The 51,927-nt window shown below is 40.9% G+C and overlaps 2 protein-coding genes across 8 annotated transcripts; one reads left to right on the top strand and one right to left on the bottom strand.

Moving 5' to 3' along the window:
* Nucleotides 1-10,056: 10,056 nt before the first annotated feature.
* On the bottom strand, nt 10,057-36,756 carry csnk1a1 (casein kinase 1, alpha 1). Of its 7 annotated transcripts, none has more exons than XM_054598250.1 (12): nt 36,296-36,754; nt 35,891-36,130; nt 35,236-35,342; nt 28,999-29,125; nt 28,584-28,682; nt 22,841-22,924; nt 19,831-19,970; nt 18,171-18,249; nt 17,663-17,737; nt 17,471-17,577; nt 15,395-15,543; nt 10,057-10,846 (listed from the first exon to the last, which is right to left on the bottom strand). In XM_054598250.1, exons 2-12 carry the CDS (start codon nt 36,011-36,013, stop codon nt 10,839-10,841), a joined length of 1,098 nt encoding a protein of 365 aa, XP_054454225.1. In that variant the 5' UTR covers nt 36,014-36,130; nt 36,296-36,754; the 3' UTR covers nt 10,057-10,838. The 7 variants fall into 7 exon arrangements, with proteins under 7 accessions (XP_054454225.1, XP_054454229.1, XP_054454222.1 ...); XM_054598254.1 differs by having other exon boundaries at nt 15,431-15,543; XM_054598247.1 differs by lacking the exon at nt 10,057-10,846 and adding an exon at nt 11,652-12,910 and having other exon boundaries at nt 36,296-36,756.
* An 8,164-nt stretch (nt 36,757-44,920) lies between these two features.
* Nucleotides 44,921-51,012, top strand: LOC129090297 (serine protease inhibitor Kazal-type 1-like). Its single transcript, XM_054597897.1, has 4 exons — nt 44,921-45,047; nt 46,852-46,925; nt 49,639-49,745; nt 50,804-51,012. Exons 1-4 carry the CDS (start codon nt 44,945-44,947, stop codon nt 50,853-50,855), a joined length of 336 nt encoding a protein of 111 aa, XP_054453872.1. The 5' UTR covers nt 44,921-44,944; the 3' UTR covers nt 50,856-51,012.
* The last annotated feature ends 915 nt before the right edge of the window (nt 51,013-51,927 follow it).

Below are 51,927 nucleotides of genomic sequence, written 5' to 3'. Positions count from 1 at the left end.
TGTTGTATAAATATATGCCACCTCATTTTAGAGCAACATAAGCTAGAAGAAGATTACTTGTGGCCAACAATACAAACAGACACTTAGATTTGAATGTACTGAACAAAGATTTAATAGAAGTCAAGGAATATTATGAAAGACAATTTTAAAAACTAGAGGATCTAGTTGTTTACCCGTTTATATGCTCCACATCTGTTGGAGCATATAAACGGGTAAACTCAAGAATCATTTCTACACTCATCAAAGTTTAAAGTATCATAAAGATTCAGGCTCTCTAAAAGTCTGAGTTAAATGGGAATCAGAGTTTAATGCATAAATATCAGAAGAGGTTTGGGATTCTGTGAAACACAACACACACAGACAAACACCAGGAAAAAGGGAATTTGGTTGGAAACCTCCGTTGCTTTCTTTAAATCACATCTCTTATGAAGAGCAAACAGCTTTGTGCACAGCAGCAGTGTGAATACTGATCATTCCCACATCTTCCAGTTCTGTCAGAAGATGAATGTTAGGAGACATTTAGGTGAGGAGATCCCTATGGACGCTGACATTTTCTATCTTGGTTTGATATCAGAAGAAGTAATAAGAAGCAACCAGTATCGCTAAAGTTGGACCTGCCAATAAGCCAATAACTAAAAACAGGTATAAATCAGAAGCTCCAACATTTAAACAGAAAAGGAAACATCAGTCATGTAGAAACAGTTCACAAGGACATATGTCATTTCACATCTATAGTAAGTAATAACATTGCTCGATCTTTCTTTGTTCTTCTTTTTGGTTGTTGCCCTCAGGGGCCACAGCAGGTCATCTGTTTCCATCCAGCTGGAAACCTGGGCCTCGACTGATCCTGAGGCAACCTCCCAATTCATGAGCAGATGCATGTGTCAGTAGTGAAGGAAACCACAGACTACGCGGTACACTGCGTACAGTACACTTCACTGTACACAGTACACTGTACACAGTACACAGTACACAGTACACAGTACACTCTGCGGCACACTGCGTAAAACTGGACCGTATAAACGACAAAGTGCAGACGCTCCTCGGTTTGGCTGCAGATGAAAGGCAGTGGAAGACCAAACAGACTAAATGACCTGGTACCAGATTATGTATACTAGAGTCAAAGGATGTCATAGAGGGACTTACTGACTGACACTGAGTTCACATCGAGTGTTGAGGCTCTTATTCTCTGGGGCTCCTCCCACTGTGTCAAAATGTGTGTGTGTCATTGGGGGAGGGGTCTACAGGTACAAGCATGTTCCTCAGTACAGACGCGTCACACACACCTGACGCCAATAGTCTGTTGAACTTCAGTTTGAAAATGTGTCATAAAGGAGTGGCCAAGCAACACACACACACACACACAAATAAGTCCTTTCCCAATGTGCGTATTTAAACTAATGGAAACACACTGCTGGGTGTGGTTCTCCTGATCTTTCACTGAGTCATTAAATGCTATGGACACACACACACACACACACACACACACACACACACACACACACACACACACACACACACACACACACACACACACACACACACACACACACACACACACACACAAAAAAGGGATGTGGGAGGTTTAGGGCTGTAGGTGAGTCTGGATACCCTTTACATTTTTCACACACATAACTGACTGTCTATAGATTATTGGTTGCTGCCGCCTCTGTTCTCTTTTTGTGAAGTTCTTTTTAGATAAGCAGGTTGAGTTAGTTTTGTTTTCAGAGGTAGGAATATGTCAGGCCAAGTTTTTCTTTGTTCAGCACAACCACTTTGTCCGTCCTAACCTGATTCTGAGAACCTTTATGAGTTGAAAATAAATCACTTTGATATTCACCTTCACTTCTTCTTTGGTTGTCGTGTCGTCGTCTATGTTAATCCCCGAGTTTGAAAAAGAGGACTTAACATAGAGCAAGATGAATAGTATGCTGATGTCTTGTGGCTTCAGTCGTAGTTTATTTACTTCCTGAAGAAATATAATAGTTTTGAATCAACCATGTTGTTGAATGAAATGTGTAAAGGTGTGTATCTGCACTACAGATATTCACTACATTTAATCCCCTCCTTTGTATTCCAGAGTGAGGTGTCCACTCCATACTGCCCCCTCAAAATATTACAACAGAACAATTCAGTAGTGTCACGGTCTACTTCCTGCTAACAATCCCACAATTCAACGATGGATGTGAAAATGACAGTCACATGAACCTTTGGCTTATTGAAATCACATATTTACAGACATAATGAACGGTCTTCAACCCCAGATGCAGAAAGACAGAGGAGACATCTATGTGATATATAAACAGTGGCACAAATAAAGAGACGCAAGGAGAGACAAAGTCAAACTAGAGGTTAAAGTTCATCATATAATAAATATGTATTTACAGGAAGTCAAGTCTGGGTCCTTTTGTCACTAAGACATATCAGTGATCACTGGTCTCAAAGAGGAATTCTAAATGAAACAAATCTAAATTAACTAATCCAGACGGGTACATTTCATTCAGTGTCTGAATGTCAATGCACTGCTCTCTGAAGAGTCCACTAGTGTGATTTGAACACACAGCAGTCTCTCACTGAGTAATGAGAGCTGGACACTGTTCTAACCTGCTGCCAACTAAAGAAACACATACAGTGGGTACGGAAAGTATTCAGACCCCTTTAAATTTTTCACTCTGTTTCATTGCAGCCATTTGCTAAAATCGAAAAAGTTCATTTTTTTTCGCATTAATGTACACTCAGCAACCCATCTTGACAGAAAAAAACAGAAATGTAGAAATTTTTGCAAATTTATTAAAAAAGAAAAACTGAAATATCACATGGTCATAAGTATTCAGACCCTTTGCTCAGTATTGAGTAGAAGCACCCTTTTGAGCTAGTACAGCCATGAGTCTTCTTGGGAATGATGCAACAAGTTTCTCACACCTGGATTTGGGGATCCTCTGCCATTCTTCCTTGCAGATCCTCTCCAGTTCTGTCAGGTTGGATGGTGAACGTTGGTGGACAGCCATTTTCAGGTCTCTCCAGAGATGCTCAATTGGGTTTAGGTCAGGGCTCTGGCTGGGCCAGTCAAGAATGGTCACAGACTTGTTCCGAAGCCACTCCTTTGTTATTTTAGCTGTGTGCTTCGGGTCATTGTCTTGTTGGAAGGTGAACCTTCGGCCCAGTCTGAGGTCCTGAGCACTCTGGAGGAGGTTTTCTTCCAGGATATCTCTGCTCTTGGCCGCATTCATCTTTCCTTCAATTGCAACCAGTCGTCCTGTCCCTGCAGCTGAAAAACACCCCCATAGCATGATGCTGCCACCACCATGTTTCACTGTTGGGATTGTATTGGGCAGGTGATGAGCAGTGCCTGGTTTTCTCCACACATACCGCTTAGAAGTAACACCAAAAAGTTCAATCTTGGTCTCATCAGACCAGAGAATCTTATTTCTCATAGTTTGGGAGTCCTCCATGTGTTTTTTGGCAAACTCTATGCGGGCTTTCATATGTCTTGCACTGAGGAGAGGCTTCCGTCGGGCCACTCTGCCATAAAGCCCCGACTGGTGGAGGGCTGCAGTGATAGTTGACTTTGTGGAACTTTCTCCCATCTCCCTACTGCATCTCTGGAGCTCAGCCACAGTGATCTTTGGGTTCTTCTTTACCTCTCTCACCAAGGCTCTTCTCCCACGATTGCTCAGTTTGGCTGGACGGCCAGGTCTAGGAAGAGTTCTGGTCATCCCATACTTCTTCCATTTAAGGATTATGGAGGCCACTGTGCTCTTAGGAACCTTGAGTGCTGCAGAAATTCTTTTGTAACCTTGGCCAGATCTGTGCCTTGCCACAATTCTGTCTCTGAGCTCCTTGGGCAGTTCCTTCGACCTCATGATTCTCATTTGTTCTGACATGCACTGTGAGCTGTAAGGTCTTATATAGACAGGTGTGTGCCTTTCCTAATCAAGTCCAATCAGTTTAATTAAACACAGCTGGACTCCAATGAAGGAGTAGAACCATCTCAAGGAGGATCAGAAGAAATGGACAGCATGTGAGTTAAATATGAGTGTCACAGCAAAGGGTCTGAATACTTATGACCATGTGATATTTCAGTTTTTCTTTTTTAATAAATTTGCAAAAATTTCTACATTTCTGTTTTTTTCTGTCAAGATGGGTTGCTGAGTGTACATTAATGCGAAAAAAAATGAACTTTTTCGATTTTAGCAAATGGCTGCAATGAAACAAAGAGTGAAAAATTTAAAGGGGTCTGAATACTTTCCGTACCCACTGTAAACAGTCATGGCTTGCTATGTGTTCTCGATGTGTTTAAGGTACACTGACTGCAGAGACAGAGCAGGAGCTTGCATACTCTATTTTTCTGAGTATGCCATCAGCAGAAGTGACAAACACAAACACAGACAGTGTGTCAGGGTCGGTTGAAGGCTGCTGCTGTGAGGAACGCCCCTCCACACTGGTCAAAGTCCAGACCAGCTGCCTGCTGTGTCAGCTGAAGAGACACACATGGGGCTCAGTCAGTCTGAGGACAGCTCAGTGTTTGAATGTTTCCTCTGAAACCTTAGCTGCAGCCTTTTATAAGATGTTGCTGTTTTAAAGGTGCTAAATTCCAAATTCAGAGCATACGTATGATTAAGGAATTGCCTCCACACAGATCTTAACACGGCTTAGCTGGTGGCTGGCAGCTAACGGTGCTAACAGCACAAACACAAGTGCAGACCACAGCAAAAGTGCTGTTAAGGACTGTTAAAGGGTTACCTCCTTATTTGGTGTTCCAGATTTACCTTTTTTACAGACCTAAATGTTTGAAAGTGGATTTTTATTCTCATGAGATATTTTGATCTCACATAGTTACTCACTTGATGGATTATTATTATTATATTCCTTTATTGATCCCCATGGGGGAAATTCAAGTGTTGCAAAAAAGCAATATTGAAACAAATTTGGTTGTTGTTATTTGACACTACAATAGCTCGAAGTGAGTGTAAAATGAACACTAGTGAGATTTATTTTCCTAAAAAGTGTCTTCGTGACCCCGGGCAGTGTGAACGGGTCTGAGGTTTGACTCTATCAACGCTGTTTGTCACTGCGAAGGAGTAAATCATCAACATCATCACCTGTCAGTGTTAACTGTAACAGCTTAATGCTGTGTTAATGAGTTAATGAGTGGATTCATTATCATAGAAGAGTCAACACGACTGACAATAACATTTACATAACCTGTAGTGTTAGCTTACAATAACACTATACAGTGTATGCCACTGTTCTTCTTTTTAACTTTATTCAGAGTTTAACTACCACTGAAACGTTAACACGAGGGAGAGTTGACCCGGTCAGAAGCCTCCGCTGTTTCTCACTTAGCAGAGGATCAACATCATGAATACATTTTCCTACTTCATAAAACATTTGTGAACTTTGTTGTTTGCTGAGCTGATTGTTTACGTCAGCTCGCAGTGTTCTTCTCCTCTGCACTGGCATAATGCTTTGTGTTAGCATCGCCATCTATCAATATGCATTATCATGTTTTAATCTGCAGTCAGCACAAATGTTGGTCTGGTCTCCCTGTGCTCTTGGTGCACACGTGAGTCTGCATTCATTGTTGTTTAACTAAAACAGCAGTTAAAGTCCACTGCTGGTGCAGAGCCACGTTGTGATGAGCAGGGTAACTGGTTTGTATCTTGGTGTACCAGGGTCACTTGGTTTGGCCCAATAACACCACTGCAGTCACACCTATTTAGTCAAGGTTTGCCTCAGCACTAAGGGCTGAGATAAGGATCAGAGGTCGGTGGCATTTATCTTCCTATGAATAGGTTTCAGATTTCACATGAACACGTCGCTTGCTCTCAGTGACAGCTAGGGTGGTGTAGTTCAATCTGTAAAATCACTCAATCCCAGTTTGTACAAAATGAGGAGCAAAGCTACCAAAGAGTTAACTAACGTCTCACTTCCATGATTCAAAGTCTTTGCTTACTGTAAGATGAAAAGAGGCAGCAGTGAGGAGTCGGTCCGACTCCGACTAGCTTTCAGTCAACACTGGACTGAAAAAGCTCTGCACTGATACTAGTCACAAGTACTGATCTCCATTTTCCAAACACACCCAACCGACCGCTTTATCTGTTACCCTTCTGAGGTGTGGCCTCACAGGTTCTTCTGGTTTCTACAGGTTCTTAACATTTCCATCAAAGTTAAAGTGTCAGATATGACCTGAGGCTCGAGCACAAACTATTTTCAAACGACTCTCTCCTCTATTTGACAGACGCAAACCTTTCAACCGTTCTTAGACCCTGCACTGTGATTGGCTGAATACATCCAGAGCTCCAGAGCATTGTGAAAAGAGTAAATACACCACTGAATATTTTTACCACATCTTTCTTTTTGATTTGAATCTACTCCAGCGATCAGTATAGTTAAGCATGGACTGACACAGTATGTACTGCATCAAAGGCCCTTACCTTTATGATCCTGCAGCTGCACATATTAAGGTGGTGGCTAACTTTGTGCACCATGTGAACATGAGCCTGTTTTTGTCGGTCAATATTTACCCCTTTATCAACTTCATATATTACCTATGCCTCATGAGTTATATTAAAGGAAACAAGCACATTTCTTTGTTATTCCTTGAACCTAATGGACGTACTCATATGAATATTCAGATGTTTTATGAATACATGCTGATGATCACAGTTATCCTGTTCTGCCCATCATTCCTACTAGTTGTGCTAACATTAAAATGACCAACGTCATGTTAGGAACAGTCACTACGGAAACACTATTTTTTATCATCATTCAGACAAATGCACTGTTAAACTATCATTTCTAAAACTGATTGTGTTGACGTGAAATTCAAAGTTAATTGAACCATAACAAACACAGGGTATCAAACGTGAACCAGGAGGTTGTCCTGATGTTATGTTTCAAGTATCTGATGGGGTAATAGCTAGGTACCCTTGCTTTCATTTTTTAGGTGAATAAAAAAGTTTAGAAAAATATGGTTCTACTGTTGATCGGCTATCCATCTAACGAGGCTGATCCTCGGGAGATAATGGGGTTTATTTCAGGTTGTGGTGTAGCCAGCAAGCCCTGTTCTCACACAGTGAAGGGGCATTACGTCTGCATTTGATGTTTCACAAAAACGTTTCAAATGAGTTCTTGAAAGCCCTCATAGGGAGGAGGTTGTGGTGTGGATATTTTTTTTTTACTAAAGCTGAACAGTGTTGTAAAACTGCGATTGTTCTGTATGGAAGAAAATACTTTTCCCTCTAAATGTTATTGAGTGAATAGAGAGGTTTCCAATACCAAGATCCTGTCTCACTGCCTACTGATTCTACATGTGAATGCAAAATGTGTTCACAGAGATGTAGACTGCTAAATGACTGTAATGTAATGTAATGTAATGTAATGTCTGATGGCACATTCAGACACCTGTAAATCTGTAAATCTGTGGAGCAACACTGCTGCATGCCCATTAATAAACTATGAATTTAGTGAGTAAAATGCACTGAGTGGTGGATTATTAACTTCTCAAGTGTGTTGTAAGGAATTAAATGAACATTGGTCAACCTGCAAGTTAGACCAGCAGAGGCTTGGCCGTGAATCAACAACTAGTAGCCTACGGAGTGAAAGTGAAAGTTTATAAGTGAAATCATGCAACCATGTTGCTGAACTAAGAAGCAACAAATTGTTACTGAAAAATGGTAAATTAGCAAATTAGTTAAACATTAACGGTGATGATTAGGTAAGGTTTAGACCTGACCCCTGTCATCAGCACACATACAGAGGCCCTGATGCAGACCAGTGTATCACTGCAGGTGGTGTGAATTGTAGGCCAGAGTATATGGGAAAATGTTATTTTTTTTCTCATTTTAAAGCTTTATTGCTATAGGCTATATCTAGTACATTCACAAAATAAAAGTCATGCCTGCAGGTGCATGCAACAGTGACTACTTTCACACGCTTTGGATTTTAGCGGGTAACTAAGAACACTGACGGTAAGCTTACAGCCCTCCATCCAGCAAAACAGTCTGGCAGTGAATGTTTGGTGGCGTTAGACTGCACTGGCTATGAAGGATGCTGATGTTTGGTAGTGTAACTGTACTAGTGTTTTTGTGGCTGCCAAAGTAATTGTCATGGTAATCTGTTGGACAATTATTGACAATACAGTGCTTTTCGAGGCACATCATCTGTGGTTGATGTCATGTCTATACAGTGGTTGTGGTTGCACTCATTTCTGAAGATGAACAGAGCTTATGTATGACATCACTGTTGTATCGTTACTAGTTGGTTAGCTACATGGATGCCACAGACAGAGAGGTAAGAGCCGGGACACCTTCAGACTGAGGGGATTGTTCCTGTTGACGTAGCTAAGACGTGGTTCATGATATTGTGTCTTATGCTCTGCAGAGACCAGTGACTATTAAAAGGTGATTCATGCATTCTCACTATGTCCATTGACAACTGTAGATGGACCATAAACCTACCTGTTATATCTATTCATAGGATCCAAAAACAAAATATATATATACATACATATACAATACCATCAATGTTTACCATTATTGATCCGGCTGCTAAAATCCCCATACCACAACCAATACTTGATTAAAAATGTAAACAACTTGTTGTGCTGTCACATAATACTTTGGACTAACATGATTGTTAATTATTCATTAATCAGGTAATGGATTATGAATGTGTGGGGTGACATTTGAAAATGCAGACATGCAGTGTTTTCAGAATGCGGCGGTGCTCGTGCCCTGTGTGGACTATGAGCAGCAGTGAGTTGTGTTGCTTACCTTGATGACAGGTTTCAGATCAGCCAGACTGTTCTTAACACTCCACATAACTGTGGCTGCTGTCTCTTTTACTATACATCCCAGAACTCACCACACATACATTTTTACCACTTAACGTTGGCCATCGAAATGCTTTTATTCTTAAAAAACGAGTTGTAATTTGGTAAACTAAAGTGGGTTGGGCTTATGTTTAGTCTTATCCATCCACTATTTTGTATTTTGTTTGGCCATTTGAAGAATAACATCAGCAGACTGCATTATTTATTTTGATTGTATGATTCAAATTTGTTTACTTAATACTATGAATATGACCCATAAGAAAACATGTCTTTTTTGTATGATTTTTTTAAATTTAATATAATAAATCAATATTAATGACTGGCATCTCTGATGACCAACTAAGGAACCTGCTTAAAGGAGCTAAATGCAAAATTCAGAGCATATTTATTGCCTCCAGACGGCTCACAAAATTGCAACAGCTGAGGTAGCAGCAAGCAGCTGAAGGTGCTAACAGTGCAAACTAAGGCAACAGTGCTGACTCCGTGGGTAAAAGCACCATATGAGCTCAGTGCAGAGCGGCATGAACACGCGCTATAAGGTGCTGGCAGCCGGTCCGGCTATGTCGACTAAAGAAGAGCATCTGAAAACACACACTGCTCAGGTAGATAGGACTTCACTATATCTTTTTATAGTAACTTGTTTTTTAACGCTCGAGATGTCGGATAGAGAAGATTTTAATTTGCAATCCCTGCAGCCTTTTACATTGTTGTTTGCCCAACATGAAGTTTACCTTTGGTAGCTTGTGGTGCTCAGTTCTCTAAATGTTGACAGTTGTTAATTAGTCTCATGATCCAGCACATTTTGACTCTTCACATAAGAACACAGCATTAACAGGAGAAGTGCAGAGGAATGTCTGAATTTAGTCCACGTGCTGTGCAGCAGCAATGTAGGGTTTCATTGTTTTGATGCTTATCGTCCATCAGGTAGAATAACTGACCCACTTTAGGTACTACATATTTAACTTAAATGTTTGAGATATTCTTAACTGATTTCTGGGTTTATGTACTGACTGGATACGTATATGTTTGTACTCTCAGCCGGTTGAATTGCAATGGTGGCAGATCAATGAGTACGAAACACAGATCAGCAACAGAAGAGGAGGAAGATCACTGGAGGAGTTTACACAGCAGAGCACACAAGCACCCGTTGTGATGGGAAACTTGTGCTGGACAGACCGGCTGCATCATGCAGGCGGTTGATAATCACTTGTGCTTGGAAGTCAGAGTTATGTAATGTTTTTATTGGTATTTTTGGAGAAGAGCATTTTACAACAGATTTAATAATAATTCAGAGCTCTAAAGAGAGAGGGAGAGAGCCAGAGTATCATTCTATCATTGACTGTTGCCATCCGCTGCTTATATTGTCAACAGGCAAACTCCTAATCACCATAGGAAAACAAAAAGAAAACAAGAAAGAAAACCCAACATTTTTGATTTTTAGTAAATAACATCCAGGGTTGCATCATTCAATTATTTCAGAAAAAAAAAAAAAAAGGGAGAACAGTTTTCAGTTTTACATGTTTTAACATTTGCTTGGTAAAAGGAGGGAGTGAAATAATTGAAGAGTGAAGAGGGGAAAAGATGCTTTGAGATGTTTCCACTGGGAGAGAAAAATAGAGGGTCAGCTGACTATCTTCTTAACTTCAGTTCCCAAAGAAACCTTACAAAAAGTCAACACTGAAAGGAGGACAGAGACGGGGATGGATGGGGGGAGGGGGGGGTGTGGTTCGGGGTGGGGGCAGGGGGCTACAGCCTCCACATCCAAAAAAAACCTGCCTTTTCATTCTTCTTTTCTTTCGGAGTGCAGAGTTTTATTATATATACACATGAATATATAGAGAACACAGCTGACAAAGGCGTGTGCAGATCTATACATTCCCATTACATAGATAGTTATTATGGAAGGAGACACAGACTTTCTGTTTGTCGCTTGTCCAGGAAGAGAAACTTGTTGGTCCTGGTCACCAACGCTTCCGCAGCTTCTGCTCTGGGCAGAGAGCACTCAGAAACCTACAGACAGACAGAAACACAGGCAGACACATTACCACAGTGTTCAGACAGACCGAGTGTGGCTACACAGCTTCACCAGCAGGATAGTGTCAGAAAGCAGGTGGTCAGCAGAGGAGGGAGGAGCGATACGGTAAAGAATAGGAATAGTCTCCTTAACAAGGTGCCATACCAAAGTGGAGTTATTTAAGGGGGTTCAGCATCCCAGTTTGACATTGAGAGATCCAGATCCACCTAACTGATACCCTTGTGGTTGCAAACAGAGATGTAGATGTTGATAGAGGAATATATATCCTGCAGAAGGCAGCGTTCACGCGGCATCGACACCTGTCACAGCCGTTCAGGGCTGTACGCATGTGTGTACACGTCAGAAAAGTGTGTTACATGCTAAGAGGTGACAGCGCGTCCGCCCTCGCATCAGGACATCATACACATTGAGCTGAGGCTCATAAAACTATGTAGAACAACAGAATGAATGGGTCTACAAAAGACAGTTGTTACATGTTAACTTTACTAGATTAACCATAAGTGATGAGTAGTAGTTGCAGAATTGGGTTGCCTTATACACTGAAAACCTCCGCTTGCATGTTTCAAACGCCTCCTGCCCCCCCGATCATTACTACACACGAGCAGACTCTGGCTCCAAATGACGTCACCAGTGCAAGATGGCAGCTTCTGCATCCAGGATGTTTTGGCTTCACTTTGTACAGCGGGAGGAGGTAGAGACGCATCGTCCATCCATCTATACCTCTATACCTACATCTATACTGTCTATGGTATGGATGGGGGGGGGGCAGTGTTCAGCCCACATTCAACGAGGAGGGTTGTGAAGCCAGAGTGGATAACCCATCAGTGAAAAACAATCTCCACTGCACTGTCTGCATGTATTAGGACTATGATTCATACACATGTATATCAGCTTTTGATTGAACCTTGATTTAGGAACGCCTCACTGAGATAGGCAGCACAGACATCACGGATGCTGCTGTGGGCAGAAGTTTATGTCAATTTAAAAAAAGAAAAGGGTCACCTGCTTTTTTAAATTACAATTTGTTAAAAACAAAGGAAATAGCTAGATCAGTATTGTAACAGAGTATGAGTAGAGCTAAAACAGTGTCTACTTTTCAGCAGAAACATTAAGACCTATGAAGACCATCAAACAACAGATTCTACTCTAGCAAACAATGATGGCACTCTTCACCCTGCCGGGGTTGGAAACTCCAGTGTGGAAAGCAGCAACTGAATGTTCTACCAGAAGCCTCAATAATTAAATAATAAATGGATTAAATGAAATCTGGAAGCTTTTTGAGCGTTTTTATTCTGTCAAATACAATACAGGTCTGACATTTCTTGGAAAGGGGCTACCATGCAAGGTGCCCCCTGCCCATCAGGACTAACATTCAAACACCGCAGGCACAGCTTTGGGGAGCAATTTGGGGTTACAAGGACACATCGAATTCAACCAGCGGAGACGGGGATCGATCATCCGATTCTCAGATTGAGGACAATGAGCTCTACCGCTGAGCCACAGTCCCCATTATGCAGCTTCATTTTAACAGGGGGGGACTGAAAAGCTTTAATTGTATATTCACACTACGGATGGTTGTTAAGTTCTCTAAACCAGTGTGTGCTTTATAGCCAGCAAATAGATAAATGTTAATGAGTGAGTTGGGTGGGGGGAGAAATGAGACATGTTGGAACAGCTTGTAGAGAGCCTTCAGCCTCAGGAGAAGTTTCCTTGTCAGGAGAGGAGTGTCCTGCCACCACGCTCCATGACATTATGCCAACATCAAACTAGCAGTCTAGTACAGATGGTTATACGGTACGATGAGGCAGGAAGCTGGCAGGACCAACACCACGGAAGTGTTATTTGTCTACTTTTTAGTGCGTTAAGAGTAGTTACTTTCTGTTTCTATAGAGGTTAGAAGTAGGCGTCTTTCTCTTAATCTCTTAAAGATTAGTTTTATGAACTGTGAAAGTGAAGAGTTGCAGTGTTTACTGCAGTTTAGGTGGACTTGAGATCTTCAAGGCACTTATTCTGTGCCACTGCCATCACTGCCTGCTGAACTGGAAATACATGGGAGAGAAAATGAGAAAAATAAAGGACTTATAAAAATCAAAGAGAAAGCTATTAGAAAGCACAAGCATTATATCAGTTTTTTTCAGCATGAAATGTTTTAAGCTGTACATTACATTTTTGGAAAGCTGGCATGCTGCCTTTGATAGATCTTTTACAGCTTGAATGGCCGTGAAACTGCCAGCATTCAGCTCCTGGTCCAGCTCTGTTTTTCACACCTAGCTGGGTTATTAACATTACATCTCCAGTAGTGGAGGGCAGCCCTTCTGCTGCGACATTAATACCAGAGAACGTCAGTGTTGAATCATCTTCTTCACCTGACCAGAGTTGATCTGTGAGCTGCAGGGTCAGTTGGTCAGCTGGGCCTCTGCTCCATTTCACTAACGCTGGCTAGTCTCAGGGTGATGGGGTACCAAGTAACCACAAAAAAGCCTTAAAGCTAGAGGTGAATATATATTGTGGAACTAAATGACCAAATGAATTCATTGGTACAAACTATGCCATGCTAGCTTTTCGGATAAAGGGCTGAATAGCGGGCCGAAGTTAGGCAAAGTTTTGGAGAGGTTCAACTGGCCTGGCCATCCCTTGACCTCTCACCTCAAGACGCATGAATGAAAATGGGTTCTTTGGGTACCCACTAGTCTGCCCTTTCACAAAAATGCCCATTTATCGTTATTTCATTCAGTTTGGAGCAAAAACTATGCCCACATACTTGCTGGAGGTGTGGAAATGTTCTCTATTCTATGATGTATGGCGATGCGGACATTAACAACTCTGCAACAATTCAATGACAGAACCTAATCAGGAGTTTGGTTTGAGTTCAGCTCAGTGTGAGTCTTTACTGTGTTTGCTGTCCTTTACTCTCTGACGTGCTCGTTACTCCCCTCTGATCTGTTTCACAGAGGGCGGAGCTTACACACAAACCTACTGTGGGTGGAGCAGAGAGAAGGCATTCGGAAGTCGGCTAGTTTGTTGCTCTTGCTACCAATATTAACCGCTCTGTTGTCAATGCTGAAACAAATATGCATGCTGGCTGATTTATAACTGTGTTTTTCTGTCGGGATCTGCAGTGACTTCAATCAAGATGGATTAGAAGAGCTATGAATAAGGGAACTCACTCAAGCTATGCATGGTCGTAGATGAAGGCATGCTTGTAATGCACTGCAGAAGGATATACGTTTTGTCTTTGGAAGGTTTATGTAATGAGGTTGGCTCACATGGATACTGAATTGAAAAGATATTGAAAAAAACCTGCTTTTTAATACTATGGACTGTTTGATTAGCTCTTGAAAAGTAACCATGTGCAGTAGAATAGAAAACTGAGCACGTGATACACTGAAATACATCCAGATTGTTGGTGCATTAATTGTAATCAAATCCTGAGGCCAGTATGCAAATTACAACTATAGATGACAATAACTATAAATAAGCTTAATTAAATGCTGCAAAAGACAAATCAATTGCTCTTCATACGCTGACATTTCTGCATTTCAGACTGCCTTACATTGTGTTGGTTAAGTGCAATACTCCCATTCTGCACTTTTGGACCTTGTCAAAAAGTCATAACTGCCTAAAAGGATATGCTGTTTGAGGACAGGCGTGCAAAATTGTTTCATTCAAAACCATGTGCTCGGCTGGTTATTGTTACACAGCCTCTTAAAAAAAGCGTTCTTTATAAACCAGATTGTGAAGTCTTTTACATAACCTCTCGTCACCATTCTAGCACAGATTTCCTTATTTTTGTTTTTAATATGAATGCACTGTTGCAGACCTGACTTCCTGTTTTCCACTCAGGAGAGTGGTTTTTAAAACTTCCAAACACAGTACCATCACAGGTATAACCTGTATTTCTGTCCCGAGGGACCAAGATCCCTCAGGTGGTTGTGTCCAGTGAGCCACACCTAGTCTCCATCTGCCTGACACCATGTGTGGATCATTAATGTTACAGTCAAATAGCACGGGAAAACAAGAGTAAAGTGAGGAGGGGAAAGCACTGAAGATTGGAGTGGGAATGTTAATAAGGACTGCAGAAGAGTCAGAGTTGCGTAATCAGAGTGAGTTGATCAGCATTAAGAGAGTGTCCAACGGAGAGAGCCTGTTGTCCAGCTCCAACAAAGGAACAGAATAGCATGGCATCAAAGTTAGTAGTCAAATTCCCCAAGGACGTCTTTGCTTCTGCAAGACAGACCAATTGTATCAAATTCTTTTCTTTGGGATTTTCTGTTCTTTTAAAAAGGTGCCTCCTGAAACTTGTAATGCTGTTTGGCTTCATCATTCCAACAGGAATGATAAGCTATATTTGCTTTTGGTTTCCAATTTAGTGTTTTATTCTTTCAAAAAAAAAAGAAAAAAGGGGGGCACTGGTGTGTGTGTTAGGGAATAAAACAATAGCTAATAGTCCTAAATACAATCCTGAATGAATATATGAGCAATTGGTGTCTGTAAAAAACGTCGCTTGGCTGTTTGCTACTAACCTTTCATGTTAGGCTTGGGTTTGTCAGTTTGCTTGCCTGTGGGGGTTTGTGCCTGCTGGCCCTGGCCCCCGGAGGTGGCCCCCTGCTGGGCTGCTTTCTGTTTCAGCATGGTCCAGTCAAATGTGTAGTCATACTGGTGGTTCAGAGTCCTGAAATGCAAAGAAAGACGTCATTAGCCCAGTGTTACCAACAATCAGCTGTAAAAGCAGGTTATGGAAGGACAGCATCCTGGGGAAAAAAGAATGAAGCAATGAAACAATGGCAGGGGGAACGAAGCTGTGGTCGTGCATCCTGCTACGGCCCTGCTGACACCGACTGCTACCACCATTATTATTATTACTAGTCACATTACTATTACTATTACCTGTACCATTAAGCATTTTAGCTTTACTTCCACCCTGAAGCCCTTTTTGCTTTCTCGCTCTGCAGGTTTCCATGAATCGTTGTGGTACCTGGACCGTAGTCGTGCCTCCTGCTGTGAGCCGGCTGACACCCACTGCTACTTCCATTATTATTATTAGTCACATTACTATCCCTATTTCATAATTATAATTCTACTGTAATAATTGCTGCTGTTATTATAAGTAGTCTTATTATATGAATCATTTATGTCATATACATTGAATGTGTTGTAACTCTGTTATGCTGTTCATTCTGTACACATGACATCTATTGCATTCTGTCCATCCTGGGAGAAGGATCCCTCCTCTGTCTCTCTCCCAGAGGTTTCTTCCTTTTTTCCTCCCTGTTAAAGGGGTTTTATTTAGGGGAGTTTTTCCTGTGCTGATGTGAGGGAAGGACAGAGGAGGTGAGGGTCTAAGGACAGAGGATGTGAGGGACTAAGGACAGAGGATGTGAGGGTCTAAGGACAGAGGATGTGAGGGACTAAGGACAGAGGATGTGAGGGTCTAAGGACAGAGGATGTCGCATGTGTACAGATTGTAAAGCCCTCTGAGGCAAATGTGTAATTTGTGATTCTGGGCTATACAAAATAAACTGAATTGAATTGAAGCAAGAGATTGGAGGTCCGAGTCAGACAGGAAAAAGAAGAAGGAAGGAAGACAGAAAGAATAGTTGGAAGCATCCTAATCCTGTATGGTGATGGCAGAGACATTCATCTGAACTTAATGTAGCATGCCGTTTGTGTATTTATACCACAATTGAGTGACAAAAACATACTTATTCATCAATAGGGATGGGTAACATTATGATCTCATCAGTCCTTTATGGTAACTCTTAGCGGTTCACTTTCATAACTAAATAACTGCTCTCTAATATATTATTTAAAAAAAGAATACATTCTGAAAATAATTGTATTTGTATTTTAAATATAACTGCTGTTTCTAAAGCATCAACATTAAGGGTTGAAACAGCAAAGTCCCTATTTAAACCCAATAATATCTAACTGAAAAAACATAAATAAGCCATATGCCTGAGTGAGGCGCTGGTAGAGGGAGGAGCGGCAGCTTTATCTCAGCCAGCAGACAAGTTCACAAGAATTTTGCCTAAATTAAGATACGTGTCAAACTGAACAGTTGGACTTCATATGTGCTTGTGACCATTTGTAACAATTTGCAATCAGCAGAGCTATTGGCTGTGCTTGTGTAAAACATAGAGACTACAGACTGAGCAGATTAATATCCCTTTGCTATATATTTATGGTGGTTACAAAGTTGTATTGATGAACTATTGGCTGCTGTTTGCTGACTTGGCACCATGTGCTCAGCCCCCACACAGAGAGCAGAGAAGGGGCTGCAGCGTCACATTCATTTACACGAAAACGTTGAAAAGTAAGGCTAAAACAACTGGTTACGCCCGAGTTTAGAAATATTCCATCATTTTTTATTTAACCAGTTTAATATTAAGTTTCAGTACCTATCCCTATTCATTTATTAGCTGCCATTGATGGCAACAGCCATCATTTTATCCAGCACAAGTGATGGACTGGAGCAGACTACTTTGAGAACGTGTCCTTACTCTCAGGTTTATCATGTCATAAGTAGCATAAAAGACAGAGCTGAATGAACGTTGGCCTCAAGGCAGGCTACAACAAAAATGTGTTAGATGTGCATTTACCTGAAAAGGATGCGGAACAGTTGCCGCAGGTACATGTAGTCTGGAGCCTCCTCAAAGCGTAAGCCACGGCAGTAGTTCAGATACATAGCGAACTCTGCTGGGAAACCCTGGAAACATGAATTCATACAATTCAGTTGTGAGAATGTGGCATACGCTAACTTTAACCACTGTCCCTGTTGAACCTTCTCTTACCTTACAGAGGACCTCAACAGGGGTGGACATCTTTTTCTCTGAGATCTTCTCATACTTCTGCTTCTTTGTGGCAGCCTGACAAACAAACAAATACGTTACTAGCAACATACTACCACTCAACTGGCTTTTTATACCCTCTGTGACACTGACAACATTAACTGTTTTTACATAAATGCAGTATCTGAGTTGTTATATCTGCAGCATAATAAACATGTTGGCACCAAGGCTCACTGTTGTTGTAGTAGCTTCTGTGTTCTGTGGCAAAGAGGCGCATGCAACGTATGTGCAAACTACAGATTTTCAGTAACCTTAACTCTTAAAAGAAACATTAGCAGTAAAAACCACATCCTGTACCAGAAACACCTACAAAGAGTGTACAATGTTTATTTAAGTGTCGATACAATTAAGAACAATAAAACATACTTACAAAAAAAAGACAATAAAAAACATTTTGAGAATAGAGTTGGATAAAAACCATTCACTGCCAAAGTCAGTTATATGTTCATACCTTTAATCCCTGCCACGGCAAACTGGTTCTGTTGAAGTACATCAGCACGTAGCCTAGCGACTCCATGTCATCACGGCGACTGCAGACAACAATGTTAGTTGTAGAGTAGAGAAGCAAGGCATCGCTGCCTCTGTCATCATATGTTCTATTCATAAATATTTTGTCTAGAGATGCACCGATATATCGGCAGCCAATAGATACCCTCATGTTTTCAACTGATTGGCCATGACCGGTTCATCAGAGTCAGATCAATTTTTTGTCGTTCACATTAACATACTTGTAAATGTGCCGCCACCACATGATTGTTTAACTTCTACACACAGAGGCACAGACAGTTACATCAGAGCCACAAACGCAACATGTACAATTTGTCATATCTGTGTCAAATAAGTCCAAAAGAAGTTGTGGAGGAACAACCTAAGAGAATTTGGAACAGCTCACTGAATCAGACATGTATTGTAATTGATTCTCATGCATGCTGCTCAGAGTAATCCTGGTGACCTGTCTGCAGACAGCACATAGCTAAACAGGCGGTGCATTGAGTTGCATATTGTGTTCCAGTACTACTTACTAAAATAAATAAATATATATTTATTTTAGTAAGTAATGTATTGTGTGGTTTCCTAAAACTATACTGTTCATAAGTCAGACATTTTGTTTGACCACCTACAACTATGCCACTTAATTACACTCATTTTAACAGTGATGCAGTCAGGTTTTTTTCCATCACAATTACAGATGTCATCTGTATTTCCTAATGACTCGTATTGGAGCCTTCTGTGAATTATAGTCCTCGGACGCGTGTTTGGTCTTGGCATTTGAAAAAAATGGGAACTGTTTTCTCATACATTTATGTATATGTATCGTTGAGATACATTATGATGCATTCAGTGCTTTGTTCAGTAAACATGAGTATTAGGCGAAGGTGAACTATCGCTTTATCGTGATGTGTTCAAATGTGATCTTGTAAACTGTATGTTTTTGGCAGGCAAAATAATAAATACAGTTTAAAGGAGATCTTTTCACAGCAATATAAAATAGATACTTATATAGAATGACATGTTCAACTTCTTAACACTAGCTTTGAGCAGCTTATAATGCATAATTAAAACTGCTAATTCCAAGTTTATTTTGCGTTTTCATTAAAATAAACACAAAATATGACAATTTCAAAGTAAAAGTGAAACATTAAGATGGTTAACACTGACTTCAGAGAAGTTAAAAAAATAAATTAAAAAAAACTTATTGGCCAATATGGATCATTGAAAAACAGGGAAAGTATAAAAGTTATATTTGCTTCCTTTTTTGTGCTGATCCATCCGATCCATGACTTGACTGGTAAATAATAGTCAAATAAATGTGGTGAAATGACAGACACATAAAGACACACGTGTGTATATATAGTGTTTGACAGTCAGGAAATAGTTATATTTAGTGGGAAACTGGTGGCACCAGTGTAAAACCAGATTAAAACGTCAACAGATACCTGTGAAGATCGACTCAAGTCTTGCCTTGGTAGCTCTGCTCAACTGAGCAAACCAGTTCCCATGTTTTCAAATGCCAAGACCAAACACTTAATTATCATCCAGAAATATTTATCTTAAACATGGAAACATTGAAAATTGTCTTTGAGAATAAAATATTAGATGTGCGCACAGACCTCTGTTCAATGCCCAGGTGTGCGTTGATGGAGGCATAGCGCGCTGTGCCAGTCAGGTTCTTGTCTTCTCTGTAGGGGATGTGCTGTCGCGTTCGGTTGTCTCGGTACTTCTTCGCCAAACCAAAGTCAATAAGGAACAACTGACAGAGAGGGAGAGAACACATGGTGGTTATTCGTCAGTGACATCCCAGAGCAATGATAACCCAAAGGTTAATCAGAAATGAAGATGCACAAAAATCCCATATTTTACACAGAAGAGATTCAGCAGTGGAATACAGTTAGCTCAAAATCCTCTCATCAATCTGCCCGGTTTCTTTTAATGTATTGTGTGGTTTCCTAAAACTATACTGTTCATTAGTCAGACATTTTGTTTGACCACCTACAACTATGCCACTTAATTACACTAATTTTAACAGTGATGCAGTCAGGTTTTTTTCCCCATCACAAATACAGATGGCATCTGTATTTCCTAATGGCTTGTATGCTAAAGCACAGTAAACATCCAGGGTATACTCCCTGACCATGCACAAGTTGAAAACTTCATGAAGAAGCAGACTAAAAAGACACACCGAACCCACCCCAACCTCACATCCATGCATGTGGGCTAACTGCTAATCCAAACATCAAGACAACTTAGAGACCAGTAGCAAGAGTATCTGTTTCAGAATTATAGGAGTTCAACAGGTAGGGAATGACTAGGACTCTGTCTGCCTATGTCATCTTATCCATCTACATACATCCTCCATAGTTAGGAAAAGCCCTGATGTGCCCTTAACCACAGCTGGTCAATGTTTGTCAGAACAGTCACTGTGAAAAGAAATGAGTCACTGGTCTAAAAGTCCAGAGAATACACCTCTGCAGTGACGGTCTAACAGTTCAATCTCATTTTTAGATTAGAGCTGTACAGCTGGTACATTTAGGGATTGCTGTCATCATCCTTCTTCTAGCCACATGAACGTCAGATCTCAGAAAAGTTGTATTATATTAATTGTCATACAGGTGTCCTTATAACATCTATAGTATGTGCCCTGTTGTTTGCGAATGTAAGCAGAGCAGATGATCATGTGAGACATGGAAGTCTTTTCATACAAACTTGAAACCAGGGCATCTATTGCCACTAAAGCAGAATGCAGTAAAATCAAACTTTAAGACAACAACTTCTTTTCAACCCTAACAGGCACCTTCAATGGGAAAACAACCAGAAGTGAAACAGAAGTTAAAGAAATCCTCTTTCCTTCAAATCTACACATTGTTATGGAGAAAACTTACTGGAAAAAATGTTTCAAACACATCGACACTACCACAGCATGGACCTAAGACAAAATGATACTGCCACTTATAAAGACATTCCTTGTCCATGCTATGACCAAATGTGACCATACCAGAAAATCTAGAATAGCAGCTTACACATAGTGTCTCGAAATTCTGGTAAATTCAGACAAACTACACGCCTGAAGAAAATACATTTCTGAGATTGTAGGTACACCTCCCTCCCAGCACAGCTGAAGTGCAACACCATACTGGCTAGTCTCTTCCTGAATTACTAATTAGGCCAGCTGCTTCAGGAAACTTTATCTATCGGCATTTAAATGTACCGTTTTAGTTACTTTCAAGCCTTGAAAGGTAAATAGCTGTCTAAATAGTTTAATTTAGGCCTGCTCAGATGGATCTACAGTGCTGCCAATGAGTACCTGCATATGCTCAATTTCACCAACTCATAGTGTAAAACACAAATTAAATTTTGACAATTTCTCTTTTTAAGTCAGAAAATGTTTCAGAGATTTAAAAATGTATTGAAATAGAGTTTGCTCCTTATAAACCCATATTAAGACCGCAGAACCAGCCAATGTGAGAGGCTTAGTCCTGGTAAAGCATGTGATATTTACATTGGCCTGAAAAAGGACCCCTGGTAAGAAAATGTTGGCTCAACCATCTCAAATTTAAGAATATGGTGCTTACTGCCAACCAACTGCCTGCTGAAAGACATTTGAGGCTAATGCAACAAAAAAAGAGTCTCATGCCATTTTGACACCCATGGAAAATTAAATTGCAAATTTAAGCTGAGCAGGTGTAAAACGTTTATTTTGAAAGTTAATAAAGTCCTTAAAAGTTTGGCATAATCATTAAGCTCTCTTAGAAAACACGTTAATGTGAGCATTTTCACATGAACAGCTGAACAGGGCCCGCAATGGATAAAACATGAAAAGCAAGCAGTTGTTTTAATTAACAATTGAAAGTGACAGTTTGCTCTGTCTGATGAAGCAGCTCCATGTTAGCTTAGGTTCTCTTTGTATCTTAGTGAGTACTATCATACTTTCACCTTCTTAAATAGAAAAAGGGCCAACGTCTCGCTTGGCATTTTAAAAAGACTTGTTTTAGTGTTGTTCTTCATTTGCATTACACATCATTGTTGAATTTTCTGTTAAATATGCAGCTCAGTTGGGAAGAGTCAAAAAATGCATTGGGTATAAAATTATTGTATATTAATAGACATCTATACTTTTTAAAGGGATGGATACTGATTTAGTTTTTATCAGTACAATTTAATTAAACATCCGTTCTGGGAGCCAAATTGCTAAGTCTAAGTTAGATATCCTGCTTTTTATTAATACAAAGATCTAGTTAAATCACATTTAATACGGTCTTGGCTCTGAGATCGGGTTTGATTTTGATTTGATATGAACTATGATCAGGACAAACATCACATTAAAAGAGACAGAAGCAGGCTTTTAATGTAGGCAATGCCACGATTAGAGGGACTGGGACCCCATATTACAACAAAGTGAGAGAATAGCTACTCCCTAGACAATGCTGCTGGGAAGTATGCTTTCCTTTCCCATTGTAATGTTTGTAAGTGCACACTGAGTGGGGGAGTACATACATTGGGTATTATGAGTGCAAGATGGGTGCTGGTGATCTGATTCACTTTAAAACCAGTGTAGTAGTTAGGTATGATTGCAAAGCGACAACTGCTGTTGTGAGGCAGCTGGTGTTGTGGTAAAGGTCACACCTGGTTTAATCCTGAGAAAGATGGGTCCTGAGAAGAGCTAACAGCCAAGCTTCTTTTCCTCTTCCCCACTGACGAGTCTAAACACTAGGGCAGACAGTAGAGGGGCAGGGGTCAAAATCACACAGCCTCTATCCACCTTTAGTCACAGTTAGCATGAGTACAACAGGCACTTCTGGTTGCACCCATATGGTTTTCTCCCTTTGATTCAACTAACAGTGTCCTGTTCAGCTAGGATAGGCCCATCCCAGGCTGGACCTACACCGGCAAAACATCCACTTTAAGTCTTTGTGGTACAGATATGATCATTCTGGCCATCATTCTAGAAGAAACCACATGACTAGGGATTTCTTCTGTCAGGACAACCTCAGTAAGATCAACCCTGTACAACAAGCCAAAAGTGTCTCTTGTAACGTGGAGATGTTGAAACTTCAATATCAGGTCTGACAGTGACAATAAAGGCCAGTGCAGACAGGCAACACCATGGCTCAGACAAAACCTGGGGGAGTGAGGGGATGTTGGCAGCAGATGGTAAAGACCAGAGCCCATGGTTGTCCATCCTCCAGCAAAACAAATAGTTCATATAAAGTGTCTGGAAACAAAGAAAGCTTTTACAGGCCACTGGTGAGATATTATCTTAACCAAGTTGTTCAGAGGCCACCACTTACACAGGGAGAGCTCCTGCGTCTTGTTTACATGAAATACTTCAGTCATACGCAGCTAAACAGACATAAAGGGGTTAAATCTGTACTGGAGTTGAGTTAGTATTTGGAGAGAAATGGCTGTGATCACCTGTATCACATTAAGGCGTCTTCAGACTTACCAACTCAAACTGTTCTCTTCTTTATCACTATGATAGACGAAAGCTCCAGTTATACGGTTAGCTGAGATATAGTGCTGGTTCATTGCAGAGCTCATTAGCATTACCAAATAAATAAATCAACGATGAACAATGTACTACAAGTGCTTGTGTAGTTACACAGGCTAAACCATAAGCTATGAAAAAAAATGACACCCAAACAGCAGCAGTCCCAGCTTCAGGACAAAGTATCTCTATAAAAAGACAAGCTTGTCCTCTGTGTTAGTACTGCTCCAGCCGACCAAAAACAGTCCACCACTGCTCGGGGGCACGATCCCAGAAGAATGTTTACCAAGTGGTATACTCAAGTGTATAGTCCTGAGTAAAACAGTGCCCCTCAAATCTGAAACATGATCTGGTGCATGGAGACCGGTTTTCTAAAGCAAGCATGTGAGACCCAAGCCGTACTCAGTCCTAGACTAACCTCAGCCAGAGGTGAACATGACACAATCAAAAATGTGTAGACGCTATGGTAAAAAAAGAAAAGAACCGGAGGCTGTAAGTGAGATATCTAACATTTGGAGGTAAACACAGCAGTGTGCTTGCTACAAATCAAGGGCTCTAACTCTAACACATGAGCAAGTGCCTACTGAATATGAAATATTAAACCATTAGAGAGAGGCAACATTAGGCAACAAGATACTGAACAGCACCATCCCGAAACACATCAATAATCAGCACAAGCACTCATCAGGTGCTGGTGCTAATTGAGCTTGAAAAGAGATTGTTGCATTATTTTTTAGAATACATTTAAGTGTTGATGCACACATCGGCACTTCAAAACGAACTGAATAAAAACCAGGGGTTTATGACAAGACTACGAAGGAGTTTGAGAATCCTAGTCCAACAAGGTTCTTTATCCCAACAAACCCATGGAAATATGGTCAAAGTGAAAAAGTATGTTTAGCACATTCTATGCCCAAGGAGGAATAAAGAAATGTTACTTTCAAACTTTGCTCCAAGTATTCTAAGTCCATCAGTCATTAAGCCTTGTATTATTAAGCAAACCAAACCATGGGCTGACTGTACTGCTCCCTCTACATTGAGAACTGGCAGAATGTTCTCACAGGCAAAGGTTTAGCAGCAAAAAATACCACATTTAACTTTAATTCCTTCAATATGCATAGAGAGAGCCAAGTTCACCCAAAGCACCATGGGCAGCAACTACTCAAAACTGTCATGTCATTGTGGGACGCCTGTTATGTTTGCCTCTGCAGTCACGCCGGTATGACTACAACTGTTTATTCCTTTTCTTTAACCTAACCAGACGTTGCCTGTCTGCAAGGGCTCAAAAGAATGGGCACAGAATATTCTATCTTGATTACAAACACATGTGTCCAGACTCAAACAAATTACATCACAAGACAACAAATTCACACCAATGTTTGTTTTGTGTGAGTAGCTAGAAAACAGCATCTTTGTCCACAATGAAGAATCAATTGTTCTGAATCGGGTACACAGAAACTACACCACCCTGCAACCTTAAAAATGTTATTTTCAAACCTAAACTTATTTTTTTTTTTTTTTTTAAAAGGGAAAACTTTAGGACAATTGAAGTTAGAGAACTGCTGTCAATCTTTAAAGCATACTTTTGTATTTGGATATTTTATCGCAACATATTAATTATATGTGTAACATATAGTCATAACATTTGAACAGCGTTTAAACATTTGCTATGCTATAAGAAGAGGGGGTGACCATTGCTCACTACAGACATCTGAACTGTTTGACAGCTGCATTTTAAAAAGATTTCAACTTCATTTATATTGTTTGTCCTCAGTCTTCCAATATTCTGTTAAAATATGCAGTTGAAAATATATAGCATCAGATTGTTTCCTGTATTGTGATACTGTAGCATGGGCAAAATGTTATACTAGAGGATGTGCGTTATCTTATTGCCTTTGCAGCCTTCATCTTTACATCTGGCACCGTTTCATGATGAAGGAACTGTTGTCATTTAGATATTGGATCATCTTTGTTAATATACTGTGACCAATGAAGGATTAATTAGATATTTCTGTCAAAATGTTGTTATTCACATGATTCATTTTACTTTTGGTAAATTTTTGATTACTGGAATTTTAATGTGAGAAAAGAAAGAGGTTCCATCTCCAAACTCTACTTGGTTCTATAAGGTTCTATCTGCAAAGCACCAATCAGTGTTCAGAATGTGGAGAGAGGACAAATAAGGTTCTGCCTGTCACCGTACTGCTCCTTGGCTGAGGTTCAAAGGAGCTTAAAAGATCATGAAACTGCTAAAAGGCATTAGAGACATTGTGAATGACGCTCTTAAAGATGCAAACTAAGTTGAGTCTAATTACTAAAAGACGTCATTTAAACTACAACTGAATTATAGTTGAGAAAACCAGACCACGACTTTCATGATGCAAAACAAATACATTTTTTTTTAAGTACAAATTTGATGAACATAGAGCAACACAAATGTGATGTGATGAATATGATGTAAAGGATTCAGACCCCAAGTAGAACATCTCGTGCCACTGGCATCAGCTAATGGGGATCTTTTTCAATGAATCAACACACTAAATTTACTTAACTTAGTAATTGTTCAAGATAGATGGATTGATAAGGTCAATTACACAACTCACGCTAATGTTTTTGAGATCACAGTAGTCATCAGCCAGAAATGTACTATGTAGAAATCTGAAATAAATTAAGTTTTATGCTGCTAGTTACTAAACATTCACTAATGGAATACTAACTCTACCATGCTTGAGTTTGTGTCAGTTCAGTATTGAGATCACATTCAAAGCTCAGGCCCTGACAGTGGAAACTAGTTTGTGTAAGCAAAAACATGGAGCAGTGGAAATGAAGAAGCAGAAAGAGAAGTTCACTGGGAAGAAGAACAGCAGCCAGACGGACAGCAGCAGACAAAAAAAGAATGGGTTGAATTGTGTTGTTAGTGGAACTATATTTATAGGATTGTCAGTTTAAATCTGTCTTTTAGACATCGAGTCAAATCAAAGACTTTTAATATTAAAGTAAAGCACGTTAGTAGAATGTTACTGATTTTTTGCCTGCTATCAAACATCCTGAACTATAACTCCACTCAGAAATGAATACATTAATGAAATGTTTCATAACAAATAACCACATCACTTTTTTGTAAAAAAAAATCCTTCACTTTTGCCCTGCTTAAGCAAATAGAACCTGCAAAAAAGTTCCACCTTCAATACGTTTTTCTAAAAAATATAACAATAAAGAAACTAAATCGCATAATTAATATATTGACAATGAAACAAATAAGCGATGAAATATATGAATTATTTTTATGGTATTATTAGCTTTAGTCAATATGTTCACTGCAGTTTGCCTTTAATGTTTAAAGCGTGCGACACAGAACGATGCAAGGAGCCAAAACGCCAACAGCGTAAAGACACAATACAGCATTAATATGAAAAATGAGCCCTTTTAGGAACCATTTTTAAAACATAAGTGAAAAAGCTTGCCTTAACGTCATACGCCTAGCTTACCTTGGACCAGAGTCCTCTCAGCCTAGTTAGCCCTGAAGATCTCGGTGATGAGCTGGTGAATCACCAACGTGGGCTCTTCCATCTAAAGGTTTCTTCCATTTCCAGCTCTCTTTCTGACTGACCAATGTGTAATGACTTTAACTACATCAACTCTGTCGCTGGGACCGGATGGTGATCTGGCCCCAGAGGTTGATTTATAAAAGTGTCAACCTCAAGTAAACATGCCATGAAATAAAACAATCTGCAGTGGGATCAAGAACAAAGCCAGCCTCCTGATACTTGATATCCATCAAAAGAAATAAATTGTCAATTGAATTGCCTTTTATAATTAATATATGGGAGATATTTTGTTGTTTTTATTTGATATTAATTTATCTAATTTATAAATATATTTCATCACTTAGCTATCTATTTAATTGGGAACCTGTTAACCATTCATTTCTTCATTTGTCTCCTCTTAATATAATTGTGACCCATCTGGTCTTTGATGATGGGGTGCCTGCGGGTCAGTTTTGCCATCGGGGAGATCAATATCCACTCTGAATGCAGATAGAACCATATAATCCCAAGGTCATACGTTTGTGTGGTTACATTAGTGATTTGTACCGATAGCTGGCTAACCAGGGGTCTTGTAATCATCACACACGACCTGTACTTCATGATTTACATGCAGCAGGGCACACTCTTTGCTAAAATAGATTTTAGAGATTATAAAACTGACATGGTAACAAGACTTTGGAAAAACTATGGAAACCTTAAATTTGAAAAAGAAAAAATGCCAGTAATGTATGTGTGTTATTGAAACAGACTTTGATGCAGATTTGAGTTCTACATAAACTTGAGTGGAACAACATAAACGAGTATTACTTTGTACTATTAGTGACTGTGGAAAATTGAGTTCAAACTACTTAGTACTTCTTACCATAGTTTCCACAACGCTTCCACTGCCCACATAGCCATCATATATGAACAACAGCTTTATATGTAATTGCACTAGTTATGTCTCCTCTTCTGATTTAGATTATATTTCATATAAGACTGTTACTCATTGATCTTTTGATGTGCTGAGAACAGGCAATGTTGCTGTCAGACAAAGGAGTGCTTAAAATGACGACATTTAATACCATTTGCTGGTAAAAACAAGCCGTGGACCAGGTGCCAATTTCAAGGTTCTTCTGAAACAGCAGAACCGTGGGTCAGGTAGTAGCCATTAAAAGCTTATTTTAGAGGTAGTAATGTAGTACATGGAGAGATCACCATTGCTGAAACTAAATTTGTAGATCGGGGAAGGGACCAGGACAGTGAAGTTAACATGGCCACCATGCCATACAGCTCTATTGAGAGCGTCAATGATCCGTACTTACTGTATGTATAGGACTGAGACGGGTCTTACCTTGTTACAGTGACGGCCGATGCCCATAAGAAAGTTGTCTGGTTTGATATCTCTGTGGATGAAGTTCTTTGTGTGTACATACTCAATTCTGCTGATCATCTGAAGATGAAAAGAAAGCCAAGGTTAAATATTTCCAAGTTATGACCAGCCTCCATATAATGTGCTGAAATAAGTTATCATTTAAATGAATATTGGTGATTTAGAGTCACCAATACCTAAAGCTGAACTGGAGTACCCACAGGTAACCAAGGCAGAGACCATGCTTAGTCCTCCCTCACAAAGCTAGTAGATTGGAACCAGGACCCTCTTGCCGAGAGGCGGAACCACCCAACTGCTTGTATTGAACTATGTTCCTGGGGCATGGTGATTGCTTCAGAACATTGCAGAGAGGTGGATGTGTGTAAGTGTTAGATACCTGGTCTGCCAGCATAAGGACCGTCTTCATGGTGAAGCGGCGAGAACAGAAGTTGAAGAGGTCCTCCAGACTGGGTCCAAGCAGGTCCATGACTAGGACATTGTAGTCCTTCTCTTGGCCATACCACCTGGGGACACAAAAGTCATATCATGAGGGCGGGTCTGTCTCACAGCACATCGTCTGAACCAGCTTCTCAGGCTGAACACAGATCTAACACTTCACTGCTTCTTATGAAAAGAGTAATGTAAAGGTATCGTTTTATCAATACACGGTTAGACATGCATCTTTGATGGTTGTTTCTTTTTCAGAAGTCAAAAAACAGGATCTCTGTCATCCAAATGCTAAGTTCCAGGTTCAGATTCCTGGCTATGCCTACTACCAGCCGTTTAAAGGGTAGGGCTAGGCAACAATTCAATAGGATCATTTATTGTCCGTCAATAGAATCATATTGTGATGAAATCATATGTAGAGATATCATGATACATATAGTATATCATACTATATTATGATTAGAGATGCAAATTTCTATTTTTTTCCCTGACCGATTTCTGCCCCTCCAACCGATCACGAACCGCTAACAGGATTAGTGCCTTGCATGCAGGGGCGCTGTGGTTGAAGTGCCTAACAAGTCCTCAGCTGCAAAGACAGCCAATGCACAAACGGGTTCAATTCTTCATTTACTCTCAACTGCAGTGAAGGCGCAAAACAGTTCATTGTCATCATAACAGTCCATCATTTGTTTTCTAATCATTTGTTGTTTTTGTAGGTCATAAAGGGTCAATAAAAGTAACTAGTAAGTGAGGCTAAGTAGAGGGACAGGTTTACACCGACTTCAGAATGGTTGATATTATGTTCTAGTGATGGTTACGCAAAGCTGGTGTAAAACTTAATGTGGTTGACAATTAAAGCTCTTAAACAAAAGCGGAGTTGGCAGATCAGACTTCAAAAAAGTTGCAATCGGTGCATGTCCAATTTGCTAAAAGAAGCACATCTCAGTGAATGCGCCCTCTCAAAGTTGTGATATAATGTTGAATGTTACAGGGACTATGATAAATGCAAATGCAGACTCCACTGTTCTGATTGCATAAAAAAAAAAACACTCCGATGTTATGCAGTTTCCCTAGATTAAGAAAACACAAGCCCTGCTTACAGTTTCACAATATATAGAATTGTATCTCCTATATCATGACATGTATTGTATCGCCTGAGTCTTGCCAATACACAGCTCTATGTCCAAACAGCCTAACATTTGCAATCTGGACATTTACCCTCCATTTCTTTTTGTACACATGTTTTGGACTGGCATTTTGTCTCACACTAATATGCTTGTTACAAGCCCTCTATGGACATGTGGACTGTATGTTGTGATCATGGTTGTGATCAGACTGTCCAAAAGGCAGAAATATTGTTCTTAATTCTAGACTAAAACAAGTGACTGGTCCTACAGTCTCTGGTGGGACGAATGCATTTAAAACGGGCAGGAAGATGAAAGTGTGCAGTAACTCAAATCTGTTTATACAAAAAGAATATACCTCAGTTAATAGCTATATTGATTTATATTGATAATATCTATATCAGATGTGCCATAGTTCCCTTTCCTTTTAAAAAAAGGAACTATTTGCACACACAAACACACACCGTGCAGCAGCCCCGTCTCCTCATACACACTGTGCTGTTTCACAGACTAAGTTAGCAGGCAGCTGCTGCAGAGCCACAGCTCTGTTTGGAAATGCCTAAATTAAACCCTTTAACTAAATACAAAGCATATACTACAGAGCAGTAGCATCAATGGTAAACACAACAACATCAAACAATACGATAAACTAAAACATTATGCTTTAAGCATCCCCAATGCTCTAAAGCTACGCTAATAATAAATACAAAGGTCTCTGTATTTCAACAGCATCACACGTGGGGGTATTTAACAGATAATCAATATTCTGTTAACTCAAATAGCTGTGTTGCTTTTATGCAAGCCAATGTTTGCCATTACAGTATTTTTAGTACACAAGTGAATTTGATTCAAGCTGTTAAAAAGAACTATTTCCAGTTATTTGGCCATTCAATTATTGTTTATTTTTACCATGACCATAGTTTCTCAAGGCTATCAACCCCGACAAATGCCCCAACCCATTCAAAGAGGCACAGTAATACAGGTCCAACCAATTAGGGGGTCAATTTACGTCACACTGTCGTAAGATTCTGGCAGTTTTGCAATATATTGCCTTAATTTCATGACTGGATCTTTATATAGGTTTATGGTGGCTTTTTGTACAGTAAGGAGTTAATAGAATATGAAAAACCTCTTAGGTCTTCAATATTTATTGAAGTGTTTATTTACTATAGGGTTTGCTTGGCCGCACAAAATTATACAATATATGAAGCAATCAGAATGCAGGAAACGGTGGCAGAAATTTTACAATTCTTTTTTGAAAACTGCAACATATTAAAAAACAAGAACTTGTAGATCTGCCAACAACTTTCTTTATATAAAAAAAAAATTAAAATTAAAAAAAATTTAAAAAATATTTTAAGATGGTTTTATAATCACTATAAACTGGCCACAGATCTGTAAAGTGGGCGGCTTTACTGCGGTGTTGTTGGTATAATGTTGGGATAGCAGTCTGGCTGGACCGCTTTCGCCCCGGTAAGGCATACCTCGAACCCAGTAGCAACTGTCCTGAGGTGGATAGTTGAAGCATTTGTGATTTTGCTCCCCAAGTTCATTTTCCTTTCATATTCAGTGCCTCGGGCAAATGCCTCTTCAAACAATGTCTGACCCTCTGGCTTTGCGGTTTCACTGGCGTTAACGTTACCGGCGGCCTAAAATCCGACGACCATAATCGTACTCTCTGTATTCCAACATGTTCTGAGCAAAGGTTATGGGAAATGTAAGTGTTAACTGGAAACAACAGTGGCTACATTGGTTTTTTAAAAGCCAAAACAGAGACAGCTCCTGTGTTCTTCTAGTGCATCTCCGATCTCTCTCTTTTCTGTTTTCTAATGTGCAGTAGCCTCTCTCGGCTGTTAACAGGCTGTTATGCTGCTAGCTAGCTGAGGTCCTCGCTGATATTCTGCTTTACTTCATGTAGAGTCAGAAGTATTAAATTAGGGCCTTTTTCATAACCAGTTGAAAGTTCATCAGCGTCACTTTAAGTTACAGAACTAATAACAGGATTTAAAAAAACACTGTTACAAGTTACTCAAAATCTTAAAGTAATTAATTAAAAGTTTATGCTGTTGTGTGTTTGCTGCTGTTGGCTACTGGTATGTCAAGGTTCTTGTACTGGCATGTACAGTACACCACTTATACGGCATAGATGTGATTCTAACTAGGTAGGGCTGACTCAAATTCAAATCTTTATTTTTTTCATGTTCCAAATGTTGATCCCCCCCAAATATATTTTAAACTAGATTATTTCATATTTCTCACAAAAAACACAGCATTAGAATCCATAGTAAAGAGAAGAAATAGTGACTGGAAGATTTTTTGTTTAAGGAACTCCCCTCTAGTTTATTATTAATCTAGTGTGTGTTCAACATCTTTGCAACAAATATTAGAAAGGACTTTGTTCCCATCAGTGTGAAAAAAACAGAGCGAGAATGAGGAAAGACTGAAACGGCATAAAAGGTAAGCCAGGTTGTAGTACGAGTGGAGGAGGGGAAGCAGGACCAGCAGGTTGGACAGGCTCAAACAAGACTTTGCTGCAACATTAAGTCAGCATTCCCAGAGCAAAGATTCAATGAAGTCCCAGCTACAGTAAAGGTGGAAAAGCTTTGCTTCAAAACCTGCAGGACCTGTCGGTATTAAAAGCCCCATTTCATGATACTGGTGCTTTTACAACCCTTTATCAGAACTCACTTTATGGTGCTTACCAAAAGAGTTGCCAGCATTAGGACCCTATAATGGCCAATAATTGCATCCAACCCATGTGTGCTTATATCTATGACAGGGGTTACCTTACAAAGCAATTCTAGTTTGTAAAGAAGGCGTGTGTGTACAGAGTTCAGGTTTCAACAAAGTTACCATGCCTTAGTGGCTCCACGGTCATTGTCTCTTGTCAGCCATGTGCCAGCTGTACTGTAGACTGTATAAGGCTGTGCACGTTAGCGCTGTTAGCCAGATATAGAACAAGGAGAGGAAAATTAACACCGGTCAGATGTTGATATTTTCGGTGCATAACTGCTCACTCAAACTTTGTCAAGTTGCACAGACAAGCAATCACAACATCATCTACATGTGCATCCTTGGTGCCCTTCAACATGTTGTCTTACTTACCAACATTAAAAAACATTTTCTAGAATTGAAACGCAACTAACACTGACGAGTCCAAAGCAGTAAAACAAAGTCTTTTGATGGGAGCAGTCTGTTGTAACTGTGCTCAATAAAACACAAAAGGCTCAATAGTATATCAATCCAGAGGTATTTTCTCTGGGAACATTAAAGTTTGTCACATGTATTGCAATCATCTTAGAGCCTCTACTTAAGAGCTGGATAAAATGAGTAAAGCCAAAGCAGCTTTTTACAGGTTGGTGCCTTAAACCCTCCAGCCGTAACACACAGCAGGTACATTCCCTCAATTCCTTGAACGAGTTTGACTTGTAGAATACAGACCACTCCCACTGTCCCTCAGATTGACTCATGCAAGCAAGACCAGCATTTCCTCAAAAAGTAGATCCGGCCATGGTGTGCGGCACTACTCTAACCATATGTCATCTTGACCACAGTCTGCATTCCAACCCTACAGCAGGCAAGAAGAAAATGACTGTTCTCCACTGTTGCAGAAGTTGTTTAGATTTGTATCATCTCAGGAGGCTGTACGCAACTCTAACTGTAAAAGTCGTGTTTTGATTGGGTTTGCTGTAAGTACACAGGGAAGACTGCAAAGCCTATAATAATAATAATAATAATAATAATAATAATTAAGCCTTTATTAGTCCCACAATGGGGAAATTATTTCTCTGCATTTAACCCATCCCGGAGGAGCAGTGGGCTGCAATGAAGCGCCCGGGGAGCAACTTGGGGTTAGGTGTCTTGCTCAAGGAGACCTGGGCATGTTGCCGGTAGAGGGGTTTGAACCACCAACCGTGTGGTTACGGGACAAGCGCTCTACCTCGTGTGCCACAGCCGCCCCCTATGGTTGAGTTTCTAGATTTCAAACTAATTATGTACAAAGGCACCAACATTTCCTCATCAACGCAAGAAGAGCAACTGGAACCAACATGACCCATTTCACTTTTGAAAAGTATGCACCAATATTAAATGACCTATGCCCAGTGGACTTACCCCCAAAAAGAAAGAAAAAGGGTACAAATAGATTTAGTTAACGGATTCTACAGAATCCGTTAACTAAATACGTGAGATGACCAATCATTCACAAACTGAGCAACAACACAGAATAAGACTGAGTAATCCTGCCTGTCTTTTGATTCATGACATGCATCCCCCAATTTAACACAACAACTATACAGGACTGGTTGTTCATTTAACTGGGACTGATCAATACAAAGAAAAGTAAGTAAGTAAGTAAGTAACACACACACACACACACACACACACACACACTATAACACACACACACACACACACACACACACACACACACACACACACACACACACACACTTAAGCTCTTGATTTATCTCACTACCACAAAACGTTAGTATAGCAAACACGGGTCGGTATAGAGACTACTGACAGAGACTACGGGTCCGGTATGGAGACTACGGGTCCGGTATGGAGACTACGGGTCCGGTATGGAGACTACGGGTCCGGTATGGAGACTACGGGTCCGGTATAGAGACTACGGGTCCGGTATAGAGACTACGGGTCGGGTATAGAGACTACGGGTCCGGTATGGAGGCTCCGGTTGTTGTTTTCGCTTCTGTCCGCCGCCATTTTCTAACAGAGTCCGGGAGACATGTTGGAACTACACAACAAAGAGGAGCGGCCATTACGACCCGAGCCTGGATCCCTCTGTCCTCAGTCCTCTCTCCTCATCTCTGTCCTCTCCTCAGTCCTCTGTCCTCTCCTCAGTCCTCAGTCCTCACAGACAGCGTGTTAAAGAGTGGGACGAGGCTCCGTGTGACCGACGAGCCCTCACAGACCCGGTCCCGTGAGAGGACCCTCACAGACCCGGTCCCCCACAGCCCCTCACAGCCCCGGTCCCGTGAGAGGACCCTCACAGCCCCGGTCCCCTCACAGCCCGTCTCACAGCCCCGTGACGTCACTCTTACCTGATGTGGGGGATCCCGACCCCCCCCTGGAGGATCTTGTAGAGTTTGCTCTCATATAACAGCTGAGGATGTCTGGCCTTCTGGGACTCCAGCTTCACCGCCACCTCCTGCAACACACACACATGAACACATATAAACATAAACATGAACATAAATACACACACACACACGAACATTAACACACACACACACACACACACACACACACACACACACACACATATATAAACACACAGGAACATAAACATGAACACACACAGGAACATAAACATGAATACACACACACACGAACACACACATATACACACACATAAACATAAACACACACAGAGACTGTGGTCCTCTGGTGTGTGTGTGTGTGTGTGTGTGTGTGTGTGTGTGTGTGTGTGTGTGTGTGCAGGTAACGACTGTCTGTAGTACAGCTGATCACTACTGACTGACTACTGACTGCAGGTGAACAAGGACATGTCTGATATAAACCCCCCCTGTGTCCCCGGTGTATGAGCAGTGTGTCCCCGGTGTATGAGCAGTGTGTCCCCGGTGTATGAGCAGTGTGTCCCCGGTGTCCCCGGTGTATGAGCAGTGTGTCCCCGGTGTATGAGCAGTGTGTCCCCGGTGTATGAGCAGTGTGTCCCCGCTGTGTCCCCGCTCTCACCTCTCCGTTAGTGATGTTGATGGCCAGGTAAATGTCCCCGAACGATCCGGATCCGATCTTCCGGACCAGCTTGTACTTCCCTCCCACTATGAACTCAGCCTTAGAGCCGCCGCTGCTCGCCATGCTGCCTGCTCACCGAGGACACCGAGGACTGGAGACACCGTGGAGACACCGTCCAGACCCCGAGAGCTCCAACGACCGTGAACGTCTCACGACAGAGAACGAGTCTTCAGCCTGAGTCTGTCGACGAGACCAGCGGTCTGTTATAGTATGTTATATAATATTATACTATGTTATAGTTATACTATAGTTATACTATGTTATACTATAGCTATAGTATAGTTATAGTATAGCTACAGTATACTACAGTACAGTAACTAGTGACTGCACACCAGAACTACAGACCTCCTTCAGAGACCTGCTGGAGAGACACGGACCCGAAACTAAACCCGAAACCAGCGACAGGCTTTGGGCCTTCCTCTCCTCCTCCTCCTCCTCCTCCTCCAGCAGCTAGCTCGTATTAGCAGCTAGCTCTTGGTAGCAGCTAGCTCGTATTAGCAGCTAGCTCGTATTAGCAGCTAGCTCGTATTAGCAGCTAGCTCTTGGTAGCAGCTAGCGTTAGCATGAAGCTAACGCCGTCGCAGGACCGCGGCGGGTGAAGGTCTGCTCCTCCGCGCTGGGTGGCAGAAACACGGCCTCGTGGTCACACGTCGATGCTGCTGCTGCTGCGTCCTCGTGCCGGTCCTGTGGGCCGTTGAGAGCAAACGTAAAGGGTCGCAACCGTCTGTAGAAAGCGCAACCCACTCACTCCGCCATCTTGTCTTCTCTACCCTTTCTCTCCCCGCTGCTTCCGCCGGTCAGCTGACAGGCTCACGGACCCTTCAGGGGCGCTCGGAAATCACAAGACTCCTGAGAGACACGACTACAAGTGAGAGCTGTGACATACACGGGTCTGTTCTGTGATGCCCCAGTGTTACAATATCCACCCCATGTTAATACCCAGACAATATACTGTCTACCCCATGTTAATACCCAGACAATATACTGTCTACCCCCAGACAATATACCCAGACATGTTAATACAGACAATATCTACCCCATGTTAACACCCAGACAATATACTGTCCACCCCATGTTAACCATGTTAATACCCAGACAATATACTGTCCACCCCATGTTAACCATGTTAATACCCAGACAATATACTGTCCACCCCATGTTAACACCCAGACAATATACTAATATACTGTCCACACCATGTTAACACCCAGACAATATACTAATATACTGTCTACACCATGTTAATACCCAGACAATATGCTGTCTACACCATGTTAATACCCAGACAATATGCTGTCTACACCATGTTAATACCCAGACAATATACTGTCCACCCCATGTTAATACCCAGACAATATACTGTCTACACCATGTTAATACCCAGACAATATACTGTCTACACCATGTTAATTCAATTCAATTCAGTTTATTTTGTATAGCCCAGAATCACAAATTACAAATTTGCCTCAGAGGGCTTTACAATCTGTGCACATGCGACATCCTCTGTCCTTCCCTCACATCGGCACAGGAAAAACTCCCCTAAAAAAGCCCTTTAACAGGGAGAAAAAAGGAAGAAACCTATGGGAGAACGACAGAGGAGGGATCCTTCTCCCAGGATGGACAGAATGCAATAGATGTCATGTGTACAGAATGAACAGCATAACAGAGATACAACACATTCAATGTATATTACATTACATTACATTACAGTCATTTAGCAGACGCTTTTATCCAAAGCGACTTACAATCAGTAGTATATTACATATCATTCACCCATTCACACACTGATGACAGGGCTACCATGCAAGGTGCCACCATCAGACTCTAACTAACATTCATGCAACATCCAGTCCACACCGATGGCAAGCCTTCGGGAGCAACTTGGGGTTAAGTGTCTTGCCCAAGGACACATCGACTGCCGAAGCCGGGTATCGAACCACCGACCCTCTGATTGGAGAACTACCTTACTCTCCACTACACCACAAATGATTCATATAATAAGACTACTTATAATAACAGCAGCAATTATTACAGTAGAATTATAGTTATGAAAATAGGGATAGTAATGTGATTAATAATAATAATCGAAGTAGCAGTGGGTGTCAGTCGGCTCACAGCAGGAGGCACGACTACGGTCCAGGTACCACAACGATTCATGGAAACCTGCAGAACGAGAAAGCAAAAGGGCTTCAGGGTGGAAGTAAAGCTAAAATGCTTAATGGTACAGGTAATAGTAATGTGACTAGTAATAATAATGGTGGTAGTAGTCGGTGTCAGCAGGGCCGTAGCAGGATGCATGACCACAGTCCAGGTACAGCCACGATTTATAGAAGCCTGCGAAGCGAGAAAGCACAAAGACTCCAGGGTACAAGCAAGTCAATAAGCGTAATAGTACAGGCAATAATAATAGTAATGTGACTAATAATGATAGTGGTAGTAGTAGTGGGTGTCAGCAGGGCCTCAGTAGGTGGCACGATGACAGTCCAAATATAACCCCGATTCCAGGGAACCTGCGAGGCAAGAAAGCACAAGAACTCCGGGGAAGAAGCAAAATCAGTAATGTGCATAAATAGGAGATTAATACATAAAGATGGAGGGAGAGAAGAGGAGAGAGGAGCTCAGCGTATCCTAGGTAGTCCCCCGGCTGTCTAGGCATATAGCAGCATATCTAGGAGCTGGACCAAGACGAACCTGAACCAGCCCTAACTACTAAGGTTAGATATAGGTCTATAGTTAGCTATCAAAAAGGAAGGTCTTAAGCCTTCTCTTGAAAGTGGTGAGTGTGTCTGCCCCCCGGACTGAAACTGGAACCTGGTTCCACAGAAGAGGAGCCTGATAACTGAAGGCTCTGGCTCCCATCCTACTTTTATATACTCTAGGAACCACAAGTAACCCTGCATTGATTGAGCGCAGCTCTCTAGTTGGGTAATATGGAACTATAAGTTCCTTAAGATAAGACGGTGCCTGGCCAGTTAGAGCTTTGTAGGTAAGTAAAATAATTTTAAATTATATTCTTGATTTAACAGGGAGCCAGTGCAGAGAAGCTAATACTGGAGTAATATGATCTCTTTTCTTAGTTTTTGTTAGAACACGTGCTGCAGCATTCTGGATCAACTGTAAAGATCTCTCTAAACTCCAAGCATGTCCGTAAGACATGCTTGAAGTTTAGAGAACTGGTTAGTTTCGTCTGGCTTAATTGATAGATATAACTGGGTATCATCTGCATAACAATGAAAGTTTACTGAGTGTTTTTTGATAATATTCCCCAAGGGAAGCATATATAAGGTAAATAAAATAGGTCCAAGAACAGACCCCTGTGGAACTCCGTGACTAACCCTGGTTTTCATCGAGCTTTCATTGTTTACATATACAAACTGAGATTGGTCTGATAAATACGACTTAAACCAGCTAAGTGTGGTTCCTTTAATGCCTATAAGATGCTCCAATCTCTATAATAGGATTTGGTGATCAATGGTATCAAATGCAGCACTAAGGTCTAGCAATACAAGTACAGGGACAAGTCCTTTGTCTGAAGCTATTAGAAGGTCATTGGTAATTTTCACCAGTGCCGTCTCTGTGCTATGATTCACTCTAAATCCTGACTGAAAATCCTCAAATAAACTATTGTTGCATAAAGTCACAGAGCTGATTTGCTACTGCTTTCTCAAGGATCTTAGAGAGGAACGGAAGGTTAGATATAGGTCTATAGTTAGCCAACACCTCTGGATCAAGAGTAGGTTTCTTAAGAAGAGGTTTAATTACAGCTAGTTTGAAGGCCTGTGGTACATGGCCCGTTAGTAAAGACAATATACTGTCCACCCCATGTTAACACCCAGACAATATACTGTCTACACCATGTTAATACCCAGACAATATACTGTCCACATCATGTTAATACCCAGACAATATACTGTCCACACCATGTTAACCATGTTAATACCCAGACAATATACTGTCTACACCATGTTAATACCCAGACAATATACTCTCTACACCATGTTAACCATGTTAATACCCAGACAATATACTGTCCCCATCATGTTAATACCCAGACAATATACTGTCCCCATCATGTTAATACCCAGACAATATACTGTCCACATCATGTTAACCATGTTAATACCCAGACAATAACTACTAGGTTACAATATACTGTCCACACCATGTTAATGTCTTATTGTGTGTACAGTACTTCTGTATAGAGACCAGAAAGCAGCTGGAGACCCTGTGATTAGGGGCCCCAGAGCCCTGTAGTGCACCCACAGGTGGATTTACCACTGGCGTTGCAATAGGCTGCGTCGTGTCTCAGCAGAAGAAGTACATTATCAACCTTTTTCAGCCAGATTGTGCAGAGTTTTCTTAAACGTTCATGGTTTTCTCCTCTCTTTTGCGTCCTCTCAAGTAGCTTAAATGATCATTTACTCCTAAAAGTGAACCCTTCAAAATATACATCTCAACATCCACTCATTTGTTTTATTCACACAATCACAGCATAACAACATGAAGGCCATTTTACCCCTTGTCATTTCATGTATCTGATATTAAAATCATTATTGATACTCATTACTTAAACTCTTTCACTTTAGCTTGAAAAGGTGTCTTTAGTCTGATCATACATCTGATCTCACACATCAAAAATCAGTGGCAGTCTAACACTTAATTGAGCTTGATTAAAACTGTGTTGTCTAGTTAACGAACCGCTCCTATATGTAACACAAACAAAGCTAATTAAGGTTTTTTTTAACCATTTCCAAGTCGTTATTCCTTTTCCCATTCTGACGACGTTACCTGAATGCAGCATAAGGGTGGGGACCATGTAGGTCTGGGCATGCTGCTTCAGGTACAGGTGAGAAAATCGAATGAAATGCGGAAAGTCCTGTTTCAGCATTAGGTCTGTGAGTTTGTAGGTTTATCAGACACCAGACAGTTGAAGGGTTTAAGATACCATGTGCCAAGGACCAAAGCAGAGCCAGGGCACACGCCAGGGCACACGCCAGGGCACAAGCCAGGATTCTAGAACAACTAAGCCCCCCCAAGTCCCAAATTCACAGAAAATATACAGAGGAGTGCCATTCTAACTGAAATGAATGAGGGGGCATGTCTGCTTGATAGTAGTAGTAGCAACGAGGCATGAAGCCACATTCAGAGACTAACTACATATGTGTCTAGTACATCTCAATGAATTAAGATGATCCAGCAGGGCGTTGTGTTATCCAGTCACAAACATACTTGTTCACTTAACAGAATAGCATGTTAAGTGCTAACTGTGGTATGATGTTGGCATATGCTGAGGTGTGCTTGCTGCTCCTGGAATGCCAAGGTTCTGGTACTGGTATAAACAGGAGGCCACTTACACTCTGCATAAATGTGATCCCTTCTCGCTTGAGAGTCCTCGCTAACTCATATTCCCCCAAAATGTGTCAAACGTTATTTGAACATTTTTCACAAAGAACACAATTAGAATCTATAGTATAACATTTTGTGAAGAAGTGACAGGAAATATAAAATTCTGTAGATAAAATCAATCGCGCGTTACTCATTATAACAGGTTTTCCAACAAATATTAGGAAGGAATTGTTTTTCAATAAAAGCTAACATTATTTTTAGATTTATTTTTGGTTCGCTTTGTTTATTTTTTATGAAGTATATTTTACCAAATGAGGGTAAAGTCATTTAAATAAACATTATCTGCATTTTGTTCTATGAGGGTAAGATGATGTCACTGATGTTCACCACTCTGATTCATCTCCTCTGAATAATGACACTAGCCTGACACACACTACCAAGTGTTGTTCTCCTGCAGACTGTGACTTCTCTCCAGTGTCAAGCCCTCTGTGCTGCACTGCTCAGCTCTCTCAGCTGTCTCATAAGGTGTTACCCAGTCCACTGGCACCACCTACTGCTCATCCTCTCTTAACAACACACACTAAGTGTAGATGTTACAGGCATTCAGTGATTACCACATTTGGCTTTTACCACTTACAGTCAGTAGTATATATTACATATCATTCCATTCACACTGATGACAGGCTACCATAACATCAGACTCTAACTAACATTCATGCAACATCCAGTCCACAGATGGAGCCTTCGGGAGCAATAAAGTGTCTTGCCCAAGGACACATCGAGGCATTCACCGACCCTCTGATTCTACGCCACAGCCGCCCCCTGATTCTATAGTGTAATACATTTAGTTCAGTTCAATTCCATACAACCTTATAACATGGAAAGGGCATTCATAACAGAGGATGTCGCATGTGTACAGATTGTAAAGCCCTCTGAGGCAAATTTGTAATTTGTGATTCTGGGCTATACAAAATAAACTAAACTAAACTGAATAAGCACCCAGATCAACAAACACACAATAAATAAGGGTTGACATTTAAAAAAAAATCACAAATAGATCTAAATATCCAAAGAAAACAAGAAGCAATGAGGCTGTATAAAGGAGAGTGCAGTATTGTTCAGTACATTACAACATAGAATACATCATAATAAAGTATAACACAACAGTATAGTATTGCCTTATAATAATAAAGTAAAGTGAGGGATAAAAAGAGTTTTAGAATATTTGATAATCAAATTCTGAACATTTTTAAAAGAGAATATACATTGGGATAGCCCACATTAGCAGTTTTCACTGATGTTTCCTTATTAGAGATTTGTTGTTAGGTAAGAGCATAATTCATTTATAAAGTATTTGTTATTGTGTTTTCCTCAGTTTTATAGTTGTATAGCACAGGGTTACAATTACAGTAATAGTCAATACCATTACCATCATTTTATATATTTTTAAATATTGTTTGATAATTATGTTTATTATCTTACAAAGCAATTTGGTCTTTTAAGATAAATGAACATTACACTAACACTATATTCAATCTTTGCTACTGTGTCAGCTACTGAAGTGATTCAGCATAAGTGATCTTGATTTGATTCTGTCTCTTTCACAGGGCCCTGCAGTCTCATGCCCTTTGATGGGGACTGGCCAATAGGATCACACACACACACACACACACACACACACACACACACACACACACACACACACACACACACACACACACACACACACACACACACAGACACACAGACAGACAGACAGACACACAAACACACACGCACACACATAGACATAATAACAATCTATTACAAGAACTTATAATTAATTAAGAAACTTGTTTATTTTTTTTACAATACGATATGTATGTATATATGTACATATATGTCATATGTGTGTATGTATATATGTTTGTGTATATATATATATATATATATATATATATATATATATTTATATAGATAGATCGATAGATATTTTTTTATTTTCGTGTCATGCACAGAACATGCTCAACCCTCATGGGTTTACAAGACACCAACAGTACAGCTGCAGTGGATCCACATCTCATCAGGTCACATTTGATTACAAAACAACCGGTTGCTTCACCGCTCCATGTTAAACAGAACATTCTGCCTTCTCTCCCAGGCCTGGCAAATACAATCTGCTACATAGAAGGTTCCTTTCCTAAAACACAACTCAAGTTTTTCATAGTCATCCAGCCCAAAAAAATCAACATAAATGGAAGTCATTTTACTAAAGAGGACATCCCTTATGTCCTCGTAGACAGGACAGTAAAACAAAAAGTGCACCTCATTTTCACTCAGCTCACACAACAGGTTCTGTCCTCCTCTGGAGTTTAATGAAACCTACCGCTCTCTAGGGCTAATGCTAATGTTCCTGAGCGTAACACATAGGGATCTTTGTCTTTTGTTTAAGTTGTACTTAACATAAAGTTATGCATTATAGTTATTCTTTATGAGACAATAAGTTTGTAACTTTGGTTTGGTTTACACCATATGTCAACTGACCCTTAGCCCATGGATGGCCATGCAAAATGTCCCAATGAAATATATTTTTGTAAGTCTCTGATCAGACATATTCACAAGTCTATTCCAAAGTCGAAGCATTTGACATTTATGTCGGATGTTTGGTGATTCCCAACCCATATCCCCAGTAATGGCCAAAACTGATGTTGATTTTTGATCTAATCGCTCTGTGGTGCACAGTGTTGCAACTTGTGTGCTCAGCAAAACCCCAAACACCAGAAACATAGTCAGACACAGGACATACACATGAGTTATATAGTTGTGTATATGTATGAAATCCTAAATTACCACAGTGTTTGACTTTGTTCAGTACAGATCCTAGTGCTCTTCCCGCTGACTGAGCTAGAACATTGACAGCTTCTTTAAATGTCATGTGCTCGTCGAGAGTTACGCCAAGGTATTTATGCTGTTCAGAGTGAGACAGTACCGGATTAACCGGATCACACACACACACACACACACACACACACACACACACACACACACACACACACACACACACACACACACACACACACACACACACACACACACACACACACACACACACTCCTAAACCAATGTTACTCTCCTCAGGTTGTCTATCTCCCCTTTGTTTTTGTCCCTGTCTTACTTTGTATCATTTCTTAGGTCGTACATGTGTTCAGGTACTTGTCGGCACTTTCTTTGTACTTACTTTTCTGCACAAAAATAAAACAAAAAAAGAATGTAAAAAGACATAAAAAAAGAACTAAAACGGTATAGCTAGGCTTCATGTGATCATAAATGTATGATTCCATTCTTTACAGTACATCATTTGTGTGTACCTCTATACTGTTAATATTGTATTCAGTACTTTGACAAAGTATTCGTTACTAGTTACTGGACCTTTAGTTGAAATAGTTATAAACCACAGTTGCATTATCTAAAACTATTTCCAATGTCCCAAATGAACTTTAGTCTGCTTCTAGAGCTAGATGTTTGTTTTTCCTGTCTGTTGTTCTTTGACCGAATGGTGTTATCTTGTGACACAAATTAGCTGGTGTGCGTCACCTGGCCTTGCAGTGCAGCCAATCAGAGGCCAGCTGCAGCCCGCTCAACAGGTTGTGCTCGAAAGGCAAACATACAATGTGCGAAACCGACATCTGCTACCCTCAGAGACACATCCACAACCTGGAAGTCATGAAGCTGACTGTGCTGTTCCTTTCTGCTCTGCTGCTCTCTGTCTCTGGTGAGTTCATTTACAGCAATGACTCGTTATCCCAACGCTGAACGCTGCATTATTGTCTAGAAAGAGAAAAAAATGTATTGAAAAAGGATTAAATAATATGACCCCACTTTTTAAAGAAGATAAGATTTTAGGACTCATTAAGAGACAAAATGGTTTGTGGAAACGGAGTCTTTTGTCCGTGTATTGTTCAGAGACTGTAATGTGAAATAACTGCATAATGTAGGGTTAACCTGCTTAACTTCTTTATAGTTAAAAAAATTAGATTGTGCATTTTTATTATCTAAAAGTGGTCTTTCAAACTGAAATTCATGTAATGAATGTGAGCAGAAGGTCTTTATTTTATTAAAACAGAACTAGTGTGTTTTGGACTTGTGGCGTGAAAAAGCTTTCACCGTGGTGGATCATGTTGTTCTCCCTCTCTATGGTCAGATGTCATCTTCCATGGCTGCTTTGAACTGATTTAAGCAGCCATGCTTATTTACGAGTGCTGCTGCAGGCCAACCTCACTACACATACAGCTGAAAGTCCAGTTTAAAGAATAAACAGAGACCACAATCTGGCTTGAACATCACAGACTTCACAGATTTAATAGAATAGGTATGTTTTAAAACAAGAAATAAGGTGATGAACACATATATGATTATTATTTAGTATGAAGCATTTGAAACTAAAATGAATAAAATGAATGTCCTATTAAAAGAGCCTGAAGGGAGTCACTCACCTCTCCACTGCAAATCCAGGTGCCTACATGAAACCCTAGAGGGGGGCCAGCTGCAGTTGGTTCTATCTTAAAATATTATAACAAGCTGCATTTATAGACAACTAAACAAAATCTAATGATTAATAATAATAAATTCAGACCACATTATCCTGCTGCCTAATAGACAGGCCTACTACACTGAACTGTGAATCGTTTGTACCAGAGTTAGGTTAGCAGACAGAAATCAGCACTATCAATACCAGACTTTTTCTTAGAAATAGATTTGTTTATCATCATGTAGTTTGGAAAGTTAGTTCTGAGTCACATATCTTTTTTTTCTCAGAAAAAGTAGCATGTTCAGTTTCAACAGTTTCCCCCGAACAGCAGAAGCAAAACAAGACAAAGGAATGTGACACTTTGCTGGGTGACATTCCTCTGGAGAAAAATGCTGGTGACATTGTTCGATTCTCACAGAATGGATTGTTTGTTTGAGGGGTGAGGCAGAGAGAGATGTGTACAGTATGTGCATATCAGGAATAAGGACATTTTTACAAACTGAGGACTTTTTGTCCATTCTTCCTTTCTTCAGAGGGCTCTTTGAGGGTTCGGACTTGGTTTTGAGGATCAGATTACAATTGACCCCTAGCTAAGTCCCGCCCCTTTTAACGCAGACTGGCCATCGTAGCATTGGCCAGCTCCGTTCTTTTATGATATGAACAGTGTTGATCGGTTTGACATCCTGGATATAGCCTTCAAAAGCATATTGTAGAATCGTATGTCTGCTTCTCTTTAGAATCACTTTTTTGTTTTTCCACAAATTAGATGAGATTTATTCAAGGAGTGCAGTTAACAGAGCACTGACAGCCTGATGGAGCCGCGGAAGGGGGCGGAGCTTAGTGAAAGGTCAATCAGGTTTAAATTAAGGTTTTGGTTAATGTGTGTTGTGTCAATGAGGGTTCTCACAAATATAGGAGTTATATGCATTAATGTGTGTGTGTGTGTGTGTGTGTGTGTGTGTGTGTGTGTGTGTGTGTGTGTGTGTGTGTGTGTGTGTGTGTGTGTGTGTGTGTGTGTGTGTGTGTGTGTGTGTGTGTGTGTGTGTAGTCCTGTCCCTGGAGAATGACACTGACACAGACAGCGATGAGACCGGGACGGATGGAGCACCAGAACCCAACAAGGTGAGACTGCTGGGGGTGTTAGTGTAATGATCCCAGTCACATCCACACAGTGAGGTATACAGATTGTTAGTATAATAATAAGTGTGAGATCAGAGATTGGGAGCATTTAGATTTCCTCTCAACGGCTCTCCACATGTCTATGGCTAACGCTGCTGACAGCACCAACAGAGCAAACAGCTTTTACCAGCAGTGGCTGTGAATTAACCAGTTGGGCACGCTCACATGCACTTACGTGCACTAAAACCAGCCTGGCTGGCCCGGCTCTGTCACCAAAGCAAGGAGAATCTCTGATAACAACACACACAGATGGATAACCTCATTCTCTGTTCAGGTAGACATTACTCCTCTATATCTTTACACAGATAATAGTTGTTTGCTGTTAAATGAATATTCAGAATGTTAAATACATCTCCTTAAACACTGGTGTCAGAGTGGTACTCGGTAATAAAGCCCAGGTATCGCTATCTGAATCGAGACTGAAACAGTTGGATCGGTGCGTCCTTAGTTTACAGAAAACCAGATTAAAACAGGTTTGATATTCTGAGGCCTTGTCCACACTGACCCGTTTTCACTGGTTTTCACATGAAACGGGGTTTCAGATCTCCCTCACAGCGTCTCAGCATCGTTTTATAAACGATGTGCGTCCAGACCTGCTCCTCTGAAAACGAACATCACGTGACTACTCACGTACACTGGGCATGCGCGTGCCGGTGTAAACAGGAAGTACATTGGTTGCTTGGTTACAGATAATACATTACACTACTCTTGATACTCATCGTGCTTCATACTTAAGAACTTCCTCTGAAATCTTCCTCCATGAACTCAAACAGACACATTTCATAGAAGTTTTTAGAAGTTTTATTTTTAAGCTCAGTTACAACACTGCAGGTCTAACTCTGTCTCTGCCACACAGACAGCACATGTACTTTAAATGAACAGTTACTGTAACAAACATCTGGTCAACACCAGTCTCAGAAGTCCATTCTGTAGGGCTGATGACGTCACTGGACACACCCCTCTAATCCTCCAATAACAGCTCATTCCAGTTGAAGACAAAGAATCCCCTCCGGGCTGCCATGGGTCACCTGTGCTCCCCTGGGTCCTAAGTCCCTACATGTTGAACATCTATACAAACATTTGTAACAAACACCACATTCTCATGTTGAGTGAACCTGGTAGTCGATCGGTATCAAGGGGGTGACGAATCAGGGAATGACATGTCATAACTGCTAAGAACCAATCAAATAGCGAACGCCGGTGCCTACGTCATCGTTTTCCGTCATCCACACTATCAGGATAACACAGTGTTTAAACTCCTCCGTCCTCAGGAGAGTTTAAACTCCTCCGTCCTCGGGAGCGTTTAAACTCCTCCGTCCTCATCCTCAGGAGTGTTTAAACTCCTCCGTCCTCATCCTCAGGAGTGTTTAAACTCCTCCGTCCTCGGGAGCGTTTAAACTCCTCCGTCCTCATCCTCAGGAGAGTTTAAACTCCTCCGTCCTCAGGAGCGTTTAAACTCCTCCGTCCTCGGGAGAGTTTAAACTCCTCCGTCCTCGGGAGAGTTTAAACTCCTCCGTCCTCATCCTCAGGAGAGTTTAAACTCCTCCGTCCTCGGGAGAGTTTAAACTCCTCCGTCCTCATCCTCAGGAGCGTTTAAACTCCTCCGTCCTCGGGAGAGTTTAAACTCCTCCGTCCTCGGGAGAGTTTAAACTCCTCCGTCCTCAGGAGCGTTTAAACTCCTCCGTCCTCGGGAGAGTTTAAACTCCTCCATCCTCGGGAGCGTTTAAACTCCTCCGTCCTCGGGGCCCTGACTCGCTGTGTAGTGTGGACGCTCGGTGCTAACGCAGACAAAGATCTGCGGATTCATTATAAAACGGGTCAGTGTGGACGTGGCCTGAGTGACAGAATCCTACAGTGCAGCAGGGTAGTTACTGAGGCAATGACCAGCACCTACTTTCAGCTAGGTGTACCTAATAAACTGGCAAGTGATGCATGTCGTTCTCAGGTCCCTATAGCAAAACAGACCTTGATCTCTCAAAGAGAATGTCTGGTTAAATAGAGCAACTAACTATTACAGGCTGGCTGGACTCTGCAGGGCTTTGTTTACGGCTCCGGTCACAGATCATATTAAAATATCAATCAAGATTGTTGTACTTATCCCTAAGGGCCTTTTCACACCTGAGAGTAGAACCAAGGGCCAAACCAGGTGACGCAGTTTTGTTACATTTGATGGTCTCACCTTGCAGCCTGCCGGATGGTGCACGGGTACTCCGTAAATCCAAACCATTCAAGAATAAAATTTGATCCGGACTGAGACAACCCCCTTTGTTGGTCTGACTGATGTTAATCTGTTTGGTCTGGACCGGGGCACGGGGTAGGCTTAACCTTGGTCAGAATGTCCGGACCAGACCAGGTAGGTGTGAGGCGGCCCTACATGTCCTTAAGGATTCCACAGAGAATCGGCCCCTCACAGTACATCAAAACAAAGACAAGACCTTGAGTGAAGAAGCTTTCTGTGGTTCTGGATCCAAACTGTAGAATCTGAATCCGAGGACACAACATGGAGGCAACATCAACATTAAATGCCTGTTAATCACTAACTGAAGTGCAGTTATTTTTCAGAATATGATTCAATTAAAGTAAAGTACAATCCAAGTTTTATAAAAGCTAAATGTGTCTCATCAATAACCCTGTATCTACCCGTGTTTGTGTCCAGTCTGACTGTCACAGGTCTGGAAACTTCTGCACCAAGGAGTATAATCCAGTATGTGGCAGTAATGGAAAGACCTACAGCACCAAATGCATGCTCTGCCTGGAGAACAGGCATGTAACATGTACCCCCCCCCCCCCCCCCCACACACACACACACACACACACACACACACACACACACACATACCTCATAAAGAAATTAGGATTCAAGGGTTCGTATTGAGAAGATTATTTACCTTTAGAAAAAAATCTCAGCTGATTTACAGAAAAAAGAAAAAGAACACTTTTTTGGGCTTAATGGCATCACGTGACGGACGTTGTAATTCCACCATGTAAAATTGTCTCCAACTATTGGAAGGTTCCTGTATCCAGTTCTCTTTATACATCCGTGGTCTAACAGGACAAGACTTCGCTGGCAGGTCAAAGCCAACAGGTGACTCGTTTTCTCTGCGGGGAACTCTCCCAAAAAGAGCACGAGCAGCTTTGATCATCACGAGCATGAGAATCCCTTTCACCAGCTCACATTTGGTTACACAGTTCCTCTCGCATTGTTCAACTCATCTGTTGCGCTCACTTTCATCAAAACCTTTTCGGCCTGTTATTAGTAATATGGCTGTTTAAGATGAGATAAAATAAGATAATACTTTATTAGTCCCAACAAACAAACAAACAAGATACATAAGTAGAAAAGCAAGATCAAAACAAGTATACTAAATAAGTTATCACACAGTAAAGGTATAATGAATAAGTAAAAAGATATGTATAATAACATATGATATAATGGGACTGAATGCTCGTTAAAATTGCACAGTGGATTGCACAGATTATTTATGTTGTTTCCTGCAGCCTCCAATGTTATTGATATACATTTGTACACAGAAACAGACAAGATGCTAATCCCAGCAACCCCACAATAAAAAATAATAATGAGGATCGTGCAGGTCCATTGTATTAATATTAGCCAGCATTTACTTAGTCTTAAAATTGTTTCAGGAAGAGACACTGATTGCAGTGCTAAAGAGCTGCCAGTCACCCGTTAGATGAAAGTCATGAAACAAACCACAGCTTTTTGTTGCTTGTATTATTGCTACAATAATACCCCCATACACATATGCACATACACACAAACCAAACAACAATGACGTAATATGAACTGTTTTTTCTTACAGAGAAAAGAAGACGAATGTGAGAGTGGCAAGCAAAGGGGAGTGCCCTTCTTAACTGACTGTGTAGCCCAGTGACACACACACACACACACACACACACACACACACACACACACACACACACACACACACACACACACATATGGCTGTCGACATGGCATATCATATCCATTCCCTGTATCCTGCCTTCACAATAAAGTTACATACAGCAACATGTTTCCTATGTTTGTCTATTCAGCTCATGAACCATGATAATTCTGCTAAATATAACACAAAGTACATTTACAAGCTGACCTCCATGTGTGGTCAGCAGCCTTGCCAAGACAACAGCCATCTTGTAATTCAACCTTCATCTCAACTACACACATGCAAAGTTTCATGACTGCATCTTGCACAGTTGGGTCGCTATATCTTGGATAAAATCAAGACATATAAACATTAGAATTTCTTTATTACATGGTATAAAAACATTGTTGAAAAAGATCCAGCAGAGGAGCTCAGGATTTTCAACCTGCCTCAGGAGCTGCTGATCCAGTTTGTTCTCTGCACGTTCGTCACTGTGTGGTTTGGATCAGCCACCAAACAGGACAGTCTGCAGAGAACATCATTGGTGCCAGTCTGCCCTCTATCCAGGACTTATCAGGGCTTACCTGTTTGAACATCTCCTTATGTGTGGAGTTTGCATGTTCTCCCCGTGGGTTCTCTCCAGTTATTATAGGTGTGAATGTGAGCGTGTCTCCGTCCATGTCCACACCACTACATTTCCATTTTACAAACGCATATCTTTTGCCATGTTTACAGTGAGCGTCCACACTACTCCAGAGTTTTAGAGCAACGAAAACAAAGGAGTTTTAAAACAATGTAAGTTCGTTGTTAAAACATATGTGGTTGTGCATACCTTTTGAAACCATGACGTAGACACCCGCATTCGCTATTCGATTGGTTCTTAGCAGTCACAACGTGTCCTTCACTGATTTGTCACGTCCCTATCACATGAGCCATTTCTGGAAGAAAACTAATTATTGATTATTGATCGACGACCAGTGGTTAATTCAACATGGATAACGGATTAAAGGCGCTTCTGACTTGGTTGTCTATACTAGCAGCTGTTGTGCATAATTCTACTA

This window comes from Anoplopoma fimbria, chromosome 4 (genome assembly GCF_027596085.1).
Source record: "Anoplopoma fimbria isolate UVic2021 breed Golden Eagle Sablefish chromosome 4, Afim_UVic_2022, whole genome shotgun sequence".
Lineage (NCBI taxonomy): Eukaryota > Metazoa > Chordata > Actinopteri > Perciformes > Anoplopomatidae > Anoplopoma > Anoplopoma fimbria.
This window is presented reverse-complemented; position numbering and strand designations above follow the sequence as displayed.

What these genes read in the sequence shown, in the direction of transcription:
- LOC129090297 (XM_054597897.1), top strand. Translation starts at nt 44,945, where the DNA reads ATGTGCGAAACCGACATCTGCTACCCTCAGAGACACATCCACAACCTG. An exon ending in GAGCACCAGAACCCAACAAG is followed by an intron (nt 46,926 to 49,638) that starts GTGAGACTGCTG and finishes GTTTGTGTCCAG; the next exon opens with TCTGACTGTCACAGGTCTGG. An exon ending in ATGCTCTGCCTGGAGAACAG is followed by an intron (nt 49,746 to 50,803) that starts GCATGTAACATG and finishes TTTTTCTTACAG; the next exon opens with AGAAAAGAAGACGAATGTGA.
- csnk1a1 (XM_054598247.1), bottom strand. Translation starts at nt 36,013, where the DNA reads ATGGCGAGCAGCGGCGGCTCTAAGGCTGAGTTCATAGTGGGAGGGAAG. An exon ending in CTTTCTCAGGATTAAACCAG is followed by an intron (nt 19,971 to 22,840) that starts GTGTGACCTTTA and finishes CCTCTCTGTCAG; the next exon opens with TTGTTCCTTATTGACTTTGG. An exon ending in TGCCGTGGCAGGGATTAAAG is followed by an intron (nt 17,738 to 18,170) that starts GTATGAACATAT and finishes TTTGTTTGTCAG; the next exon opens with GCTGCCACAAAGAAGCAGAA.